Raw genomic sequence first — 72,089 nt, forward strand, 5'->3', positions numbered from 1 at the left:
AGCTATTATTAATGCTTTTTGAGATAGTGATTTAGATGCATATCATATTTTTTACTGAGTTAAATATTGTATGTAATTAGTTTTGCTACAACAAGTGTATGGGACATTGGAAAAAAGTTGAATTTCCCCATGGGGATGAATAAAGTATCTATCTATCAATCGATGGCAGAACAGTGAGTGTGGTGTGGATGACAACGGGGGATTGAGGTATAGATAGCATAACATAAAATAGCACAAGAACCAGGCATTCAGCCCAGTCTACAATTAAACTAGCAATTAAATGCCTAACTCACCACTTCTGCCACATTCACATGCCTATTGACGAGCTTCTTAAACTCCACTACTATATTTATCTCTACTACAATCTCTGGCTGCGCTTTCCAATCCCCACAACTCAGTGTAGTAAAAACATTTCCTATGCATCTTTCACCTTAAATGCAGCATCAGGCATTTCAAGCCCAGGATAAAGACACTTGTCCACTCTGTCAAAACCTCTCACAATCTTCTATCATCAGGCCTACCCATCGCCCAGAAAAAAAATACCTCGGTTTGCCCAAACTGGGTTGGATTAGAAGGCATGTGCTATAATGAAAGGTAGCAGATGCCTCCTAATTTGCCAGCATCCTGGAAAACCTCTCCATTGCCTCCTTCCATATTCTGAGGGAGGTCTTGCCAGTAACATAGGAGCATATCAGGTGACAAGAAAGACCAGCATTCATTAGAGAAGGAGAAGTGCAATGTAAATATATTATCAAAATAAAGTGCCTATAAGAAGTATTTCCCCCTTCTTGGAAGTTTTAATGTTTTGTTTTACAACACAGTAAAAAAAAAAGCCAAATTAAATCCAGTGATTCAATGATAAAATGAAAAAGACACTTTTGTGTCAAAATGAAAACAGATCTCTGCAAAGTGATCTAAATTATTTACAAATATAGCAGACAAAATAATCGATTGCATAAGTATTCACCCCCCTTCAAATCAGTATTTAGTAGATGCACCTTTGGCATCAATTAGCCTTGAGTCTGTGTGGATAAGTCTCTATCAGCTTTGTATATCTGGACACTGCAATCTTTCCCCATTCTTCTTTACAAATCTGCACAACCTTCAAGCCCAGCCACAAATTCTCAACTGGATTGAGGTCTAGACTCTGACTTTGTTTTTAAGCCATTCCTGTGTAGTTTTGTCTTAATGTTTGAGGTCATTGTCTTGCTGTGAACAAGTAAGTCACAGTTCTCTTGCAGACTGCATCAAGTTTTCCTCCAGGATTTCTCTGTATGTTGCTGCATTCATTTTACCTTCTACCTGCACAAGCCTTCCAGGGCCTGCTGCAGTGAAGCATCCCCACAGCATGATGTAGCCACCACCAAGCTTTATGGTAGGGATGGTGTGTTTTTGATGATGTGCCCGGTTTGGCTCAAGTCAAAAAGCTCAATTCTGGTTTCATCAGACCATAAAACTTTCTTTCAGTTGACTTCAGAGTCCCCACATGCCTTCTGGCAAACTCATGTTCTTCAAACAGGACCAAAATGCACAACTTAAAAGAACCAGTAAACTAATTTCAAGGTCGTGTGCTAAGCTTGGGTTTTTAGCTCAGCCACTTTAAAAGGAAGCTGAGAAAAGAAACTTGAATGAATGAGGCCAAGCAAATAGTCTGAAGTGTCTGAGCAAGATTGAGGTAGAGTAGGAGACATAACTACAGGCTGTTAATGGACAAAGTGGTTCCCCTTCATATTAAACTCCATCTCATTCCTCAATGCTGGTTATTTAATTTTATTATTCTACAAATACATTGAAAAAAAGCAAAAAAAAAATCAACATTAACATTTTTGTACAGAGGTGTGAAAATTACCAAACATTGTCTGTAAATAAAGCACTGCATTTATTAAAATTACTGAACTGGCTGCAGACAGTGTTAACCTCTCGTCACAGTTATCATTTTCAATTGAATTAGTATTCATGTCATAATTCAAATATTGCAGAGGCAATTCTGCATCACCTACAGCTTTATGGAGTTGGCATAGCACCTAATTAACAATGAATGTTCATTTACAAAGGCAGTATGAAAGATTAGTTCACAGAGGTTAATTATCAAGCACTTGACTGAAGGAAGGCAGCTCCTGCACCCTATCAAAAGGAAATAACTGGTGTGTTGATAAGCTGATGGAGGCAAAAGCCTTCATTTTGCTTGGGAGAGCCATGACCTGCAGGGCTGTGGACCTAGAGCTGGAAGCTGTGATTTGGTTGGATTGATGTTTTCTCTTGGCACAGACGAACTCCACCAAATGGCTTCCACTCCTGTTGTAGATTCTATATGGGAGAATGGAGCAGCTCAACAGTCAGAACCTGTAAACCTGAAGACTGATAATTCATCAACTATCACCTAACTATTAAAGCTATGATCTTAACCCCGGCCACCTCTCACATTCGATGGAGGTGTCACTTCACAGTATAGTACTTGGTGGGTACAAAAGGCATCTTGGTGACAACGGCATCCACGACCTTCTTCCTAACTTCCACTTTTATCGACGTGCCCGACTTGCTGTATTCAGTATCCACATATCCCATGGCAATGTTCTGCTTCAGACATGGGGAGGGACAGCCACTCGTTACCTCCCCTGTACATCAATGGAAAACAGAAGTGAAGGTTAACAATTCTTATAACTTCTCTATTTAATCCTTTGATAATCATTCATCTTTAAACAAGTTTTCGTGAAGTTTACTGGGCATCCTATGTATAAATGAAGGTAAGGGGACATACTGTATGTGTCCAGCTTTCCTGCAAACCAACATAGTACAATCACAGTGTTTAAAAGACATTTATTTGTACGTGGATAGGAAAGGCCTAGATGGATATGAGCCAAACACGGGTATATAGGACTAGCTTAGATAGGTGAGTTTGATCAGCCTGGGCGAGTTGGGCCAATAGGCCTTTAAAAACAGAGAGACAGAGCATGGAACTGCCCCCACCCCCGGCCTGGTACCTCTATATATCAGAGGTACAGCGAGCAGTTTCAAACTCCTGGGAGGGCACATCTCACACAACCTCTCCTGGTCCCAGAACACACCCTACACAACCTGGAGAGCTCACCAAGCCCTCTACTTTCTGAGGAGGGCTTCATTCACTGGAATGTAAGGTGTAAGAGACCTATAAAATCATGAGGGGCATAGACGGCAAATGCACTCAGTCTTTTTCCCACCACGGAAAGGAAATTAAAAATTATATGGCATAGCGAGAGTGGATCTGTTTAAAAGGGACTTGAAGAATCAACTTCTTCACACTGAGGATGGCACATTTATGCAACCAGCTGTCAAAGGGACAAGGGTAGGAAAGGTCAAAAGGGATAAGGGCAAATACAGGAAAGCGGGGCTAGCTTAGGTGGGCGCCTCATTCAGCATGTATGAGCTGAGCCAAAGGGCCTGCTTCTGTGTTGTATGAACAATAAATAATCACATAGCACCATTTCGATCAAAGAGGCTCTAAAGGTATCATAGGACCGTGAGATATAGAAGAATGAGGCTATTTGTCCCATTGAGTCTGCTTCACCATTCCATCATGGCTGATTTGGGCCTACATCCCTATTCTTCACACACAACCTTACCAAATCTTTCAAGTATTTAGCCAAATTCCCTTTAGAAGTTTGTTCATGGTGTTCCCTCCAATGTAGCACTCCCCTGGAACATACCGATGACTTTTCCATCAACGTTTAAAATAGGCGTGTGCTGCCTGACTGGGGGCCCAGTTGACGTCAGACCTACTCGTTTCTGTCTTGTTTTCTCTTTGATCTGCTTCAGGACAATCTCAGCTCCAGGGAAGTTGGCCGCTGCTCTCCGGCGTTTTCCTGTGAGAAGAAGCAGGGGGTACCGCGTCAAAGATAATGATTGCTGGCTGGCAAAAAGTATCTTTCTTATTAACAGGAGCAGCACCAAATGACTAGGGTATAGCAAGTCCCCTGTGCCCCAGCTGCTGCTGGCTGAAAGACAAACAGTGTCAGTGGGATACAGCCACAGGGAACAGGGAGTGGGAACTCATCCCAGTGAGGAGGGAGCTGGGGATTACAGGGGATAGTTTATTGGTTATGTCACTGGATTAGTATCATACAGAAACCCAGTCCACTATGACAGTTGGAACATTTGAATGCAATACAAAAAAATCTGGAAATAAATAGCTAATATCAGATATATATCACTATATCACCCACTCTATATATATATCTATCTCTCTCTCTACACACACACACACACTTGTGTGGCTGCTGAACTATTGCAAAATTCGAGTGGTTCCCAAATATATTTGCAGCCTGCCCTCAGTACATCTTTAGGTTCAAAGGTCAAATTTAATGTCAGAGAAATGAATACAATATACATCCTAAAATGCTTTTTCTTCGCAAAACATCCACGAAAACAGAGAAGTGCCCTAAAGAATGAACGACAGAACCCCAAAGTTGGTTAATGCAAAGACCACGTTTCACTGTATGTTTCGATGTACATGTGATGAATAAATCTGAATTCTTTGGGGGAAGTAACTTTCTACCCTAGAGAGAACACAGGAGATGGTAAATGCTGGAATAAGGCAGGGCAATCAATCAACTAGAGGAAGTTGGTGGGTCGAGCAGCACCCGTCTATGAAAAAGTCTCGATGCAGGGTACTGAATCAAAACAATGGCAATTCCTTCCCTACCGCTGTGACTCGACTCGCTGAGTTCCTCCAGCAGTTGGTCTTTTTTTCCATTTCCTTGGGGGAAAACAATCCCACATTTTGAAGTGGCCTTGCATGTAGCTTAGTCGTACAGAATAAACAGTGGGCTTCCCAAGTTGACCTCTGCATGATCACTTGAGGATGTGTTGGGTGATTCCTTAAACAATGTCACCTACATATTTGGAGAGGGTGCAGAAGTTGTTTACCAGGATACTGGGCATGTGCTGTAAGGAGAGGTTGGTCAAACTTGGGCTGTTTTCTGTGGAGTAGCAGAGACTGAGGGGAGACCTGATAGAGGTTTATAAGATTATGACAGGTATAGTTAGATGGCTGGTACGTTTTCCCCCAGAGTTGAAATGTCTAATTAAAAAGAGCATGCATTAAAGGTTACAGGGAGGACGTTCTAAGATGATATGCAGAGCAAGTTTGTTTTTAAAGTCACTGGTACTCGGAAGGTGCTGTTAAGGATTATAATAATGAAGGCAAATAGAGACATTAAAGAGACTGTTAGATACACACTTCCTGCCTACACAATATCCATACCCACCCATTCACGTCCAGAGAATGCATAGATATAGCCTAGGCAGAAGGAATCAATTTAATACTAGTTTAAACAGGTCAGTATAATATTGTGGGCTGAAGGGCCTGTTCCTCTGCTGTACTTTTCTATGCACTATCTGAGCAGGACAGATGAGCGGTGTGGATAATCTTTCCCACATGGAAATCAAGGTTGTCCAGGGCAATTGCCTGTACAGGAAAGGACCCTAATTGGACTCATCAAGTCCCAAATCAGCAGAAAGCACCGCGCAGGTGTAGGATGCTCAGCGAGTGACCATCCAGGCAGAAGATGACAGGCTGAGCAGATTGGAGTCTGATTCCACCAATCGATGGATATGATGTAGGTTTACAAACACTTGGAGAATAGCTCGGCGACACAATGCTAAGAGGTCACGTGTTACAGGCAGGGAGGTGGTGAGGTAAACACAAAAGATTCTGCAGACGCTGGAAATCCCATTCTCATTCCGACGTGAAGGTCGGAAGAGGAGGCCACTCTCAGGTACGAGGAACATCTCATATTCTGCCTGGGTAGCCTCCAACCTCAAGGCATGAGCATCTCTCCCCTTCATTTTCTCTCTTTTTCCATTCCCCATTCTGGTTCCCCCTCTTACCCCTTCTCTTCTCCTCACCTGCCTATCACCTCCCTTTGGTGCCCCTCGAACCTTCCTTTTCACCTATGGTCCACTATCCTCTCCCATCAGATTCCTCCTTATTCAGTGCTTTACCTCTTTCACCTATCACCTCCCAGCTCCCCAGTTCATCACTGTACACCACTTGCCCACCTTCCCCCTCACCTGGTCTTACCTATCACCTACCAACTTGTACTCCCTCTCCTCCCCCCACCTTCTTATCCTAGCTTCGTTCTCCTTCCTTTCCAGCCACGATGAAGGGTCTTGGCTTGAAACGTTGACTGTCTGTTCCCAACCATAGATGCTGCCTGATCAGCTGAATTCCTCTAGCATTTGGTGAAGTGACCTGAAGAGCAAGCAGAAAGAGTACCGTATGTTTTAATGATTCTGGAGGAGAGTTGGTGGATATAACTGGGAACCCCAAATAGAGAAGGGATGTCAATTTTTGGTCGGAGATTGGGTCTTAATTTGAGTCAAAGATTGCAACTAAAACAAGGACGAGCAAGAGGACAGTCAGAAACTTTGTGAGAAATAGTGAATGGAAAAAGATTCAAGTTGAAAGCCTTACAACACACAAAGCTACTGAAGGAGCTCAGCAGATCGATGGAGGGAAATGGAGAGTGGAATTTCAGGATGAGACCCTTCATCCGGTCTGCAAAGAATGGGGAGAGAGTCAGCAAAAATAGGTGCTGGAGAAACTCAGCAGATCCAGCAGCATCTACGGAGGAAGATGTACAGTCAACATTTTCGAAAAAGGAAGGGGGAGAGAGCAAGTAGTCACACACAAAAGGTAGTCAGCAGGTAGGCAGCATTTATAGATGGAAAGTTTTATAAGTTAGCGCTGAATAAAGAGTAATCTTGTTTGCCCTCATATCATTCACCAAGAGTGGGATAAGCTAGAATATAGGTTCATAGGTTCCCATTCATTTGTCAAAGTATGCAGGTACAATACAATTCGGATATCTGTCTACTCCCGATAGCCATTAAATACAGAAAGACCATGAGTGTTGATGAAAGAAAGGAACAGGAGTAGGCCATTTGCCCCACTCCCCAAGCTTGCCCTGCCATTTGCATGGCTGATTTGCTCTGGATCCTCATAGCCCTCAATTTGCTGATCTTTCAAAAATGGATCAACTTGCTCTGCAAATAGCCTGATGGTTAAGCCTCTTCAACCCTCCATGGTACAGAATTCCAGACAGTCACTAGACTCTGAGGAGACATCCTGTACACCTCAGTTTTAGGTAACCACCACCTTCTAACGTTGGCCTCTTATTCAAGACCCTCCCACGTGTGCAAACATCACAACATTTACCCAGCCATACTTCCTAATGATTTCATGTTTCAATAAGGTCCCCCTCATTCTTCTAAACTCTAAATAATATAGATCCAGCACCTTAAAGTGCCTGTGATAGGACAGCCCTCTCATCTTGATAATTAACTCAGGGAATTTCATGAAGACAGCTTTCAATGTCAGTATATCTCGTCTTAACTAAGAGGAATAAAACTATGTGATGCCCTGGTGAAGAACGTTTTATTGTGTGACTACTGTTATGTTTTATTTTCTGCAGATTTTCTGTGGGAAAAAAAGTGTGTTCTGTTATTAAGCTTCACAATCTAGTATTTTGGTTTTTGCTAAGATAAGGAGTCATTTGTTCAGCTTAGGAATGTTGTGTCAGCCAATTGAGCTTGTCTTTGATAATCTGCTGTCCAGTGGGATGCCATGGAACACTCGAGAGCTTGGTGGTATGAGATTTCTCTGAGATGGTAGGTTGGTTTTGGGTTTTTGTTAGCAGGTGTTGGAGGAAGGCGGAAGTAGAGAAGAGCAGAAGGGAAGACACTCGCGGATTCCCACCCGAAGGAGAGACCCTGTTGTAAGAAGTGCTTTGTGCAGATGAATGGTTCCACGAAGGAAGACCAATACTTCTTAGTTACCCAGTTCATTTGTTACCATCTTCAAGGGAAGTTCAAACTGTGGCTGGTGTCTTTCACGCAGAACGTGGGTTCAGCAATGCAAGTAATTAAAGCAAAGCACATGGCTACCGACAATCCAGCAATGAGCTCCAACGTTTATGTGCACTTTTCGACTAGTCCAGCTGTAATGGGCCTTTTTCTCTTAACTTTTTGTTAAAGTAGAAATATTTGTAAATATATTTCCACTTTAATTTTATGATGCTGCAAATTGTTATTTCCCGGCAAATGGTAACTTTGCATGGGGCTGTATTTATACAGCGTTCACCATAATTCTTGTTCCCTCAACGCAACATTCCAACTAGCCTGTTTGGTTGACCCGAATCGTACTGACCCTAGACGCGCAGCTTATTGAAGTTGGCCATCTCATCATACCCATGCAATGCTGAAACATGTGACTGTTTGCCAGATAGCTAATGAGCTCAGTTCATTTCGAGCCACTGTGAAAGGGTTACAACTCCATTTGTGGCTTCAGCAACACCTCGTATAAATGCAATACTTCCCCATTCCCGAACTTCAACCTCCTTGCAATAATGGGTAATACTGAACCAATCTTCCTAACCACTTGTTGCACCTGCCAAGTTCTTGGAAGGTGTTGAATTGTTGTGGGTAGAACTAAGGAACTGCAAGGGTAACAAGACCTGTGTAGGCACCCAAACAGTAGGAAGGATATGGTCTACAAATTACAACACATGCCACAAGGGGAATGGTACAGTAGTAATGGGGGATTTCAATATGCAGGTAGATTGGGAAGATGAGGTTGCTACAGGGTCCCAAGAAGGGTAATATCTAAAATGCCTATGAGATGGCTATTAGAACAGCTCGATATTAGAACCCAATAGGGGATCAGCTATTCTGGATTGGGTGTTGTGCAATGACCCAGAATTGATTAGAGAGCTTAAGGTAAGAGAACCCTCAGGAAATAGTGATAATAATATGGTAAAGTTCAGCCTACAATTTGAGAAGGAGAATCTAAAGTCAGATATATCAGCATGATAGCGGGGTAAAGAGAATTACAAAGACTTAAGAGAGGAACTGGCCAAAATTGACTGGAAAAGTACATTGGTAGGGATGATGGCAGAACACCAATTGCTGGAATTTCTGGAAGCAATTTGGAAGGCACAGGATTTATACATCCTAAAGAGGAAGTCATATTCTAAAGGCAAGATGACACAAATATAGCTAACAAAAAAAATCAAAACCAACATAAAAGCCAGAGAGAGCACATAATTGAGCAAAAATTAGAGGAAGTTAGAGGATTGGGAAGATTTTAAAAACCAACAGAAGGCCACTTATAAAGTCATTAAGAAGGAAAAGATGGAATACGAAAGTAAGCTAGCCAATAATATTAAAGAGGGCACCAAAAGTTTCTTCAGATACATAAAATGTAAACAAGAGGCAAGAGTGGATATCGGACTGCTGGAAAATTATGCTGGAGAGGTAGTAATGGGGGACAAGAAATGGCAGACAAACTGAATAAATATTTTGCATCAGTCTTTACTGTGGAAGACACTAGCAGTATGCCAGAAGCTCGAGTATGTCAGGGGGCAGAAATGTGTGAAGTTGCCATTACTAGGGAGAAGGTTCTTGGAAAACTGAAAGATCGGAGGTAGTTACGTCACCTGAACCAGACGGTGTACACCCCAGGGTTTGGAAAGAGGTGGCTAAGGAGATTATGGAGGCATTAGGAATGATCTTTCAAGAACTGATTGATTCTGGCATAGCTCTAGAGGATTGGAAAATTGTAAGTGTCACTTTACTCTTCAAGAAGGGAGAGAAGCAGAAGAAAGGAAATTCTAGGCCAGTTAGTCTGACCTCAGTGATCGGGAAGATGTTGGAAGTGATTGTCAAGGATGAGGTTTCAGGGTACCTGAAGGCACATGATAAAATAGGCTGTAATCAGCATGGTTTCCTCAAGGTAAAATCTTGCCTGACAAATCTGTTGGAATCCCCTGAAGAAATAATAAGCAGAATAGGCAAAGGAGAATCAGTGGATGTCGTGTACATGGATTTTCATAAGGCCTCTGACAAGGTGCCATACATGATGTTGCTCAACAAGTTAAGAGCCCATGGTATTACAGGAAAGATTCTAGCATGAATAAAGCAGTGGCTGATTGGCAAGAGGCAAAGAGTGGGAATAAAGGGAACATTTTCTGGTTGGCCGCCAGTGAATAGTGGTATTCCAAAGAGGTCTGTGTTGGGAAAGCTTCTTTTTACGTTATATGTCAATGACTTGGATGACGGAATTGATGGCTTTTTAGCAAAGTTTATAGATAATATGAAGATAGCTGGAGGGTCAGGTAGTTTTGAGAAAGTAGAGAGGCTACAGAAGGAGTTAGACAGATTAAGCGAATGGGCAAAGAAGTGGCAGATGGAATAGTGTTGGGAAGTTTATGGTTATGCACTTTGGTAAAAGAAATAAAAGGGTGGACTATTTTCTAAATGGAGAGAAGATTCAAAAATCTGAGGTACAAAGGGATTTGGGAATCTTTGTGCAGGGATTCCCTAGAGGATAATTTGCAGGTTGAGTCTGTGGTGAGCAAGGCAAATGTGATGTTAGCACTCATTTCAAGAGGACTAAAATTTAGGACCCTTATCTAAGATGTGCTGACATTGGAGAGGGTTCAAAGGAGGTTTACAAAAATGATTCTGGGAATGAAAGGCTTATCATATGAAGAGCACTTGATAGCTTTGGGCCTATATGCACTGGAATTCAGAAGAATGAGAGGTGACCTCATTGAAACCTATCAAATGTTGAAAGGCCTTGAATAGAGTAGATGTGGAGAGGATGTTTCCTATGGTGGGGGAGTCTAAGACCAGAGGACACAGCCTCAGAATAGATGGGTGTCCTTTTAGAATGGAGATGAGGAGGAATTTCTTTCACCAGAGAGTGGTGAATCTGTGGAATTTGTTCCCACAGGTGGCTGTGAAAGCCAAGTCGTTGGGTGTATTTAAGGCAGAGGTTGATAGATTCTTGATTAGTCAGGGCATGAAGAGACACAGAGAGAAGGCAGGAAATTGGGCTGCGAGGGAAAATGGATCAGCCATAATGAAATGGCACAGCAAACTTGATAGACCAAATGGTTTAATTCTGCTCCCATATGTTATGGTCTTAAATGGTTTTAAGTTATCAGAACACTCTGCAGATGAAAACCCAATGAATATTGACAGAGATAGGAGAAATGGGACATTGTGAGAGGATTTTGAACAACAAAGCAAGGAAGAAACTGAAACTAAAACCAAAATAATGGGAATGGGATGGACGTGAAATAGGCGTTAAAGGAAATAGAAGTTTTGCCTAATTTTTACAAGCAGGAAGAATTTAAGAATTCATATATCATATTGAGGAGGCCATTCAGCCCATTGACTCTATGCCATCTCCCAGTGCAATCCAATAATCCCATTCATTTCCCAGGAACCCATTCTCTCTCAGGCATCGATTGGTTCTTCTCAATTCTCCTGCTACTCAGCTGTATTGGGACAACTGACAGTAGCCATTTAACCTACCGACCCAGCATGTCTTTGGGATGTGGGAGGAAACTGGAACATTTGGGAAAACCTATGCTAGTCACAGGAGAAATGTGGAAACTCCACACAGACAGCAGAGGTCAGTGTCAAAGCTGGATCCTTGTGGCCATAAGGCAACACTGCAAATCGCTGCACCATCGTGACACTACTTCAATCAATCTTTTATCATCAAAGCTATGAGGCTAAATGAACAAAAGGAAGTAGGAACTGAAATTAGAAAGCGATCTAACGGCTAAATTCTGGGCTAGTACAGGAACTAAATGAACCAAGTCAAATCAACAAGTTTCAGAAGTGATATCTGATCCTGCTTATAAAGCAGAGTCATCGTATCTTCTGCAGACACACCAGGGGTTAAGGGGAGTACCTATAGTCCACAAAAGGCTTGCTTCCACGGGTGTGGTGGTCTCATCAATGTCGTTTCCGTAAAGACAAAGGCCAGCCTCCAGCCGCAAGCTGTCCCGTGCCGCAAGGCCTGCAAGTTTGACTTCACTGTTCTTCAGCAGCGACTCCACCAGCTCAACAGTGCGTTCAATGGGTACTGAGATCTAAAATTTCAGAAATGGAAATGTTACTCACTTGTTTCTAATATAACAGAAAGCAATAGCCCATCACTACTTCATGGTTCGCAGGTAGAACTCTCCTAACCCTGCTCCGTTCTCAGATATGTCTCAATCCCAAGGCATTATGCTCTTGCACTGTCCTGTGACACCCAGAAACTCAACCCTTCTGCCCCTCAGAAAGGCAACTGCAGTCAGTGTCCATGCTAAATAATTGTTCAGCTGGTCACCCTGCAAGTTGCAGAACAACAAGTGCTCATCTTGTATGGTGGTTGTCCATCATGTCCAACAATGACAGGGAACCTGTGCGGGAGAGTTTCTAAAAGAGAAAAGCCATTGTACTATGGCAGTTCTACTCTCTGAACCTCAGAAGTCTGGGTCCAGTGATACAAACAAGTGTCCCAAACTGGGGTCTTCCTCAGTTGCAGTAAATGACCATGACATCTTCTGTGCCTTGTCCTGCCCTTGGCCCTCCACAGAGCGTTGCAGTATCACCTTCCCCAGCATTGGATTTCACTGTAGATCCCATCTGCCCAGTCCACTGGAGCTGACTTCACAAGCTAGGACAGGCTCATCTTAAAGCAACACTATGACTACATTACACTGCAATTGATACTTTTCTTCTCTGTGATTTTTGTAAAAATTGTGTACAATTTCAGAATCAGACTACCACCAAGTTATATGACAAAATTTGTTGCCTTGAGGAACGGTACAGTGCAAAGATATAAGTGATTCTAAATAAGCAGTGCATTTAGGGAGAGCTAAGGTAGTATAGTGGTTAGTGTGATGTTATTACACCTCGGGGCATTGGAGTTTGGAGTTTAATCCTGGTGTCCTCTGTAAGGACTCTCAGTATGTCCTCCCCATGGAATGCACAAGTATTCTCCGAGTCATCCAGTTTCCTCCCACAGTCTAAAGACGTACAGGTTAGTGGGCTAATTGGGCATTGTAAGTTGTCCCATGATTAGGCTAGTTAAATCGGGGGTTGCTGGGTGGTGGGGCCTGAAGGGCCGGAGGGGCCTGAAGGTCACCTGTCTGACTGGGAGGCTTGTAACTAGTGGTACACCACAGGGATCAGCACTGGGTCTGTTGCTGTTTACCATCCGTATTAGCAATTTGGATGATAATGTGGTCAACTGAATCACCAAGATTGGGGTCACAGTGGATAATGAGGAAGGCTATCAAAGCTTGCAACAGGATCTGGACCAGCTGGGAAAGTGGCAAAAGGAATTTAATGCGAACAAGGTGCGAGATGTTACAGGGTAGGACTCACACAGTGAGTGGTAGGGCACTGAGGAGTGCATTAGGACAGAGGGATCTGGAAACACTGATCCATAATTCCTTGAAGGTGGTGGCATCCCAAGTAGAGTCATAAAGAGAGTTTTTACCACATTGACCTTCATAAATCAGAGTACTTAATATAGGAGTTGATGTTTTACTGAAATTCTATAAGACGTTGAAGTCAAATTCGGAGTACTGGGCCTCCTACCCACAGGAAAGATATCAATAAGCTTCACCAGGATGTTGCCAAGACTTGACCTGAGTTATGGGAAAGTTTGAATAAATTAGAACTTCATTCCCTGGAGCATAGGAGAATGAGAGTTTTGATAGAAATTTATAAAATTATGAGAGGTAAAGATATGGTAAATGCAAGCAGGCTTTTCCCACTGAGGTTGGGCAAACTAGAACTATAGGCCATCGGTTTAGGGTGAAAGGCGAAATGTTTAAGGGAAACCCGACGGGGAGCTTCTTCACCCAGAGGCTGGTGTGCATGTAGAACAAGCTGCCAGTGGAAGTGGAAGATGTGGATTCCATTGCAACATTTAGAAATTTGGATAAGTACATGGATGGAGAGCCATGGGCTGGCTTGTCTATGTGCAGGGAGATGTGACTAGGCAGAGAAATGGGTTGGCATTGACTAGATGGGCCAAGAGACCTCTTCCTGTGCTGTAATGCTCTATGACTGTAATAAAAATAATAAAGTGATTTAGGTTTTTCCTGTGAATGTTGTGTATCTGATGCTACGTGCCTGCGATGCTGTTGCAATTTTTCATTGAAGTACAAGTGTTTTGGCATCTACCACAGGCTCCTTTGTTCCACAATGTTACTAATTCCTTTATCAATGCTCCAGCCTGGCAATGTCCTTGTAAATACACACCTAGTCTAATACAGTATAACTACATCAGTCCCAATTCCACATACACTATTCTGCTTACTCCCAATTATTCTGTAGATTTTAAAATCCAGTTCTATTTCCTTACCCTCTCAATACGAACCCATCAATCCCAGTGGTTTGCTCTCAGCTACAGCCCTGCATTAGTAAAATATCCTGTTTCCAACATTAATCCCAGTCTCACATGCCTACTCTTTTCCAAGGCTGAGTCTCCAACTCAAACTCAATCCCTCCATTTGACCTACCCAATGCTCCTCTATTAATTCCTAACCAAATCTACCTCATTTTCCTCCCGATCACTACTCCCCCATATCCTTATATGCCTGCACCCAACCCACCACCTCATTTTCCTCCCCACAGATCTGCATCAATCCCATACCCTTTGGCTCTTGCTCCTAATCACATTTCCATTCTAAACCTCTCTTTCTGCCCTCACCCCTAAATCAATTTAATTCCACACCCAGTACTTTCTGCCCAGAGCTCTATACATATTTCAAACCTAAACTACTGTCTCTCTACTTGTAGCCCTGCAACATTCTCAAACCAACTGCCCCAATCTTCACAGCCTGTACCAACGCAACCATGCCACTTCACTCTGAACCTTGGTGAATTCCACAATGGCTTTCAATGTTCATCTCCATGCTCATCCAAATGAGTTGTAATGATGGATCCAAGGGAATATTGTCAACTGAATGAGAAATCACCTATGTAGAGTTCAATATGAAAAGGGTGAATTACCCACTTCAGTGGAAAACTTGCAATGCTGAACATGTAAGATCTATGACACCCGGGGTCTCATGCTTTTGTACAAATCTTCCGCATTTCATGTTTACTACTGGGAAAAGCCTAACTCATCCATGGTGACATTTGACCCACATCCCTCTGAACTTTTCCCATCCACGTACCAGTCCAAATATCTTTTAAATGTTGTATTCTACCTGTCTCAACTATTTCCTCTGGCAGATCTTTTCATAAACATAACCACTCTCTGGATGAAGAAGTTGCCTCCTGCATTCCTATTAAATCTTTTCCCACTCACCTTAGACTCGTGCTCTATAGCTCTTGATTACTTTTCCCTGTGGGGGGGGGGGGGGGGGGGGGGAAACTGCACCTATTCACTCGATGTCCTTCGTGAGCTTATGGCCATCTACAAGATTACCACTCAGTCTCCAATGTTCCAAGGACTGAAGTCCAAGCCTTCCCAACATCTCCCAGTAATTCAGTCTCTCAAGATTTGGGAACATCCTATTAAACCCCTATCCTAGTGCAAGACCACAATGTTATTGTACACCAGTCACCAAAAGCCAACATGCAAATGCAGTCAGAAATTAGGAAGGCAAATGGTACATTAGCTTTAACATATTTTCCTACAATTATATAGGATCTTAATGAGAACAGATCTGGAGAGTCGTTTATACTTTTGGACTCCTGATCTAAAAAATGTTATACTGTGTTTCATTGAGGGAGAACAGCAAAGATTCACATAAGAGGTTCTAGGGATGGTGGGTCTGTCACACAATGGGAGATTAGAGAAGGTTCACATAAGAGGTTCCAGGGATGGTGGGTCTGTCACACAATGGGAGATTAGAGAAGGAAGACTTGGTTTTCTAAAGTTTCAAACAATCACATGAAGTCTCATTAAATCCCATCGGTCAAATGCAAGAGCACCACACAAAATGCTGGAGGAACTCAGCACATCAGGTAGCATCTGTGGAGTTAAAACAAATAGTCCGTGTGTTGGGTGGATATAAGAGAGATATCCCCTAGCTGAGCGGTTTAGAACCAGGGGAATCAATCTTAAAGTTGGCCTGTCAGGACAAAAATGAGTATAATTTTCATCACAAAGGTAGATGTGAAAGTTTATAATTTTGTATCCTGGACAATTGTGGAAGCTTAATTGCATTCAAATCAAATCAATACTTTCTAGATCTTAGGGAAATCAAGGGATAGGGATTTATGGTTGAGACAGTGGTGTAGCTGGTGGTGACATTGCCTCACGATGACTGCAAGCCAGGTTCAATCCTGACCTCTGGTCCTGTTTGTACGTTCTCCCTGTGCCTGTGAGTTTCCTCTGGGTGCTCTGGTTTCCACCCACATCCCAAAGATGCACAGGATTTTTTGCTGTAAGTTCCCCCAAGAGTAGGAGGAGTTGATAAGAATATGGGGAGAAATTAGTAAATGGGATTGATGAAGGATTAGTGTAAATGGGTGTTTGGTGGATGGCATAAACACAGTGGGCCATAGGGCCTGGACTACATCTCTCTGTGACCATCACCACTGTTGCTGAAATGGCAAGAAAGGGTCCAGAGGATGACTACTCTAGTCCTGCTTCTAACCCTTATAGCCCAGGATCATTTTACACCCACTGTCCTATTTACATGGCATCAAATATCAATGCCTCTCTCCCCTACAGGTCTGATCAATCCATTCCCACTTCTCTGCTCTCTGCCTCATAAATAAAAGGAGGGAATGATAGGAGCCTTGCCCACTACTCTGCTCTCTGCCTCATAAATAAAAGGAGGGAATGATAGGAGTAATGCTCACAGCTCTACCATTCAATATCATGGCAGACATCCCTTGCTCATATTACAAATATTCCCATAATTTTCTCTTTTTATTTAAATATTATCAGGCCCTTCTGAACTCTGCCAAAGCTAGAACTCTTCTGGGGCCAGAATGGAATGCAAAATCTTTCCTCCATCAAGTACAGGGAGCTTTTTCCACTAAAAATGAAGACTGTTCATCCTGCTGTAGATTTGCTTTCTTCCTGTGGTCCATAGAGCAAAACATCCCAGGCTCTTGTGTAGGGTCTTTGACCTGAAATGTTGATAATCTTTCCAAAGATGGCTGTTTGTCAGTCTTTGTTTATATATAGTTTTCCCATAAATTATATTGTATTTCTTTATTTTCCTGTAAATAAACTGGAACCTTCTTAGTGCAAGAGGTTGAGATGGAGCAGAATTTGCTAGGTGCATCCAGGAGGGATTCTTAAATCGATACATAGCTAGTCCAACAAAAGGAGGGGCTGTACTGTATCAATCTGGTGTTGGGTAATGAGCCTGGCCAGGTGACTAACCTTTCAGTGGGTAAGCAGTGACAGATAAGGATAAGTATGCACCTTACGGGAGAGTATTAAATTGGAGCAAGGTAAATTATAAAAGCATTAGGGAGGAACTAAGGAGAGTTAATTGGCAACAGTCATTTTTTGGGTAAATGCACATCCAACGTGTGGATGGTTTTAAAAGGTCAACTGCACAGGATACAGGACAGGCATGTTTTGGTCAGAAGCAAGGACAAGGATTGCATGGTAAGAGAACCTTGGATGTGGAGAGAAGTGATGACTTTCGTCAAGAAGAAAAAAAAGTATGTAAAACATAGGAAGCTAGAACCAAACAGAGCCCTTGTGGATTACAAAGATGCCAAAAATGAACTCGAAAAACGAATTAGGAAAGCCAGGAGGGGCCTTGAAAAGTCCTTGGGAAGTAGGATTAAAGGAAATCCCAAGATATTCTATCAAGAGCAAGAGGATAACTAGGGAGAGGGTAGGATCACCGAAGGATAAAGGGGGAAAACGCCTGGATGCAGAAGATGTGAGTGAGGTCCTTACCAAGAAAGAGGACGTGGAGGACAGGGAAATCAGTGCTGAGAGAATTCATATGCCAGGGCATCTCAAAGTAAAGGAGGAGGTAGTTTTGTGTCTCCTAAAGAGCATTAAGGTTGAGAAGTCCCCAGGGCCTTATGGGATAATAACCCAGGCTATTGAGAGAGGCAAAAGAAAAGACTGCTGAGGCCTTGACCAATATCTCCGTGACTTATCTAGCTACAGCCAAGGTCCCAGATGACTGACAAGTAGCTAATGTTGTTCCATTATTCAAGAAGGGAACCAGGGATAATCCTAGAAACTATAGACTGGTGAGTCTCATGTCAATAGTAAGGAAGTTCCTGGAGAGAATTCTTACGGATAGGACTTATGACCGTTTGGAAAACCATGACCTAATTAGAGAGAGCCAGCATGGCTCTGTGTGGGGCAAGTCATGTCGTACAAACTTGACTGAACTCTTTGTCAAGGTGACAAGAGAGATTGAAGAAGGTAAAGCTGTGGATGTTGTCTACACGGATTTTAGTAAGGTGTCTGACAAGGTCCCTCATAGGAGGCTCATTCAGATGATAAAGATGCATGGGCTCCATGGGGGCCATCTGTATTTGTAACGGGTTTGTCCATAGAACACAAAGGGTAGTGGTCGAAAGGACTTCTAGTTGGAGGTCTGTGATTAGTGGTGTTCTGTAGGGAGCTGCCCTGGGACCTCTGCTGTTTGTGATTATATAAAATACCTGGATGAAAATGTAGATGAGTGGTTTAGTAAGTTTGCAAATGATATGAACATTGGTGGTGGTGTGGATAGCACTGAAGACTAGCAAAGAATACAGCAAGATATAAATCAGTTGCAGATATGGGTGTAGAAATGGCAGATCGAGTTTAAACTGGCCAAAGGTGAGGTGTTGCACCTTGGTGGGTCAAATATAAAAAGACAGTATATTGTTAAGGGCAAGATCCTCAACAGTGTTAATGAGTAGTGAGATCTTGGGGTCCAAGTTCATAGCTCCCTGAAAGTAGCTACATGGGTTGAAAGGGTGGTTAAGGTGGTATATGGCATGCTTACCTTTATTAGTCAAGTCATTGAGTTCAGAAGTCAGGAAGTTATATTGCAGCTTTATAAAATTCCAGTTAGGTCACATCTGGAGTATTGCATACAATTCTGATCACCCAATTATAGGAAAGATGTCGAGTCTTTGGAGAGGTGCAGGAGAGGATACTGCCTGGATTAGAGGCCATGTGCTATAATGAGAGATTGGACAAACTTGGGTTGTTTTCTCTGGAGCTGCAGAGGCTAAGGGGAGATTTGTAGAAGCTTATAAGATTATGAGAGGCATAGATAGAGTAAACAGCCAGTATCTTTTTCCCAGGGTTGAAATATCCAATATTGAAGGAGAGAGAGAGTAATTTCAAAGGAGATGCAAGAGGCAATTTTTTTTATTCCACAGAGAGTGGTGGGTGCCTGAAATGCACTGCCTGGAGTGGTGTTAGAGGCAGATACATTAGCGATTTTTGTGAGGCATTTGCATAGGTACATGAATGTGAGGAAAATGGAAGGATATGGACATTGTGTAGGCAGAAGAGATTAGTTTAGTTGGCAATTTGATTACTAATTCGGCACAACATTGTGGGCCAAAGGGCCTGTTCCTGTGCTGTACTGTTCTGTGATCTTTCTTCTAAATGTCCACAAGTAAATAAATCTCAAGGTAGTATATGGCGACAAGAAGGCACTTTGATAATATATTTACTTTGACTTGGACAGAGGCTGTTGACTGGCAGAGTTCTTGCAGCATTAGTTTTTGTTTCAGATCCTAGCAGCTGTAGTTTGTATTCCATTAATATCAAATTCACTCTGACTTCTCTCACACGCATGGCTACTTTGAAGAAGCTCTCTTTCTCACACCAATAGGACTTCCATCAGTCCATTTCACACTGTTCATCCTCAGTGGTTTTTGGCTTCCTTCTCACCCTTTAAGAAGAATCTAACCAAATCTCACTTCCACAGTCAGAGTCTGTACCCCCATCCCTCCATTTAGTGGGTGTCACAGGCTCCAGCACGTTGCAGGCTGATATCAACTCCAATTCAGACACACCCAGGGTCAGAGGTCATAGAGTTGTACAGCACACAACTTCTGCTCAACATGTCCATGCTGACTAAGCCATCAACCCAAGCAAGTCCAACCTGCCTGTATTTAGCCCACAGCCACCTGAAACCTAACTATCCATGCACCCTTCTATGCGTGGTTTGAATACTGTAATTGTATCCACTTCTACAGTTTCTTCCGGCAGCTTGTTCCACATACCCAGCATCCTTTGTGTAAAATTGTTTACCCTCAGTCCCATTTAAACTTTTCCCTTCTCACCTGAAACCTGTGTCCTCTCATTTCAGGCTCCCCTATGTGAAGAAAACAGATTGTGACCAGCCCGCCTATCTACAGCCCTTGTGATCTTATAAACCTCTAAAGCAAGGGTTCCCAACCTGGGGTCCGTGGACCCCTCAATTATGGTTGGGGTCCATAGCATAAAAAAAGGTTGGGAACCCATGATCTAAAGTCACCCTTCTGCTTATTATATTCTACAGTACAAAGCTTCAGCCTATCCAGCCTCTCCGTATAACCAAGGCCCTCCATTCCTGATAACATCCCTGAATCTTTTTTACAGGTTAATGGCACTCTTCCTATAGTCGAGTGACAAACTCCCATGTGCACTCTCAGCCTGTGCAATATTTCTTGAGGGAACATTCAAAATCACATCCAGAAATTCACCCTCAATGCCATTCTAATATGCTCTAACTTTTCTGCAACACCAATTTACTGCCTCAATGCTCAATTCCACTTTATTTTACACTGCTCCAATGCTGTAACAAGCAACTCCTGTCATCTCGTCAACTCCCAATTTTGTGCTCGTCGTCCCCACAACTGCACTGAACTGCTGCAGTTAGGTGTCTACCTTACACAGGACTGTGGAACCATGACATACACATCCTTTCACCTGTTCACAGCTTCCGGAAAATTCCTCCTCAAAATCCTCTTCCTCAATCAGGTGTTGGGCTGCAGCATTTACCTGGTTTCATTCTTTATCCACAAGACCATAAGACACAGGAACAGAATTAGGCCATTTGGCCCATTGAGTCTGCTCTGCCATTCGACCACAGCTGATATATTATTCCTCCTGCCATCTCCCGATACCCTTTGACACTATTAATCAAGAACCTATCAACTTTCACTTTAAATACACCCAATGACCCAGCTTCCACAGCCACCTGTGGCAAAGAATTCCACAGATTCACCACCCTCTGGTTGAAGAAATTCCTCCTCATCTCCATATATCCAGTCATAGGCAGAGGATTATGAATAAAACAGCTCCTCACACTCCAGCATTGTTAGCTCCAGGGTCCCACAAGATCCTCCCTGACACCCATCAGGAAAAATAATGCCAGTTGCAATTTTACTCAGTCTCTCTAAAGTACAGTCTGCTTGCACTTGGAGGAGCAAATGTTTCCACAAATATTGAGAAAAATCAACTCTGTTGCCTTTTCTGCTCATCATAAACTTTGCTCCAAACTACCGACTCCACTCACCTCTTGGTAACAGTTTGAGGGTGGAACAGATAGTGAACATGCCCAGATACGGCAAATGTCTGTTAGTTTAGTGAATCCATCACTGTCTACATTCATTTGTTAGACCCCAAGGTGGCCATCATCGGATTGTTTAGTCGACCCATCACTCTCCGCAGTCTTCATCTGATTGCTTCGCTGTCCTATCACTGTCTACATTCATCGCTGTAATGTTGCACATCTATAACCTCTGCTTATCAGATAAAACTTTCATCCACATCTTATTATCCCATGGGCTTGGCCATTTCTACTGTTAGCTGTCCACCCTACAAATTTCAGCTCTCCTTCACACATTGGAACATCCTTCAGTCCTGTACATTGCACACCATCATGGCAAGATCTTTGCTTTCACACTGCTTCAATCTTTCCTTTTACTTCTGACTTGTGCAAGTTCTTTCTAATCCCCTGTATCACATTCCTGATCTTTTCTCCCACCAGCATTGCCCATACCTTGAGCCACCTCAGCCCTTCACGCAACTTTCCTCCCTTAATCCCTTGTTGCATATTTCTCATCATTAAAACGCACTGTCCCTTTGGAAAGGTGAGGGAAATGAGACAGGATATTTGTCTTTTCTCCTTGTGTGCCTCAATATTAAATTTATTCTGCTCATACTTTGTGAAATGCCTAAAAGTTTTGACATGTACAAAACAAAACTATGGTGGTTGATGTACCAGAGTACTGAAATCAATATCACTCCTTTCTCCAATGCTGATTCTAACTACTTTGATGATAATGAGACCATGAGACACAGGAGTAGAATTTGGCCATTCGGTCCAATTCGCTACCATTTGATCATGGCTGATTTATATTTATGTCAACTCCATTCTCCTGACTTCTCTTCATAACCTTTGACACTCTTATTAGTCAAGAACCTATCAATCTCCACTTTAAACATACACACCGATTCAGCACTCTCTGGCTAAAGAAATTCTTCTCATCTCTGTTCTAAGGGGGATATCCTTGTATAAGAGAAACCTATTTGACCTGATTATTGGCACTTACTTCAGGACAAGAGAACTTACCTCAAACCCGTCCTCTCCAGTGTAGCCGCAACGGGTCACTCTGCAACCTTTGACTCCGAGCACTGTTGTCACCGCACTCGACATGAAGGACAGCTTGCTGAGGTCATCGGACACGCCCTCCTGCAACACCCTTGCTGCAGATGGACCTGCAGGGGAGAGGGGAGGTAACAAAAGGTCCACATTACCTAGAGTGTGGTGCTGTACTCTGCAATGGGAAGAGGAGTTTGGATTTGTTTCAGCACAGCAAGATCCCAACAGAGCGGATGGGCAAAAGCAAACGCTGGGGTCCTTCCTAGAAGTGCCGCTGCATCTTGGTGTGGTCAATTTCATGCATGGGAACAGACAACTTCCAACCAAATTCGGATTTATTTATCGCTTGTACAGTACATCAAAACATGCAGTGAAATGCAAACATGAGACAATCTACAGATGCTGGAAATACAGAGCAACACACACAAAATGCTGGAGGATCTCAGCAGGTCAGGCAGCATCTATGGAAATGAATAAACAGTCGCTGTTTCGGGCTGAGACCCTTCTTCTGATGACTGTTACTCTTTTCCATAGATGCTGCCTGACCTGCTGAGATCCTCCAACGTTGTGTGTGTGATACAGTGAAATCTATCATTTATGTTAACAATCAACCTAGAGATGTGCTGAGGCACACCACAGATTCCAGAGGCAACACAGCATGCTCACAATGTCTAACAGAACAACACAGAACACAAAGCAACAACAGAAAAACAAGCCCCTTTCCTCCCTCCCATGGGGTAAGATGCTGGTCAGTCAAGATTTGAGAAAGACAGAAGATAGCCTGATCATCTCTGACCAGAGTGCTAGGGAGCAATGTGCCAATTACTGAGATCTGGATGCATAATCACCTCAGTACATTAATATAGCCTGTTCCCACTGTTTGGTAGGGTTATCTTTATACAAGAACTCAACCCACGGTCATGTCTGCCCTCTCGTCTACACAGACAAAAAAAAATAAAATAATTCCATAGCATTATTTCAGAGTCACAAATTCGGCAGATGCAAGAATCTGGAGGAACTCTGCAGATCAGGCAGCATCTGTGGAGGAAAATGACACTCAGTGTTTCAGATTGAGACTTCATTTGATCTGAAATTCTCAACTTCTGGTAATCGTCCCTTCTCGTTCCCTTCACCCCCAACCCGCCACCAAATCCTCTCTCCTCCAGTATTCCTTTCTTTTTCCTCCTCATCCAACCAGCCACCATCACACTCTTACATTCCTCTTCCCCCCACTGGTTCTCCTCCCCACTATTCTCCCCTGTATTCTTTGCTACACCTTCCTCTCCCATCAGATTCCATCCTCTTCAGCTCCTTGTCACTTCCAACCAACACTTCCCAGCCTCTGATGTCATCCCCACTCTCCCCAGCTTCACCCGGATCTACCCATGACCAGCTACTCTTGGTCTGACCCTTCCACCTTTTTATACGTTTCGACTGTATGATTGTTATTTTTCTTGTAGTTTAACTTCTTATGTTCGTTTGTATTTTTATATAAACACTTGTATGCTTGTGTTTTTTCTTTAAATGGTGGCAGTTGTGGGTACCACATTGGGTTTTTTTTTGGTTAATTCACACAATGAAATTTGAATGGATTGTCTGTAAGAGGACTGGACCATGTTGGCCCGGTCTCTGCTGTTCTTTTCCATGCCATACAGTCACTTCCCCCTTTTCCTCCCTCTTCCTCTCACCCTCATGCATTTTCCTTTCCCCTCATTGCCTACAATCATTTATTAACCATTACAGGAACAAAATAAGTTTCTTGCTTGACTTGCTTATTTAATGTTATTTAGAGACAGTGCAGATTAAGCCTTTCCAACCCAACAAACCACACTGCTCAGCAACCCACCTATTCAACATAGCCTAATGGCAGGACAACTTACAATGACCAGTTAATCTACCAACCGGTATGTCTTTGGAATCTGGGAGAAACTGGAGCGCCACCCACTCATGGGAAGAACGTACAAACTCCTTACAAACAGCATCGAAACTGAACTCCAAACTCTGACGCCTGAACTGTAATAGTGTCGCGCTAACCACTAGGTTACTGTGGACTTCTGAAGAACTTTGGATCAAAAACATCAGGGTCCAACACTACTTCCAATCTTTCTTTCTAGTCAAGATGAAGGACCGATACTGCCTGACCTGATGAGTTCACCCAGTGCTTTGTGTTACTCCAGCCTACATGAGCACCGCTGTAGCTTACTGGTAAGGCAACACTATTTACAGCTCAGGTCAAGGCAGTGCATCCTCCATAAGGAGCTTGTACGCTCTCCCCGTGAGCTGCATGCGCTTCTTCCGGCTGCTCCAGTTTTCTCTCACAATCCAAAAACATACCAGTTAGTGGGTTAATTGGTCTTTGCAAATTGTCCTGTGAATAGGCTAGGGTTAAATAGGTGAGTTGCTGAGCGGGACAGTTTGTTGGGCCAGAAGGGCCTGTTTCATGCTATATCTGTAAATAAATAAAATAAAAACTATTTCAACTTGATGGGACTCTCATCAGAGACATGCCAATATCAAGTCAACATCGGTTGTCTTCAAAACAGATTATGTGGATACCACTTGTCTGTGGTGTTGAAATTATTTCCCAATTCCAATGGTGACAGCTCTTCAAATTCATTGACTGGAAACAAAGTGGGTCAGCTAAAGCTTGTGAAAGGCCCTATTTAATCACAGGGTCTTTCTACTGGGTTGTTCTATACTTCCAGATAATTAATCAATCATTAATAATATTCAATCAAATTACATTTCTAATGGAAATTGTCTTACCAACATCACTGGAAGAAAGGCTGGTTTGTCCTTTGTTGGATTGAGGTGTAGAATTATTATTTTTCTTATAGTTTAACTTTCCTATGCTTGTTTATATTTTTATATAATCACTGATATACATATAATTGTTCAGTGAAATTTTCAGTAACTACGATAGAGTTGCTGAGCTCCTGTTCAATTGCAACTACCCTAAGTAGGAGAGAGCAGTGTGCCTCCTCCTCTGTCAAACTCTCAAGTCAAAGCCAGCAAACCAAGGCTTGCACACTGCACAGTTCAAAAACCAGGTATAACAACATCAGACCATAAAACACAGGAGCAGAATTAAACCATTCAGCCCATCATCTTCTCCACCATTCCGTCATGGCTGATTTATTATCCCTCTCAACCCCATCTTTCTGCCTACTGCCAGATGTGGGGACATTGGGAGACTCCCAGCCTCCCCCAGGATTACATCTGTTCCAGATGCAATGAGATGAAGCTCCTTAGGAATCGTGTGAGGGATCTGGAGCAACAACTTGATGACCTTCAGCTAATTAGAGAAAGTGAGGAAGTGATCGATAGTACCTATAGAGAGATAGTGGACAGCACCTCTCTGACAGTCCCCCTCAGGAATCGATATATAGTTTTACATACTGTTGGAGAGGTTGACCTGACAGAGGAAGACCACAACGAACGGGACTCTGGCACTCTGCCCAGTGCTGTTATCAAGAGAGCAAGGAGAAATGCCGTCGTTATAGGGGATTCCATCATGAGGGGAACAGACAAGAGATTCTGCGAGCCGGACAAGGATACCCGAATGGTGTGTTGCCTCCCTGGTGCCAGGGCACGAGATATCTCAGATCGGGTCCAGAGTATTCTCAGGAGAGAGGGCAAGCAACCAGAAGTCTTGGTACATGTTGGTACCAATGACATAGACAGAAAAAAAGAGGAGGTCCTGAAGGAAGATTACTGGGAGCTAGGAAGAAAATTGAAATGCCAGACCTCTAGAGTAATAATCTCAGGATCACTGCCTGAGCCGCGTGCCAATGATGGCAAGAATAGCAGAATTAAGCAGACGAACGTGTGGCTAAGTAACTGGAGCAGGGGGTAGGGCTTCAAATTCTTAGATCACTGGGATCTATTTTGGGGGAGGCATGACTTATACAGAAACAATGGGTTACACCTGAACTCAAAGGGTACTAATATCCTGGTGGGATTGTTTAATATAGCTGTTAGGGAGGGTTTAAACTAAGTTGGCAAGGGGAAGGAAACCAGGGTGTTAGGGTCGAGAAAGAGAAAAATAGAAATAAGTCAAAGATACTGTGCAGCAAAGATGGCAAGAAGGACAGGCAGGTGAATAGACAGGATAATTTGCTGTGCAATAGAAATATAGCAAAATCAGTAACAGATACAGATCTAAATGTACTATACTTAAATGCCCACAGCATTAGAAATAAAGTGGATGATCTTGATGTACAGCTACAGGTTAAAAGATATGACATAGTGGCCATCACTGAGTCATGGCTAAATGATGGATGTGATTGGGAGCTGCATGTTCAAGGATACACAGTGTATAGGAAAGATAGGAAGGTAGGTAAAGGGGGTGGCGTGGCCCTGATGGTAAGCAACAATATCAAATCACTAGAAAGGGACATAGGATCAGAAGAAGTAGAGTCCCTTTGGGTCGAGTTAAGAAATGGCAAGGGTAAAAAGACACTAATAGCAGTTATATACAGGCCTCCAAACAGCAGCCAGGATGTGGACTACAAGTTACAACTGGAAATAGAAAAAGCGTGTCAGAAGGAAAATGTCAAGATAATTATGGGGGATTTTAATATTGAAGTGGATTGGGAAAGTCAGGAAGATACTGGATCTCAGGAGAGGGAGTTTGTAGAATGCCTATGGGATTGCTTACTGGAGCAGCTTGTCCATAAGCCCAGCAGGGGATCAGCTGTTTTGGATTGGGTGCTGTGTAACGAGCCTGAGCTGATTAGGGAGCTAGAGGTAATGGAACCCCTTGGAAGTAGTGATCATAATATGATCGAGTTCAGTTTCAAATTTGAAAAGGAGAAGCTGGTATCAGGTGTATCAACATTTCAGTGGAACAAAGGAAATTACAGCAGTATGAGAGAGGAAATGGCCCAAGTTGATTGGAAAAGTAAGCTAAATGGAGGGACAGTAGAGCAGAATTGGATGAAATTCCTACAAGAAATAAGGAGAGTGCAGGAAAAATATATTCCAAGAAAAAAGAAAATCATAAAAGGAAAAATGACACAAATGTGGCTGATGAGAGAAGTTAAGGCTAAAAGAAAAGCAAAAGAAGCAGCATACAAGGAAGCAAAAATTAGTGGGAAAACTGAGGACTGGACGAATTTAAAAAATTTACAGAAGGAAACGAAGAAAGTCATTAGGAAAGAAAAGATGAATTATGAAAGGAAATTGGTAATTAACATAAAAAAGGACACAGAGTTTTAAAAAAATATATGAAGAGTAAAAGAGTGACAGGGGTAGATATAGGACCTATTGAAAAGGATGCTGGAGAAATTATAATGGGTAACAAAGAGATGGCAGAGGAACTAAATGAGTATTTTGCATCAGTCTTCAGTGGAAGACATTAGCAACATACCTGATAGCCAGAGGTCTCAGGGAATAGAATTAGGTACAGTCAAGATTACTAGAGAGAAAGTGCTTGAGAAGCTAAATGGACTAAGGATAGATAAGTCTTCCAGACCAGATGAAGTGCATCCACGGGTTCTGAAGGAGGTGGCTTTGGAGATTGTGGAGGCATTGGAAATAATCTTCCAGGAATCAGTAGACTCTGGCACGGTTCTGGAGGACTGAAAGGTCACAAATGTAGTTCCATTGTTCAAGAAAGGGGGGAGGCAGCAAAAAGAAAATTACAGACCTATTAGTCTAACATCAGTAGTTGGAAAGTTATTGGAGTCGATCTTCAAGGATGAGATTATGAATTACCTTGAGGTGCATGACAAAATAGACGCAAGCCAACATAGTTTCATGAAGGGAAGATCCTGCCTCACCAATCTATTGGAATTTTTTGAGGTAATCTCAAATAAGATAGACAAGGGAGAGGCTGTGGATGTTGTATATTTGGATTTCCAAAAGGCCTTTGATAAGGTGCTGCATAAGAGGCTGCTTAATAAGATGAGGGCCCATGGAATTACAGGAAGGATATTGGAATGGGTGGAGCATTGGTTGATAGGCAGAAAGCAAAGAGTGGGAATACAGGGATCCTATTCTGGTTGGTCGCCGGTTACTAGCGGTGTTCTGCAGGGGTCGGTGTCGGGGCCTCTTCTTTTTACACTGTATATCGACGATTTAGATTATGGATTAAATGGTTTTGTGGCTAAGTTTGTGGATGACACCAAGATAGGTAGAGGAGCAGGAAGTGTTGAGGAAACGGAAAGGTTGCAGAGAGACTTGGTCAGTTTAGGAGAGTGGGCAAAGAAATGGCAGATGAGATACAATGTTGAGAAATGTATGGTTGTACATTTTGGAAGAAGAAACAATCGGGCAGATTATTATTTAGATGGGGAGAAAATTCAAAAATCGGAAGTGCAAAGGGACTTGGGGGTCCTAGTGCAGGATACCTTAAAGGTTAACCACCAGGTTGGATCAGCAGTAAGGAAAGCGAATGCTATGTTGGCATTCATTTCAAGAGGAATAGTGTATAAGGGTAAGGAGGTGTTGATGAGGTTCTATGGGGCACTGGTGAGACCCCATTTGGAATACTGTGTGCAGTTTTGTCCCCCTATCTTAGAAAGGATGTGCTGATGTTGGAGAGAGTTCAGAGAAGATTCACTAGGATGATTCCTGGAATGCAGGGACTAACATATGAGGAGCGTTTGTCAGCTCTTGGACTGTATTCATTAGAGTATAGAAGAATGAGAGGGGATCTCATAGAAACATTTTGAATGTTGAAAGGGTTGGACAGAGTAGATGTGGAAAGGCTGTTTCCCTTGGTGGGTGAGTCCAGGACAAGAGTTCACAGTCTTAAAATTAGAGGGTACCCATTTAAAACAGAGATGAGGAGAAATTTTTTTTAGCCAGAGGGTCATGGATTTATGGAATTCGTTGCCACATACAACTGTGGAGGCCCATTCATTCAGGGTGTTTAAGGAAGAGATTGATAGGTATCTAATTAGTCAGGATATCAAGGGATATGGGGAAAAAGCCGGAAATTGGAACTAGATGGGAGAATAGTTTAGCTCATGGTGGAGTGGCGGAGCAGACTCGATGGGCCGAATGGCCTGCTTCTGCTACTTTGTCTTGTGATCCCTACTTAATATGGGACCCAAAACCATTCAACTCTCCAGGTGCAGTCTAAATGCATTATAAAGCCTCAGTATTACATCCTTGCTTTTATATTCCAGTCACATGAAATTAATGCTTACATTGTATTTGCATTCCTTACTACCATTCAACCTGGAAGTTAAACTTAGGGAATCCTTGGACATATTACCCTCAGGGAACCATCTGCATGCCACCTTGACTGAAGAGAGGAGCACTTTTAGTCATAGACTAAGACAACTGCGCTGCTCCAAAGAGCTCTACATGAGGTCATTCTTACCCTCGACCATTAGGCTCTATAATGAGTCAGCCTATAGCTGGGGAAGAGATGACTGTTTGAGGTAACAGTTTTTATTCTTTCTTACTTCTCTTCTAATATTTGTATATTGGTGCACTTGTAATGCTGCTGTGACACTGTAATTTCCTTTGGAATCAATATAGTATCTATCTATTGTAATTATAAGATTTAAAATGAAAGATTCCAAAAGTGGCCTGCTAGTGTCGGACCATTCAAGGTTAGTCCAAACTCTGCATCTATACTGACAATTTTATTAATTGTACAGAGCTGATTTCAAACAACTGTGAGATCACTCTGCCAGGGTTTGACTTTGTGAGATTGGGGTCTGACTCTGTACTTGTAGCTTATTGTAGCATCACACAGAGCTGACAATCTCTTTGCACTGATGCTATCATTATAGGTGTAAATGATGGACACAAAAGCCCAGAGAACAGAATCACATTCAGCAGTTAAACTGGCTTTTTTCCCCAGCTACAGTGATAGAGAGTTCTGAGAGGCTGTCTGAGTGGCGACTTGGATCTGCTCCAGTTTGCCTACTGGAGCAACAGGTCCACAGTAGATGCTATCTCATTAGCCATTCACACAGCCCTGGAACATCTGGACAGCAAAGATGCTCTTTATCAACTTCACCTCAGCATTCAATACCATCATCCATCCCCTCAAATCTAATCAACAAGCCTCAATATCTCCTTGTGCAATTGGACACTGGATTTCCTCACTTGCAGACACCAGTCAGTTTGGATTGGCAAGAACATCTCCTCCGCCATCTCCAACAGCACAGGTGCACCAAAGGGCTGTGTACTTAGCTCGTGCTCTACTTGCTTTACACCTATGGTTCTGTGGCTAGGTGCAGCTCCAACACCATATTCAAGGTTGCTGATGACACCATGGGCATGGGCTGTAAATTTGGCTGAGTGGTGTCTTAACAACAACCTCTCAATGTCAGAAAAGACCAAGGAGCTGATGATCAGCTTCAGGAGAGGAAAACTAGAAGTCCATGAGACAGTCATCGTCAGCAGATCAGACACGGAGACTTTAAATTCCTGGGTGTTACTACCTCAGAGGACCTGTCCTGGACTCATCATTTAAATGTAATTGCAAAGAAAGCACAACAGCACAACTTGCTTAGGAGTCTGCAGAGGTTCGCCATGACATCAAAAGCTTTGACAATTTCTGTTGACGTGTAGTGGAGAGCGTATTGACTGGCTGCATCACGGCCTGGTATAGGAACACCAATGCCTCTGGTTGATCTTTCACTGATCCTATTTGGTAATTGTTCTAGAGATTTGAGTATGCCCACAGGAAAATGAATCTCAAGTCGTATGTGGTGATATATACGTACCCTGATAATAAAATTTACTTTGAACAAATGCTGGCAGAAGTCAGCAGGTCAGGCACCATTCCTGATGAAGGGCCTCAGCCTAAATGTTAATTTTTTATTCCTTTCCATTGATACTGCCTGACGTGTTGAGTTCCTCCAGCATTTGTGTGTATTACTCTAGATATAAAGCATCTGCAGAATCTCTTATGTTTATGGTTTTTCCTCCATGAAATGTTAACTTGTATATTTCCAAAAATGTTCCTGGATGAGATGTTAAATCAAGGCTCCATCTGCCCTCTTGGACAGATGCAAATATTTCAAAAACACTATTTCCAAGAATGAGGAACCAACCCGTGTTGAAGCTATCAATCCTTTTCTCACCACAAGTGCTGTCTGACAAGCTGTGCATTTTCAGAATTTCCTGTTTTAATTTCAGCATCTGCAAAATTTTACTTCAGTTCCAAAGCAGATTATTTTTGCACTTTTCTCATTGCTGCTTATGGGCAAGCACCGACTTTTCTACATTGCAATTGTGATCACATTTCAGAAAGTATTTAATTAGTTAGGAGGCGTTCTGGACTGGAGCAACCTACATAAAACCATATTGATGTTTATCTTTCAATTATCAAACAAAAACCTCAATATACAATTCTGTGGCTCTCGTGCTAGCATATGTGAATTGGGGAGTTGTGCTTGTGAAGAAATTTGACAGTGCCAAGAGACCAGAATTCTTATTCAGAAAACAACAAACAGGAGAGTCCACAGATGATAGAAATCCGGAACACACACAAAATGCTGGAGGAACTCAGCAGGTCAAATGGCATCTCGGAGAGGAATCAACAGATGACGTTTCAGGTCAAGACCAATCATCAGGACTGGTAAGGAAAGGGGAAGAAACCAGATTAAGAAGTGGGTGGGGGGAGAGAGCCGGTAGGTGATGCATGAAGCCAGGGGAGGGGGAACTGATAATAAGTTCTAAAATGTTTGCATTTGTCTGTGACGGTCAGCATTAAAGAGAACCAACACTTGGGATAGGACCTTTACCAGGCTAATGATGGTTCTGAAATCGCATTTGAATGCAGTCACCTTGCAGCGCAATCAATCCGGCCTCCAGAAACTCCAGGTCAGCATCATTCCCTGCGGCTTTGAACTGGGCTAGTTGCTCCTGGGAAAGAGAAGGAAGGTGATAACACAGTGCTGCATATCAGGGCAAGGACAGCACACCAAATGACCCCACTGGCACCCTGGCAAAGTGACCTTAGATTGCATCTTAAGGTTTCAGAAAGGGGGAGAAAGCATCATTAAACATCTATAGACATTATTCCCAAAGTCCTGTTCCCCTCACCCAAGCAAATTCTGTACTGTGAAACAACGTACAACTTGTGTCTGACAGTGAGATTCTGTATCTCTGACACGTGGAATAAAGCCAATGCACCTTCATGTGAGCAGAGTCCTTGTCAGCACAGCCAGCATTTGAGACGATGTACAAATATCCACCTGATGTCCGGGTCACTATGACATCATCCATTATTCCTCCCCTGTCGTTGGTGAACAGCGACAGCGTGCCCTGAACAACAAGCAGGGAAAGATTAGTTTAATCTCCTATTTTTATAGAATCCTTTATAATTGTTGAATGTTGCGTCTTTTTGCACATCACGCCAACCCAACACAGCAAATTCCTAATACGTGTATTGTGAATAACGTTGACCCTTGAGAAAGATCTCAGACCCTGCACCTACTAAACATAGCCAAATACTGTAGGTGAAACAAAAGCAAGCACGCATGCATACACACAGAGCCACAAATGAGCTCCCCCATGCCAAACTAGCAATCAGCTTCCGAGCTCATAACAGATGCTTTCTAGACTCAAGGATTTCACTTTTGTTATGTCTCTGTAGTTGGTACGTAGAGCAACAAACAGCTAGAATAACTCAGTCGGTCAAGGAAATGGGCAGCTGCCATTCTAGGTTCCTTATCTGAACAGAAAGATGCAGATAGTCTTGACCCGAAACGATGACTGGTTGGTACGTGGGATGGGCTTTGGATACGTATAAAAAGTGCACCATGATTATTATAAGAAGCCAACTGACAAGAATTGTTCTCATTGTAGCTGTTGAATTTCACAGAGGAGAAGCTGGCCATATTTCAGCAATCACTGTCACGAGGCTACTGGACTGTGGAGATATCATATAAAATCCCATGTGACATCAGCAGGAAATGAAGTACAAATGCAGCCATTAAATGCAGCTCCATCCCATCCTTGTACCGATTGAGACATGTGTACCAGGAGCACACCTAAGTAAACCTGAGAAAGTCTGCCACACTCGGGGTTGATGACCACTAAAAACAGGCAGCATCAGATACCCAGCCCACACAGTCCAAAACTACATAATCAAAGCTTTTTACAGTGCCTTGAAAAACTATTCAGCCTCAACCTTCTGTTTACATAAACGAGTATTACAACCAGGAATTTGATCAATTTAACTGAGAATTTTTAACTTGGGAATCACTTGGCGAATGAATGTATCCATTCTTCAATTAAGTAAACATCCACAACAAGCTCTTACCTCAGGCTTGCACCAAATTAGCTCTAAACTTCAGTTAATTGAAGCTTTTGCCGGCAAATTAACTGCAAACTAATGTGTCAAGATTCCAAAGGATATTTTTTCAAAATTTCCTCTAATTGCCAGACTCACTGTGAACTACTGTTCTGAGGATAATAGCAGTCCATTATATCATCAATTTAGTCTAGATAGAAAAAAAGTGGCATGGTTAGAGCTAGTTTAAAACCAATCATATTATAATTAGTTTTTTCTGTACCGCAGATCACGGTCTTTATTGGGGGCTTTGCCATAGCGTGCTCGGTGGGTGGAGGGAGCTGGTGCTTTTTTGTGGAAGTGGGTGGGTGGGGATGGGGGGGGTCGTTGCTTTGCTGCTGCCTGTACATTGGGGGGGGAGTTGGGAGGGGCTAAAGGGTTCTAACATTTTTACTATCACTCATTCTTTGGGGCACTCTTCTGTTTTCATGGTTGTCTGTCAAGAACAAGAATTTCAGTAGGTATATTGCATGCATTTCTCTGATATTAAATGGAACTACTGAACTATTGATTCCCCCATATCAGTAAGTCTGATTGGGAAACACTATTTTAAGCCGTTACATGAGCAACACCCCAGACTGATTGCTGTCTTTCCTCCCCAGCCCTGAACCAACCAGATAACATCAACTTTGGTCAAGTCAGCTGCAACACAGACCAGAGTTCAAACAACCCGCAAGATTAAAGCTCTGGTTGACACTCTACTGCAGAAATGATGCTCAACACCTCTGTCAGAGATGTAATGATTCAGAATCAGAATTATTAATACAGTGGATTCTGGTTAATTGGACACCAGTACACTTTGGCCCAATGAAGCAGCTGCCCTAATTAGCAGGAATTTCATGGAAATAGTTAAAAAGGTATAAAAAAGACAAACTACCATTTAACTGAGTGAAAACATTATATATTTAAATGAAATACAGGACAAACGAGAACTCTTCCAATGCTACTACAGTACAGTCGGCCCTCCTTATCCGTGGATTCCATATGCGCGGATTCAACCAACCGTGGATTGGGAAAACCCGGAAGTTCTCTCTCCAGCACTCGTTGCTTGAGCATGTACAGATTATTTTTTCTTGTCATCATTCCCTAAACGAGTGGTCACCAACCTTTTTAAGCCCAAGATCCCCTACCTCGGCCTTAGTTCAAGGCAAGATCAACCCCAGATCAATTAGTTACATGCATGCGCACCGGGGCAGAAAAGACCGGAAGTAAAACCCTGCAACCCGTAAGTAGAAATAATGTATAAACACCAGGTGTACCCACCCTTTTATGCACTGCAGACCAGTTTAATATTGATAATATTCTTGCAGACTGGCTGACCGGGGGGTGGGGGGGGGGTGTTAAACGCGACGAGAATACAGTGATACTCGAAGCAGGTTCCTTATGTCCAGTGTATTCCGCAATTTAGTTTTCATGGCTCTCGGCACTTAGCTTCTGTCCCGTGCTGCACACATTTTTTTCCATGCACAAAACTCAACGTGTTTGTCTGTAAGTGCGGGGTGTTTGGACTCAAGGTGCCGAAGCAGTTTTGAGGGCTTCATTGCCTCGGACAGCCTCCCAGCCTGAACTCCAGCCTCCTGCCCTCCCGCCGTCAGATGCCTTAGCCAGGTGTGGTTGGTCGTGGGTGGGGTGAGAGGACAAGGTCAGGGCCGGAGGTCCCCGTGCCGGGGCCGCGGCGGTCGCAGTCCGGAGTGAGTGACTGGCCAAGCCAGGAGTGGACAGGACGTGCGCCCGCCCCCCTTGTAGGATCTATTGGCCAACAAAAGTTGTTTCAGTAGATCACAGCGAGGTAGCTGCTCTGATATTTACGAAATGCTGAGCCCAAATTAGGTCGCCTGCGAACATTTTAGCACCGGGTTCCCCACGAACATTCAGTGTGGTAAACAGGTTCAGAGGCAGTGCTCCAGGCCAGTAGCATTGGTAGTTCTCGCCGGCCACACAAGGGTATCACTGCATTTAGGCAACTGATGATCTCGCGTGCGTTCAACAGTGGGTGTGACAGGAAATGCAGAAAGGTGCAGCTGACTCATATCGTTTCATCACGGCCCGGTGGTTGGGGACCACTGAATTACACTGTGTAGTGCGGCGGAGCTACACAGATGCGCACTGGGCAGAAAGAACGGAACTAAAACCCCGCAACCCGGAAACAATCTCTCAACAGTATTTGCGTATTTTTTGTTTCGGGATCTACTGGGAAAGTCTCAAAGATCAACTAGTCGATTGTGATCGACGGGTTGACAACCACTACCCTAAACAATACAGTGCAAGAACTACTTACATAGCATTTACATTGTATTAGGTATTATAAGTAATCTAGAAATGACTTAAAAGTACAGGCAATCCCCGGGTTATGAATGAGTTCCATTCCTGAGTCCGTCTTTAAGTCGGATGTAAAGCCGGAACAGGTACATCCGGTATTATTTAGCGTCAGTTAGTCAAACATTTTTCTTAGTATATAGTACATATTTTACCTTTCTATGCATATAAAACACAAGAAACATACGTATTTCAATAACTAAACCACTGCGTTGCTTAGTAATAATTGTAGCTTTCATTGGGGCAGGGCCTTTCGCATGCTCCATTAAAATTGTTCCGATCGTTGACCGACTGTAGCCTAATGCTTTTCCAATGACCGATGGCGTTTCACCTCTTTCCGATCGCTTTATTACTTCCACCTTATTTTCAATTGCGAACATGATTATTTTCGTGAACAGAAACACTGCGGATTAAGAGCAGTGTCCTAATGTCCACCACAAGGAGACATTTTAAATAAAATCCGGTGTGCCGCTGGGTCCTAAAGACCACCGCATTGAGACAGGTTGAATAAGGGACTTGAGCATCCACGAATTTTGGTATCTGCGGGGGGTCCCAGAACCAATCCCCCACGGATCAGGAGGGCCGAATATACTATAAAACTGTGTATTCGTTCCTAATAGTTATTGATGGAGGAATTCAACCAGTGCACGCTGTCATGTATGGGCTGACCAGGCAATGGGGTAGCACCTCTCATGAAAGGACTTGTCACATCCATTCCAGAGCAGCTTCTTCACCTTTTGTCCCCAATGGACACTCAGCTCTCACCTGTGGCTCCAAGTAGCTGTTTGCATGCAACGGCAGCTACATCCCAGTAAACCACTTCAACAGATTGGTTAAAGCAGGTGAGGGCAGCCAGAAGAACTCATAACCCAGTGAGATAAGGACATGACTGTCCTCGCAGGTGAAGTCAGCTCTGGTGAACTGGATGGACGAGATCAACAGTGAGATCCAACGGCCAGGCTGGTGATTCTGCAACACTTCGGGGCAAGCAGAAGTTATGATAAGGCATAGAAGTCATGATTGTCCATTGCAACCAAGGAGATCCCAGCTTATGATGACTACCCATCCCACTGAACCTGGACTTCAAAGGCCAAGAGAGTGGAACTTTCCTAGTGCACAGCTTTCCAACTTTAAAAACTCTCCAGCACAGGTTTTACTGTCATCGTTGGATACAACAGCCAGCCAATAAAGGTATCCCCCACTTCAAGCCACTTCGCTTTTACGAAAGACATACATTAGTACCTGTTATCGCTAATCAAAAGAAATCTGAAGAGGATTTTTGCTTTTACCAAAATAGGAGAAAAGGGAAAATAGCGTTCAGCACTTGTTTTGCAGAAAGCCGTTATAGAAGCAGTGCACACCCCGAGCAGTGAGAGCAGAGCACCCCGAGCAGCGAGGAGCACCCCGAGCAGAGAGAAGAGCAGAGCACCCCGAGCAGCGAGGAGCACCCCGAGCAGAGAGAAGAGCAGAGCACCCCGAGCAGCGAGAGCAGAGCACCCCGAGCAGAGAGAAGAGCAGAGCACCCCGAGCAGACAGAAGAGCAGAGCACCCCGAGCAGTGAGAGCAGGGCAGAGCACCCCGAGCAGTGAGAGCAGGGCAGAGCACCCCGAGCAGTGAGAGCAGGGCAGAGCACCCCGAGCAGCGAGAGCAGAGCACCCCGAGCAGAGAGAAGAGCAGAGCACCCCGAGCAGACAGAAGAGCAGAGCACCCCAAGCAGAGAGAAGAGCAGAGCACCCCGAGCAGTGAGAGCAGGGCAGAGCACCCCGAGCAGTGAGAGCAGGGCAGAGCACCCCGAGCAGTGAGAGCAGGGCAGAGCACCCCGAGCAGTGAGAGCAGGGCAGAGCACCCCGAGCAGTGAGAGCAGGGCAGAGCACCCCGAGCAGTGAGAGCAGGGCAGAGCACCCCGAGCAGTGAGAGCAGAGCAGAGCGGAGCACCCCGAGCAGTGAGAGCAGAGCAGAGCACCCCGAGCAGTGAGAGCAGAGCAGGGCAGAGTGGAACGCTCCAAGCAGCAAAATGTAATTAAGCATTTCAATCATGGTGAACGAAATAAAGTCATTGTGCGTGCATCGAACTTGCCTCCGTAAGTGAAACTACACTGTACATACGTTATTTCTACTTTATATAGGCTGTGTATTTATCATATAATTCCTGCTTTTACTATAGGTTAGTGTTATTTGGTAGGTTATTTTTTGGGTCTGGGAACGGTCAAAAATCTGAACAAAATTAGTGCAGATAATGCTTTCATGATTGCATCCGCCAAATCTCCATTTTCATTGTAACGTTCATGATGATTGTTGATAATCTTCAAATTCTTTGCATTTCTTAACTTGAAGTAGCGAAATAATTTCATTTTCACTCCCAGCCATATCTAGCATCGAAGCCTGAATGCTTGAGACCATAGTAAGAAAACAGTTCTGAATTACCTTACAGCTTACTACTTGCCAACTATTAGTGACAAAATTCACTGCTTTTCTGAACACAAATACACACAACTGAAGCTATTTAAAAACAATTTGCTCCAAGTATGATGTACTGATTAACAGCCACACAAGTTCACATGACTGACACTGGTTAGAAACTGTTCAGCAACAGTGTCTCAACTAAGTGACATAGTGTCCCAAATAAACAAAGGGAATCCTGGTCAGTTTCACGATTGTTTTTGCTCTTCAAGAATTGTTCCAAATAAGCAACTGCCCTGATTAACCAATGGCACAATCCACTGTAATGGTGAAATTTGTTGTAACGCAGCAGCAATATTGTGCAATACATAAAATAATATATTTTTCATATATATCATAAACTTTATTCACGATAAAAAATACTTACAAGAATAAATCATGCAATTCCTTTTCATTCTTAGATTAATAGTCAATACTTCGGTGCTATTCTATGACATTCCTTAAAACCAATAGGTCTATTGCCACTCATGTGGTCCTGAGGCGGTAAGAAGAGGCTTCCTGACCCAACCCAGCCCCCTCTCCAGTAGTGTAAGAACCCTATACTGTCATCCTCCCCCACTGAGCCAAGCCCCTGTGGTGGCTGCACCAAGCTTCATCGCCCCCCTTAGCACGTGCTCCTGCAGCCTGGAATGTGCCAGTCAGCAGTGTTCCTCCGAGGACATTTCAACGTGCTAGCAGACTAACGACTTTTGGGCACACCGAAAGATCATCGAGGTCATGATCTGCCACAGCAGCACTTGACATCGTATAAATTTTGTTTTAAACTAAATATACTTTATTCAAAATAAATTTATTTACAATTTACAATTAACCATTCAATGGCTCTGAATCCTTTACAGACATTACCATTACATTCTGTACATTCCCACACTTTCAGCCACTCACATGCCACTCTGTTGGTTCATCTTTACCCACCATTGTTGAGGGGTATACTCCCCGCCACCCGACCCCTCCCATTCCCGCAGGAGAAGAACCCTAAACCATGGTCCTTCCCCACCGGGCCCTTGCGGTGGCTGCACCGAGTTTGAGTGCGTCCCTCAGCACGTACTCCTGCAGCCGAGAATGCGCCAGTCGGCAGCATTCTCCCACAGACATCTCCGTGTGCTGGTAGACCATCAAGTTTCGGGCCGACCAAAGAGCATCTTTCACCGAGTTGATGATCTGCCAGCAGCACCGGATGTTGGTCTCGGTGTGCGTCCCCGGGAACAGCCCGTAGATCAGAGAGTCCTCAGTTATGCAGCTGCTGGGGATGAATCATGACACTGTCCATCCTCCTCCACGAACCCACAGTGTGCAAAGAGGTGGGCCACTGACTCCTCCTCACTGTAGTCCTCCCGTGGGCAGCGGGGTTTGGAGACGACGTTCCGGGCGTACATGAGGGATCTGACTGGGAGTGCCTACAATTATTTTAACGAGGTTTACACCTAACAAGATAACAGCAAATTAGAGAATCTGTTTCTGGATTGTGTACCTGGACCATTTGTGATGGCTACAATCGTGTTTGGAGCGAAGGTTGTGTTTATTCCAGAGACCTGCTGATTGAGCTATGGAAACTGATGTTACTGCCCAGTGTGACCAGAGTGCAGTGGGAGTGCAGTGTTTTGTGTTTAACTGAGACCTGGCCACACACACATTTTCTGGACCATTGTGCTACCATAGCCGGCTTCAAGGTTTTATTATTCTGTACTTTATCATTAGTTAAGTTTGAACACTGCTAAGTGGCTTTTTAAATGTTGCTGCTGTAAACAGACAGACAGACATACTTTATTGATACCGAGGGAAGTTGTACTATCCCACTTGGGATCAATAAAGTATTTATTACTAATTCAATTCAGCATTGGGATGGAGAGGTTACCGGTGGGAAGGTATTTTATGAGAGGAAGCCGTCTTCACCTGGTTGTCCTTGAGTTCAGCAATGTCCCCCACGATCAAGCTCTCCATGAACTTCACTTGATCCTTCCCAGTCACCTTGCTCTGAAACACAGAACATGTATACACAAGATGCCAAAAACACTTCCAAGTATGTCAGTTATAAGAAAATTATATTTTTAAACACACACAGGTGGGATATACATCATTTTCCTGTACCTTTATCTTGTCCATTCACTGGAAATGAAAAGGCAAAAAAAGTGGACGTAACACAAAACATTATCGCATAGGTATTTATTTTACTTACTTAAATGAGGATGTGAATTTGACCCCACAAAAGGACAATGATGCCTCAGTCCCTCCACAATCCCCAAAGTAATCAAGGAAACTCTACTCCCGTCTCCACTAGCCAATAGCCCTTTGGTTGGGCATTCCACCCAAGCTCACAGTTACGCTCCTGAAGTATGTAAGCACCTCAGTGTAAACTTGCCCCTGTAATTTACCATCAAAGAAAACAAATTTATTTTCTGATATTACTCATGAAAATCATTTTAGGATATTTTATTATAACATTAAAGGCACTGGATTAAGCCAAGTTATTACTTGTGTTGCTGGAAGTTTCTTCCACATTCCTTAAGCAAACTAATTCCAGAGTTTCCTCTATTCCCCACTATGAATTTTCACTTCTTACCAGCCTATTACTTCCCCTAGGTCCTCTCCTCTCCTATCGGATTCTTTCTTTTCCAGCCCTCAACTTTTCTTACCCACCTGGCTTCAACTATCACCTTCTAGTTAGCCTCTTTCCCCTCCCCCACTTTTTTTCATTCAGGCATCTTCCCCCTTCCTTTGCCCCGAAACTTTGACCGTTTATTCATTTTTATAGATGCTGCCTAACCTGCCAAGTTCTTCCAGTACTTTGTGTGTGTGTTGGGCTTTGGATTTCCAGCATCTGCAGACTTCCTTGTGTTCATAAAATCATTTTCGTTGGACGTTCATCTGTCTTGTGTATAGCTTTTCCATTGATTGTAATGTCCTTCTTAATACTTACTGTGAATGCCCACAAGAAAATGAATCTTGGGGTTGTATGGTGACATATAAGTACAGTTGAATTCTGATGTTTACATACACCTTAGCCAAATACATTTAAACTCAGTTTTTCACAATTACTGACATTTAATCCTAGAAAGCATTCCCCGTCTTAGGTCAGTTAGGATCTCTACTTTATTTTAAGAATGTGAAATGTCAGAATAATAGTAGAGAGAATGATTTATTTCAGTTTTTATTTCTTTCATCACATTCCCAGTGGGTTAGAAGTTTACATGCACTTTGTTAGTATTTGGTAGCATTGCCTTTAAATTGTTTAACTTGGGTCAAACATTTTGGTTAGCCTTCCACAAGCTTCTCACAATAAGTTGCTGGAATTTTGTTCCATTCCTCCAGACAGAACTGGTGTAACTGAGTCAGGTTTGTAGGCCTCCTTGCTCACACACGTTTTTTCAGTTCTGCCCACAAATTTTCTATTATAGTGGTCGCCAACCAGTTGATTGCGATCAACCGGTCAATCTTTGGAGACTTCCCCAGTAGATCCCAAGAAAAGTGAAAAATAAATACACAAATACATTATCCCTGATAAACCTTTTGATGCAAATATGTAGTAACTTCTACTTTGAAAAAGGACCACTCAACAACTTCACGCCCAAAAGGAACAACTTTATCTAGGATGGTAAAACGATATTCGCATACAGAAATTTTCACTAGGCAGAAAAGACCGGAAGGAAAACCCCGCAACCCCGGAAACAATCTCTCTTTACAAACAGTTTCCGTAGCAGGAGTATTGCTATATTACCATGATCCTAATTGGTATTAACTTATCTTTATAATGCTCACATTACACTTCTCCCCCTTTAAATTCAAACATTCCCCAAATGTACAAGAAATGGGACACAGAAAACAGTGGTGTCGTTAGTTTGCTTACCCCTGAAACTTATACTAGTGTCTCAGTAAGTTTACCAATACCAGGAAAGTTGAGGAGCTGAAATCGGGGTTGAAACATGCTGCTCAGAGGACGTGGATCGACAAGTGTTAAAGGGCTTGTCACACTGTGACTGTTTTTCACGACAGTTGGATGAATCCCTGGATGTAAGGCAAACAGCTCAGCTTGCTGTATTTGTTAGAATGGCTTTCCAGGATTTTATGACAAAGGAGGACTTCCTCACTCTTTTGCACTTAAAGGAGAGAACGAGAGGTGAGGATATTTACAATGAGTTTTTAAAAAAATGTCTGTGAAAATGACATCCTTATTTATAAACTAGTGGTAATTACTACTGATGGGGCCCCAGCAATGCGCAGTGTGTATGATGGTTTTATAGCACTGTGCCGTAATGACCCCGGTTTTCCCGACTTCCTGGATTACTACTGTGTGATTCATCAGCGGGCCTTGGCTGGGAAGGTCGTGGTCTTTTCTCATGTAATGACACTGGTGGTCAAACTGATATACTTGATTCGAGCAAAGGCACTTCAGCACCGCTTACTCAAGGCGCTATTGGATGAGCTTGATGCCGCTATGGCCTGTTTGATATGCTAGTTGCAGTGTTTTCTTGGCTGAATTAATTTGAAAGTTTGACAAAAGCATTTTATGTAATTAAAATACAGCTAGCCCAAATAAAGGGCCTCAAGTTGGAAATCTGAGCTGTTTTTTTCTCTAAATGATTTAGTAGGTCGATCTTGCCTTTCACTAAGGCCAAGGTAGGGGATCTTGGGCTTAAAAAGTTTGGTGACCACTATTCTATCAGATTGAGGTCAGGGCTTTGTGATGGCCACTCCAATACCTTGACTTTGTTGTCCTTAAGCAATTTGCCACAACTTTGGAGGTATGCTTGGGGTCACTGTCCATTTGGAAGACCCATTTGCAATCGAGCTTTAACTTCCTGGCTGATGTCGAGATGTTGCTTCGATATAGCCACATAATTTTCCTTCCTCATGATGCCATCTATTTTGTGAAGTGCACCAGTCCCTCCTGCTTCACAGTTGGGATGGTGTTCTTCGGCTTGCAAGCCTCACCCTTTTTCCTCCAAACATAACGATGGTCATTATGGCCAAACAGTTCAATTTTTGTTTTATCAGACCAGAGGACATTTCTCCAAAAAGTAAGATCTTTGCCCCCATGTGCACTTGCAAACTGTAGTCTGGCTTTTTTATGGCGGTTTTGGAGCAGTGGCTTCTTCCTTGCTGAGCAGCCTTTCGGGTTATGTCGATATAGGACTCGATTTACTATGGATATAGATACTTGTCTACCTGTTTCCTCCAGCATCTTCACAAGGTCCTTTGCTGTTGTTCTGTGATTGATTTGCACTTTTCACACCAAAGTACATTCATCTCTAGGAGACAGAATGTGTCTCCTTCCTGAGCGGTATGATGGCTATGTGGTCCCATGGTGTTTATACTTGCGTACTATTGTTTGTACAGATGAACGTGGTACCTTCAGGCGTTTGGAAATTGCTCCCAAGAATGAACCAGACTTGTAGAGGTCCACAATTTTTCCTGAGGTCTTGGCTGATTTCTTTTGATTTTGTTTGTAAATTTCTGACCCACTGGAATTGTGATATAGTCAATTAAAAGTGAAATAACCTGTCTGTAAACAATTGTTGGAAAAAATACTCATGTCATGCACAAAGTAGACGTCCTCAACGTCTTGCCAAAACTATAGTTTGCTAATGTGAAATCTGTGGAGTGGTTAAACAATGAGTTTTAATGACTTCACCCTAAGTGTTAGTAAACTTCTGACTTCAACTGTACTTTAATAATAAATTAACTTTGAACTTTTTACTCTTTTCCAAACCTGATAATCTGTGAGATGCTAATCATCATTGCTTCCCAGAACTGCAACTTGGTAACTGATTCCACTGAGGATAGTTTTGTAGTAATTGTAAAACTTTACTGAATGCTCACAAATTCTTCTCCTTCTCTGCCACTCATTAATAGGACATACATTGCCTTTTTTTAAAAAAAAGTATTCCATCCATCATCATCACAACCTATCCACTATTTTCAAAAACACTAGAGATTCTGCAGATGCTAGAAATCCAGACTAACCCACAAACAAAAAGTTAGAGGAACCATTCTTCAGGTCATTTATGGGACTGGGTCCAAAATATCCTCACTACCTCACCTGAAAACTGGAAATCTAAAATAAAAACAGAAAATGCTGGAAACACACAGGTCAAGCAGCATTTTGGAAAAATAAACTATTCACTCTCTCGTTCCAGTTGCCGATCACTTTCTTAATTCCACTCCAAGCTACTGGAGTTCTATTCTGTTCCTATACAACCCACCGTGTGGAGCAGCATGTCAATCATTGAACCCTACAGCGCAGAAACAGGCCCTTCAGCCCATCTAGTTCATGCTGAACTATTAATCTGCCTAGTCCCATTGACATGCTTCCGAAGGAGGCTCTTACGTTTCACAGCCTTCAACAAAGTACAGAACTTAAAACAGCACAACACAGGAACAACACTGCCCATGTCTGTACTGACCACAATGTCAACTTAAACTGCACATCTGTCTGCAGGTGGTTTGTATCCCTCCTCTCCTTGCCTGTTCGTGTGTTTGTTTAAATCCCTTCTTTACAATGTGGCCTAGCTAATTTAACACAGTTGCAACATGACTTTGCAACTTTTATATGCAACGCCCTGACCAATGAAGGCAGGCAGCCGTACATTTTCTATAGCACCTTTCGGTAGTTCACTTCTATGTATCAGAAGTGGACAGGTCTGTTGCAAGGTTCGTAATTCAGTAATAGTAATTCAGTTTTACCTTTCTTCTCAAATGTTATCTGACATAAAAATACATTGGAGCAGAATTAGGCTGTTGGGCCCATGGAGTCTGCTCCACATTTTTTTCTGACTTATTTTCCTACTCAACCCCATTCTCCTGCCTTCTGCCCATAACCTTCAATGCCCTTACTAATCAAAAACCTATCAGCCTCAGCTTTAAATATACTCAATGACCTGGCCACAGATTCATCACACTCTGGCTAAAGAAATTCCTCCTCAACTCTGTTCCAAAGGGATATACTTGTAATCTGAGGCTGTGCCCTCGGGTCCTAGACTCTCCCACTACGAGAAACCTCTCTCTACATCCACTCTATCTAGGCCTTTCAATACTCAATAGGTTTCAACAAAGTGCAGGCATCAAGGAGAAAGAAACTGGACATGCCACGTGTTTCCAAAAATTTGTTTATTCCTCAGTACCTTGTTTGTCACCCTGTCCACAGAGGTCAGTATCACCAATAAGTCTTAGAAGTTCTGAATCAATGAGGTAGGAGCTGCTTGATACACCAGGTATGACATCTAGACTCAGGTCTTACCTGCAGCATGTGAGAAACATCGAATAGCGAGCAGTGTTGGCGGGTGTGCAAGTGTGAACTAATATGACTGTCCTTGTACTGCACAGGCATACTCCATCCTGCAAACTCCACCATCCGTGCACCTTCACTTTGATGGAACTCGAACAGTGCTGTCTTCTTCAGAGATTCCTGAGTAGAGAGACACACACACACACACACAAAGAGGTTCATGAACGGAAGCTCAAGGACATTGTTACTGAAGAATCAGAGATGCTTTCCCCTCTTCCTACTAAAACACAATACCAGTTCCCTGTTCCTGATGGGCAGCTCTCTCACCCTCTAGTGGTCGCCAACCCGTCAATCGCAATCGACTGGTCGATCTTTGAGACTTGCCCAGTAGATCCAAAGAAAAATAAATACACAAATACTGTTGAGAGATTGTTTCCGGGTTGCAGGGTTTTAGTTCCGTTCTTTCTGCCCAGTGTGCATGCGTGTAACTAATCGATTTGGAGTCGATCTTGCCTTTCACTGAGGCCGAGGTAGGGGATCTTGGGCTTAGGGGATTGATGACCACTACTCTACAAGATGAATACATTTTTGTCCTTTTATGAGTGCTAGGATGGGGACGCAAGAGAGAAATATATATATTCCTCATCTTTGTTTAACATCATCATCCTCATTTTTGTTTGAACATTTAGAATCATAGAGAACTACAACACAGAAGTAGACCCTTGGGCCCATCTAGTTTTTGCCAAACTATTATTCTGTCTAGTCCCATTGACCTGCACCCAGACCATAGCCCTCCATACCCCTCCCATCAATGTAGTTTCCAAACTTTTCTTAATTGTTGAACTCGAACCTATATCCATCAATTTCATTAGCATCTCATTCCATACTCACCACTCTCCATGTGAACAAGATCCCCCTCATGTTCCCCTTAACACACTTCATCTTTCACCCTTAACCCATAAGCTCTAGTTCTAGTCTCACCCAACCTCACTTGGAAAAAGCCAGCTTCCACTTATCCTATCTATACTCCTCAATTTTGTATACTTCTATCAAATCTCACCCCCACCCCCCCCCCCCCCATTCTCCTACACTCTAGGGAATAAAGTCCTAACCTATTCAACCTTTCCCTATAACTCCGGTATAGCACAGATACACCTTCACATATTAGGTATAGAATCGAAATGTAGACATCAAAGAAGAAGAAACCAAAGAGGTACAAGCAACTTTCACATGGTCTCCACTCTGTATCTAGAGGGTGCCTGGCATTAATTGTACACAAGATAGATATCTCAACCCTTGATAATTCTTCCCTTTGTTATGGACAATGACAAGGGTAAACAGGTCTAACTGCAGGAAAAGGTTCAAATTTATCTGCAGCTTTCAAAAGGTGGATTGGTAATCACATCAAAGAGGAAAGATTTCAGTATGGCAGAATAGGATGTTTGGACTACGTACACAACACTGGAAGAACTCAGCAGGTCAGGCAGCATCCGTGAGAAAAGAGTAGCCAACGTTTTGGGCCAAGACCCTTCATCAGAAATGGGGGGGGAAGACAGGGCCGAAGCCCAGTAATAGAGATAGGGGAGGGAGTAGGGCCTAGAGGCGCAGGGTGGAAAACCAATCAGAGGAAAGATAAAGGGGGGAGGGGGAGGGGATAAGCATGAAAGAACTGTAGAGATAAAGAAGCAGAAAGTTGAAAGAGGAGAGAGGCAGAGAGGGACCTGGGATAGGGGAAGGGGGAGGGGGAGGGAATTACTGGAAATTGGAGAATTCAATGTTCATACCACCAGGCTGGAGGCTACCCAGACGGTAGATGAGGTGTTGCCCCTCCAACCTGAGTTTAGCCTCATCATGGCAGTAGAGGAGGCCATGTATGGACATATCCATCGTTTGTAGATGGGAATGAGAGGCAGAGTTGAAGTGGGTGGCAACCGGGAGGTCCTGTCTATTGTGACGGACGTAGGTGCTCGACGAAGCGGTCCCCCAATCTGCGTCGGGTCTTGCCGATGTAGAGGAGGCCGCACCGGGAGCACCGGATGCAATAGACAACTCCAGCAGACTCGCAGGTGAAGTGTTGCCTCATCTGGAAGGACTGTCTGGGGCCCGGAATGGTGGTAAGGGGGGAGGTGTGGGGACAGGTGTAGCATTTGCGCTTACAGGGATAAGTGCCGGGTGGGAGTTCTGTGGGGAGGGACGTGTGGACCAGGTAGTCGCGGAGGGAACGATCCCTGCGAAAAGCTGAGAGGGGCAGGGAGGGAAAGATGTACTTGGTGGTGGGGTCCTGTTGAAGGTGGCGGAAGTTGCAGAGGATAATGTGTTGGATCCGGAGGCTGGTGGGGTGGTAGATGAGGACAAAGGGAACCCTGTCCCTGTTGTGGTGATGGGAGGATGGGTTAAGGGCTGAAGTGCGGGAAGTGGAGGAGATGCGGGTGAGGGCATCTTTGATGACGCCAAAAGGGAAACCACGATCCTGAAAGAAAAAGGACATTTGAGAAGTCCTGCAATGGAAAGCCTCATCCTGGGAGCAGATGCGGCAGAGACGGAGGAACTGGGAATAGGGAATGGCATTTTTGCATTGGGCAGGGTGGGAAGAGGTATAGTCAAGATAGTTATGCGAGTGTTACGAATGTGCCACAACTCTGAGGGGCCGAAGGGTACAAAGTAGCCCCCTCCTTTTTGAGAATCAGAAGATCGCTATTAATTCAGGTCTGGGACCCAGGAAATGAGAGAGAGACACGCAGAATCCACAAGGGTTTGGAATGTGTCCTGGCCCCCAGAAAGGCAGAACCATTGAAAACGGCCATTGTCTCTTGGAGACGGAATTGTGTATTGAGTACTGTACTATTCATTGAAGCCCTCAGGGAATGACCAGAGTGGGCTGGTTGAGGGATTGCATCATCCCAACCTGATTGACATCTGAGACCCCGTGAGTAAGGATAAAAGAGGGTCTGGGGAACAACCCCTTTAGACGCACCAGGAGAAACGTTAGAGATCCCATGACAGCGTTTAATAGTGACAGCCAGTGGGGCTCGCGTGCGTCCATTTCCCTCGCCTGGGAATTGGCGGGTTACCACGGAAGAACGGCTTATCTAAAGAAGAGGACACCAACGAAATTTCGAAGGATTGACATCATAAAAAGGAAAAGCTGGCAAGTTTCAAAAATCTCTCTCTTGACTCCAACCAAAGGCTGCAGCCTGCATGAACTGAATGACTTTTATATTTCCATCGGACAATACATTATCCCCTAGACAACAATAGAGCTATTTCTTATTGATTATTATTATACCCGCACTTTTAGATTTAGTATTGATGACGTATATTATCTGTATGTTTGCATTGATATTATTTTTGTGTATTTTAACCAATAAATACTTTTAAAAATAGTACCATCAGACTTCAACGGACCTCTCTATCTTTGCTGGCAAGTGACCCAGTTACGGGGTTTGTAATAGGAGTCAGTGGGTTTGTAGAAGATGTCAGTGGATAGTCTGTCTCCAGAGATGGAGACCGAGAGATCAAGAAAGGGGAGAGAAGTGTCCGAGATGGAGCAAGTGAATTTAAGGGCTGGGTGAAAGTTAGAGGCAAAGTTGATAAAATTGACGAGCCCAGCATGGGTGCAGGAAGCAGCACCAATATAGTCGTCAATGTAGTAGAGGAAAAGTTGGGGAGTGGTGCAGTATAGATTTGGAGCATAGACTGTTCCACATAACCTACAAAGAGGCAGGCATAGCTGGAGCCCATGCGAGTGCCCATGGCTACGCCCTTGATCTGGAGAAAGTGGGAAGAACCAAAGGAGAAGTTATTGAGAGTTAGAACAAGCTCCGCCAACCGGAGAAGTGTGGTGGTGCTGGGGAACTGGTGGGGTCTGTTATCCAAAAAGTAGCAGAGGGCTTTGAAGCCTTCTTGATGGGGGATGGAGGTGTATAAGGATTGAACATCCATGGTAAAAATGAAGCGGTCGGGGGCAGGGAATTGGAAGTTATTGAAGAGGTGAAGGGCATGGGATGTATCCTGGATGTAGGTGGGGAGAGACTGAACTATGGGGGATAAAATGGAGTCCAGGTAGGCAGACACAAGTTCGGTGGGGCAGGAGCAGACCGAAACTATGGGTCTGCCGGGACAGTCAGGCTTGTGGATCTTGGGGAAGAGGTAAAACCAAGCTGTGCGGGGTGTGGGAATTATGAGTTTTTTAGCTGAGGGAGGAAAGTGTCCGGAGTTGATGAGGATGGAGATGGTGCGGGAGACAGTGGATTGATGTTTTTTGGTGGGGTCCTGTGGCAGGGGTAAGTACGAGGTGGTGTCGGAGAGCTGCCGTTTGGCCTCAGTGAGGTAGAGGTCCATCCGCCAGACTACTACGGCACCACCTTAGTCTGCAGGTTTGATGGTGAGGTTAGGGTTAGTGCGGAGAGAGCGGAGAACAGTGAGTTCAGAGGGAGTGAGGTTAGAATAGGAGAGAGGGGTGGTGAAGTTGAGCCCAGCGAGGATGTTTGGACATTTCCTTCAAAGAGTCAAAAACACAAATGGCCAAATATTTTCATTCTGGGCTGTAAATTCTGTTATCTTTAATATAAACAACATACATAAAATACCCCTGCAAAGGTACTGTCTGTTTGCACACAATGTCTGGGCTTTCCTGGATCTGCCAATACCATTCAGGAGAAATGGAGCAAGAGTGGAGTCCATCTCAAGAAAATCCATTCTAAATATTCTAACGACCGTAAACTCACATAACCATGAAGAAGAAAGAATGGGATCTCTAAATGTCTTCAATCCCTTAAACAAGATTCCTGATTCCAAAGGAATATTTCTTCCTAATACTCCTAATATTATAAAGCATGGTTATGTTGAACAGCTGAGAGCTTATGAATGAAGTGACACTGTCATTGACAAATTACAAAAATAATCTAGTATTTTGGGGGTTTTTTTTAAAGATGGTGAAAGGTTGAAAGGTGTTGGTGTTCAGAAGGATCTGGACATCCTTATGTGAACCATTGAAAGCTAATATGTTCAGCAAACAGTTAAAAAGGCAAAGATAATTTGAGTATAGATGTCTTGTTTTAGTTACATAGGGCCCCAATGCAGCTTCAGTCTTTCACCATTTAAAAATCTCAATGATTAAAAAGTGTTGAACTTGGTAACTAATCTCCCTCATTTACAAAGTGTTATGATGGCTCAGCACTGCAACCCCTGATAAGCAGATCGCTTTACAACACTGCATTAACCAAAGGACGCAACTGTAACCAAGTGAGAATTGTGGGTAGCCCTCCAGATTCCAAAGGTCAGTCTTGTCCCGTTCCTGAGGCATAAGCACAAAATCTTGAATGCTGAGGGAAATAATAAACTGAAGCCGCCTGCCTCTGAATTTTAAAACTCCAATAATTTTACCTTAGGGCCCTGGTAATAGTTTTTTCCACATTTAACATCAGAACACCTTACCCAATCATTCTCATGTTTGTGCTCCTGCAAATTTGCTGCCAAATTTTCAATATTTATGCACCAATTATTCAGTTAAATAAGAACAAGAGTAGGCCATAAATGCCTGCAAGGAAACTAATCTTGAGGTAGTACATGGTTCTACTGTACTTTCAGCTCCATATTGAATAAGATTAATGGCTGGGCTGAACTGATCTTGGTCTCCTCTCACTCGCCTGCCTAATTAACACAATCTTTGTAACCCCTGTGTGATCCCAGTATAAGCCTTCAATGTACTTGAATACAGTACTGAGCCTCATCTTTTTGGGGTGGAGAATTTAAAGATTCACTAACTGCTGGACAAAGAAAGTGTTTCTGGCTGTCCTGAATGGTAAACGCTTCGGTTTGAGGCCATGATCCCAGTCAGGTAAAGCATCAGCTGTACATCTGCTCAGTTAAACTCTGGAGTAAATTTGTAAAAGCCAGTTAGTTTCTCCTCATACAGCAACCCCACTAACCTAGGAAGCAATCTGATAATCCTTCTGTAAATTCCCAATATTTCATATGTAGTTGCACTGGGACCCTATATAAATAAAACGAGACAGCTAAATGAACTCTTAAATCCTCTTTGCCTTTCTAGCTGCTCACACGTGAACTTTAAGTGGTGTACACAAGGATGTCCGGTTCCTACTGAACACCAACATCGTTCACCATTTAAAAACAAATATTCTGCCTACTTTATTTTTAAACCAAGTGGACAACCACATTCATGAGGAAATCTGCAGATGCTGGAAATTCAAACAACACACACAAAATGCTGGTGCAACACAGCAGGCCAGGCAGCATCTATAAGGAGAAGTACTGTCGACGTTTCGGGCCGAGACCCTTCGTCAGGACAACCACATTCTTCCACGTTACATTTTATCTATGATATATTTGCTTATTCACTTACCTATGAATCCCGTGATCTTTTCACTTGCTCACAGACAAGACTGCTACCCTGTTTTATATCAACAATTTGGATATATCATACTTGATCACACATCCAAAATGGGGAATAGCTGCGATCTGGAATCATTTCCTGTAATTCTATGTTCTAAAAACTTGGGCATCATGTTACAGCTGTACAAGACATTGCAGAGACTACACTTGGAGTACTGGGTGCAGTTCTGAATACTACGTTTGAGGAAGAATCTGATTAAAGAGGGTGCAGAAAAGATTCAGAAGAACGTTGCCTGAAATGGAGGTATTGGACTGCAAAGATAAGTTGGATAGACTGGGCTTTTTCTCCCCCCCCCCCAGATTGAAGGAGGCTGAGAGGAGACCTTAAGGTTTAAAGTGAGGGTATAGATAAGGTGAATGGGCAGAGTCTTTTTCCCAAGTGGGGAAATCTAATCCAGAGGTATAGGTTTAAGGTGCGAGGGAAAACGTTTAAAGGGGGCCTCAGGGGCAAGTTTTTTTTAAACTTCATGGTGGGTATATGGAACACACTGTCAGAGGAAGCTGTAGAAGTGGGCATAATCATAAAATGGATAGGAAAGGTTTAGAGGGATATCGACCAAATGCAGGCCTATGGGGCTGGCTCAAGTGGGAATTTCAGTCAGCATGGACAGGCTGGGCTGAACAGCCTGTTTACATGTCACATGACTCTATAATACTCCACTTGCCACAGGTTCTCAACCAAAAATTTGTCTGGATATTTGTACCAATCTTCAGTCCCTGAGAGTACAGTACACCCAATATTGTGCATTTGTGATTGTTTCATGAGGCAACTTATCATCTGAAGATTAGAGTCAGAGTAAATCAGCTTGGAAGCATTCCCTATAGGCCACATCTTTCAAGCCTATCAAGCTCGAACCCTGTGCCCACATAACGCTCTAAACTTCTCCTATCCAAATACCTTTTAAGAATTACTATTGCACCTAGCTCAACTACTTCCTCAGGCAACTCAATCCACAAACACACCACCCTCTGAGAGAAGTTGTCTCTCAAGTTCCTTTTAAACCTTCCCCCCCCCCATGCCATTTAGTTTTGGTTCCTCTTCCCAGTGAAAAAGACGCTGTGCATTCATCCTATCTATGCCCCTAATGATATTATGCACCTCTAAGGTCACCAACCCTCAATCGCCTACGTTACTAGGAATGAAGTCTTAGCCTACCCACCCTTTCGGTAACTCAGTCCCTCACATTCTGACAGCACTTCTTTGCACCCTTTCCAGTTTAATGTTATTTTTCCTACAATAGAGTGACCAAAACTATCCACAAATCACCAAGTGCAGTTTTATGAACATCTCCTACAACTGCAACATAACCTCCGAACTCCTGTACACAAAGCTTTGACTGCGAAAGCAGCATGCAAAATACTTTCTTCACCACACTCTGTACCTCTAATGCCACTTACAATGAGCTACACGTGTACTCCTCAATCCCGTTGTTTTACAACACTCACCAGGGCCCAGACCCCACTAAATCCTTCCTCTCCACATAGCTTTTAAATTTGTTGTTGTACCCATTTCAACCATTTCCCAGGCAGTTTGTTCCACATCTGCACTGCCCTCTTTGTGAAGAAGGCACCCTCAGGCCTCTTATGTATTATCAAAAATAATTTTTCCATGACTAAAATGATCCCATTTCTGTCTAACAACTTAAAGGCATGAAGTTTCCCAGTTTATTCACGTGTATGTTTTTCCATTCTAAAACACAGGCGTAAGCAGCTCTTAACTACAATTATTACCTCACCTTTCACTTTATTTAATATTGAGACCCATATTGATAAGGTTTCATAAACTGAACAGAGAGGGAGAGTTAACCGTTGTAAATGATTAAAGATCCGTGGCTGATAGTGAGAGAAACTTACTGTGTGGTAGATATCACTTTCTGACTGTAGTACAGAGGAATCCTACACTTCCAAAAATAAAAGTATCCTCTTTTGAAAATACACTTACATGAATTTCACATGGAGGCTTTCCCACCCACCATCATTTGCTAACTCACTGACTACAGTTTTGCCATGCCAAACATACACAGACCTCGTGGTGAGCTACACACACACACACACAATGCTGGAGGAACTCAGCAGGTCAGGCAGCCTCTATGGAGAACAAACAGTCAATATTTCAGGCCAACCCTTCATCAGAACTGGACATGCACCTCTGCTCCATCTGCCAAAAGCAGAACTTCCCGGCCACAATGAGGCCACCCTCAGGGTGTAGGAGCAACACCTTGTATTCCATCTAGGTAGCCTCCAATCTGATGGCATGAATATTGACTTCTCTTTTTGGTAAAAAAAAAATCCATTCCCCTCCCCTCTTCTTCTATTCCTCACACTGGCCTCTTAACTCTTCTCACCTGCCTATCACCTCCCTGGGTCCCCTCCTCCTTCTATTTCTCCTTAGAGTCCACTCTCCTATCAGATTTGTTCATCTTTAGCCTTTATCTTTCCCACTACCTGGCTTCACCTACCACCTTCTGGCTATCCTCCTTCACCTACCCCCACCTTCTAATTCTGCCACTTCCCCATTCCTTTCCAGTCCTGAAGAATGGTCTCAACCCCAAAATGTTGACTGTTTGTTCATATCCCTGGATGCTGCCTGTCTTGCTAAGTTCCTCCAGCATTTTGTGTGTGTTGCTTTGGACATGAAGCCAGATTGAGAGGAAGGAGTAGAAAGTGACAGGTGATGGGGAAGGTGGGTGAGTGGGGGAGAGCAGATGAGGTGAGAAGCAGGGAGGTGATAGGTCAAAGAGGTGAAGGGCTGAAGAAGGAATCGGATAGGTTAAGAGTAGACCATGGGAGAAATGAAGGGAGGTGGGGAGCAGAGAAGGGGTAAGAGGGAGCAAGAATGGGGAATGGAAAAAGAGAGAAGGGCCAAGGGGGAGAAACTACTAGAGCTTAGAGACATTGATGTCATGCCATCAAGGTAGAGAAAGTTTAATCCTTACATGGTTGTGAGAGGACACGAAATAGAATCAACCGATTCCAAAAATAGTAAGAGCTGTAATATCTGTCTGTAAATTTTCCCTTACAAAGGGAAGTACACCATTGTTGCAGTCCCTCCATCTCATGTATCTTCATTACTTGATGTCAGGGTAAGGAATATGCACACTTTCAATCAGGTATGATCAAAATAAACTACTTTTCCAGGCCTGGTATGGAGTTATAATCATCTCTACCTAATCAATCTAATGTATTGCCCATTGACAATAGCTGATCATACACATGGTCAATCCAACCATGTCTGCTTCCCACAACACTTGAAAGGGAGGGAATGAGTGGGATTAGATTTAAAAACCCCAAAATATTCCAGAATTATTTGCTTCACTAGTTCTAGTAATGGTAGTGTGGAAGTTGAAACAAAGCAAGGGTTAAGATGATATCCAGGCAAGGATATGGTGTGCAGTCACTCCAAGTAAGAAACATCTTTGAAGAGCTTAGCTTCCCTTTGTGCAGCATAGGGCTGGAGCCATCTGCCATACAGGATGGCAGGTTTCTAGGGTGACACTTGCTATTGGTCAATTACTTTACTAATTCTGAAGTATTAGTGGTGTTTTATGTGGAGATTCTATTGGCTATTAATACCCCTATTACTGTGGTGTGTGTTTGATCATCAAATAAGGAATCTGACATCCACAAGGTAACCAGCTGGTCAATATCTGTATCCAACTAGTGAACCTCTGTATAAAAATTGCATGTCTTTGTTCAAGTTTCAGAACAGTTTGGTGATGAGGCCATGCTGTTCTTGTGCAGAAGTAAATAAAGTGTGATTGAGGAACAAGAGGAAGTTGTCAGAGTCCAGTTGATCAGTGACAACAGTTCAATCTTAGCTTAAGGTGCAAGTTCGCTTTATTATTTTTAGTTAATTCTCATTAGGGACACTGGTATTGCTCCTGATGTGTTCTCATGTTTCAAAAGGTTGTGGTGTTCAACAGGATATACACCAGAGTTCATGCAACAAGTGTAATACAGGGCATTCCCAGGTAATGAATGAGTTGTTTCATCAATGTCCTTTAAGTCAATTTTATCAGAAAACACATAAAGATTACTTGATTCAGTACCCATATTTCCACAGCACTGCAATGAATGGAAGTGACAGCATGTGACATTCATACAAAGAAAAAAGTTTTGAATTTATGATTGGAGCTCACTCATAGGTAGAAATGTTCCTAAATTGGGTATTCTTAACCTGGGGACAGCCTGTAGAAGGATCATGGGGGAACTTTAAACCTAACATAGGGTGAGAAGGTCTCACTTACAAAGAGTGTGAAGAAAACATTCACGAAAGATTTCTTGATCAAAAAAAGGAACATGCTACTTTTGAAAGGGTATATGTTTTACAAATAGTCAAGAATGTTTGAGGTACGTAACTGGGAAAATGTACAAGGCAGACCTGTGGATGAAACTTAGATTTTTCAAAATTATTTGATAAAGTAGAAAATTAAAACTTCATTAAAACTTATACAGTTTGAAGTTTGGTTAACAGGAAACAGAAATAAGTAAGTTACTTTTGGGCTGGTCTCACCTATTCTCAATTGATCCAGATGGAAGTATTGAATGCAAAGTGTCCAAAGTTGTTTATGGTACACATATGCCTTGGGGTTGGAGGTGGGGCTCAACGAATCAAAGGAACATTTACAATACATTGTCAGATTGCTAATTTTCAAGTTGTAAATGTATAACTTGGAAGTTTATCATAGGTACTTACTTCCAGAGGAGAAAAGGTCTTTTCATTTAAAATACAATGTATGATACAAGGTGTGCTGGTCTTTGCATTTTGGGGCATAACCTATGGAAAGCCAACATTCAGGGGGTGCAAGCACAAAGGAGGCAATTGTATAACAGCATATATTATAGAAATATTATTTATCAGTGTTAATGGCCTCAAATAAAGAGATCTCCTTCCTGCCTCAGAAAATATGAAAATATATTAGACTGTCCTGAAATAAGGGGACTTCCTAGAAGAAAAAAAATTAAGTAGACCAAATACTACTCAGAGTTTTCAACTGACAGGTGATTGTACTGAAGAAAACTCTTCAACAGCTTGCCAATACAGTGGATGATTCCTCTGGCTACACAGTCTAGAACCACTATTACAGATAAAGAGTTGGCCAAACAGGACTGTGATGTGGAGAAATGTATTCACCCAAAAGGCTGAGAGCCTTTGAAATTCTGTATTGCAGATGGCTGTGGATACTTCCGTTGTTAGGTATAGGAAACAAACGTTAATCAAATTAAGAGATAAATGAAGGAGAGCAGAGGAACATGAATTTAGAACAACCTTTAACCAATTAGATACAGCAGGCATGAAGAAGGAAATTTCTTGCTTTGGTTCATTTACATTATCATCACACACACATCATTCAGACAAAGGATGCTGATTTTCTTCATTGAAGAATATTACTGAAGTAGCTGGACATTTAAGGTAGCCCAGCAATTTCGTGAACACTTTGTAAAACAAAAACATGATTCAAATTCAAGAATGACATCTGAATCCGTTCCTTGTTCTTAGTGCAGTAATAAAGCACTGTACGAAAGTACTCAGTCAGGTTATAAGACAAAGGAGGGGGCAGAATTGGCCTACCATTCCACCATGGCTGATTTATTACCTCCCTCAAACCTATTCTCCTGCCCTGTCCCCATAAATTGGATGACTTCACTAACCAAAAACCCATATACCCAATGACTTGACCTTCACAATTGTCTGTGGCAATGAATTCTACAGATTCATCACCCTCTGGCAAAAAATCATCCCTCCTCATCTCTGTTGTAAAGGGACATACGTTCTTGCATTCTGAGGCTGTGCCTCTGATCCTAGGAGTCCGAAAACAGACCAGCCAACATTTAGTGAATTGCCTAAATGGACCTTCACACTGATCAGGGTTACTAATTACAGCAAAGGAGTTTATTAGGCTCAATGTTCCCCATGCCAAGTTTACAGCTTATTGCCAAAAGAGCAAAATTGTAAAGTTTCACGCAGCAGAGCATCTACACCAAAGACGGCAACCTCGTGCTTAACAAGTCAAAATCACAGCCTTCCACCTGGATCAATGTGGATAAAGTTCCAATGCTTACCACTAACCACACACTGTTCAAAAGTTCCTGACATTCCCCCGATGCCTTAATTGGTCACAAAGAAATACAAAGGATTAAGAGTGAATGGTTGACCAAGCTGATGAGGAATAGAAATAGATGTGGATCTGCACAACTTGACATCTTGGACAACACCTGTCATAATCGCTGCAAGTTGGCAATGAACAAAAAATACTTTAATAAAAATTCCCATTGATCCGAATTTGGGAATGACAGGATTGGATGGTTCATGTCACAGTTGATAAGCAAGGAAATTCTACACAAGTACTAAGAGATATATTATTCAGATAGCAAGTTATCTAGCAAAACAATATCTAATCTCCTCCATTTTATAACATTGCAGTTAACAAAGCTGCACAGTAATCAATGTTTCTGATATAATAAATAAGAACAAAGCTCAAGTACCATGGACTTGTCCCTTGTCGTTTTCTTGCACTGATCGTGTTTTTCGGATTGTTTTGCCCTCCCATCATTGTCTTGTATAATTTATATTGTGTTTTCTGCACCTACATAGCCGTGATGCTTCTGCAAGTTTTTCATGGTACCTGTATCCATATATCATACACACGATAATAAACCCAACTTAACTTGAGATTACTATTTCATAAGGGTAGAAACAAAATTAGGCAATTCAGCTCATTGAATCTGCTCCACCGCTCCATCATGGCTGATTTATTATCCCTCTCAAACCATTCTCCTGCCTTCTCCTCACAATATATTACTAATCTAGAACGTATCGACCTCTGCCTTAAGTATTCCCAGTGCCTAGGTCAATGAATTCCACAGATTCACCACCCTCTGGCTAAATAAGTTTCTCCTCATCCCTGTTCTAAAAGGATGACCTTCTATTTCGAGGCTGTGCCCTCTGGTCCTAGACTCTCCCTCTATAGGAAACATCCTCTCCACATTCTCTCTATCTAGGCCTCAATGAGATCTCCCTCTTTCTTTTAAACTCCAGCGAGTAGAGGCCCATAGCCACTACACGCGCCTTCAGAAATTAACCCTTTCATTTCCGGGATCATCCTCATAAACCTCCTCTGGACCTTGAACACTCACTACTCCTTCACCTTTGTTAACTGAGGACGAGAGTGCAGTATTGCTTCCTCTCATTTAAACTCACCATTTTTGCATATAGGTTCACTGTTTTAATAATTTGCTTTTCTTCAAAGATGAAGTTACATTCAAAGGCAGGGGACATTATAAATGAAAAGTTTTAATCACCCCTTTACCTCCGTCTCCAAGCCTCACTCTGTCAATTTACTGAATCTTGCACTATCAATAGCTAGGCAATGCGTGGGCCCATGGGTCAGAAAACATGTTAATCGGGTTACAACTTCTCAATACAATAACAACCCTTAAAAGATAATGTTATGCCTTTGAACTGATAATGCACATCAAAAAATCTCATTTTACTCCCCACAACAAACAGTGAATGCAGTTCTAACTTCCTGAACTGGAAATATTCCCTATTAAGCATGACCCCAGGAGTTGTACAATACTCCCTCCTACTTTGACAACACTCGTGTTAACTAATGCAATACCTTTTCCCCACCATACCAAATCCTGCCAATTGCTCCCAGCCCAGAAACCTCAGGCCCCAGATTCACTCATTACCGTTCCGCCGTGGCTGTAGCTCCGATACAGACGGAGCGCGAACCTCAGCCGAGCTCTGACTCCCAACATATTCCCTACTCCGAGAACAAGTACAGTGTATCAACACTCGTTCTCTCCACTGTCGCGTCTTCAACAAACTGAGCGTGTATTCACTCAGCTGATGAGTCATCTGGTCATTGTAGTCCCGACCTTTCGGGATTCCGCTCTCCGACCAACAAAAACTACAAGTCCCATAACGCACTTCGAACAAGCTCATTTAAGCACTAACCTTGCAGTTTCTAGACGTTCAGGTGATCTGGAGAATAGTTTCAAAGGAAAGTTATTTACCATCACTATCTCATCTCAAAGTTCAAAGTAAGTTTATTATCAAAATAAATATGCAGTACTGAGATTCATTTTCCTGCGGACATTCACAGGAAATACAAAAAAAAACAACAAAAAACAAACAAAATAATAATAATAATAATAAATAAATAAGCAATAAATATTGAAAACACGAGATGAAGAATCATTGAAAGTGAGTCCATCAGTTGAGGAAACATTTCAGTGTTGCAGTGTGAAGTTATTCCCTCTGCTTCAAAAGCCTGATGGTTGAGGGATAATAACTTTTCCTGAATCTGGTGGTGTGGATCCTGAGGCTCCTGTAACTCCTTCCTGATGGTTGAGGGATAATAACTTTTCCTGAACCTGGTGGTGTGGATCCTAAGGCTCCTGTAACTCCTTCCTGATGACAGCACCAAGAAGCGAGCATGGTGGGGATATCTGAGGATGGATGCTACTTTTCTGCGACAGTACTCCATGTAAATGCGCTCAGTGGTATGGAGGTTTTACCTGTGATGGACTGATATCGAAAGATATATTATATGCAGGCACAAATATAAACTTTTGTCAAACTTCTATAGATGCACAATGGAGAATATTGTGACTGGTTGAATCATGGTTTGGAAACACCGAAGCCCAGGAACGGAAATGTCTACAGACAGTGGTGAATATTGCCAAGTCCATCACTGACAAAGCCCTCTCCTCCCACTGAGCACATTTACATGGAGCACTGTCACAGGAGAGCAGCATCCATTAAGAAGGGACCCCAGCATCTAGACTTCTTGCTACTACCATCAGGTAGGAGGGACAGGAGCCTTCGGTCCCAAACCACCAGGTTCAGGAACAGTTATTACCCTACAACCATCAGGCTCCTGAACGACGTGAATAACTTCACTCACCACAGTTGTGAACAGATTTCACGACTTATAGGCTCACTTTCAAGGATTCAACAACTTATGTTCTCAGTATTTATATTTTATTTGCACAATTTATCTTATTTTACACATTAGTTGTCAGTCTTTGTTTCTGTATAGATTTTTGTAAATTCTATAGTATTTATTTTTCTGTAAAGGCTGCAAGAAGATAAATCTCAAGGTAGTATATGGTAAGATATAGAGTACGTACTTTGATAATTAACTTTACTTTGACTTTGAGGTGTTGGAAACTCAGCAGGTGAGGTAGCATCTATAGAAAGAGAAGAAGAGTAGTTCAATGCAGAGGTCCATCTGTAACATTTTGCCTCCACAAATGCTGTTTGACCAGCTGAGTTCTTTTGGCAGTTTTGTTTTGTTACAGATTCTGCAGTCTCTTGAGTCTCAACTGTTTCTAATTTGAAATTCCAAACTTTAGCCAAGATACACTGGAATATTCTTCCAAGATTTGGTCACTAAGCACATCCCTGTAATAGCATTAACATTATATATATAGGGTGTGTATGTATATATATATATATACACACACACTTTTAATATCTGAGAATAATTGGAGACATTGATTCTGCACTTGGCATTGTCCTCAAGGAGCTGAATGTGACCTGCCTTCCCAAAGAACTGTCTCCTGGTAAAGTTACATCAGGTATTCCAAGATTTAGACTCAACCATGATGAAATAACAATACACTTCAAAATTGAGATGGTTATGTTATATTAAATTGTATAAAACATTGGATAAATGTCTGGAGGGTCAAAATAACAATTTAGCTCTTTCTGATATTGTAGCATGTGAAGTTTGTTAAATGTCTGTAGAATGTTTGTTAGTAGTATCTGGATTCTTTATTATTCTCTGGCACCATTAACATAGGGATGTCTGTTAACCACTAAATGTCTTTTAGTTACTTTGAGAGCTAGGTTGATGGATTCTTTCTTTGTGTCTGCATTCAACTTTATCGTTTATGTGTATAGACATTAATGTTGTTTTGCAAGTCGAAAGGAATGCTGTGTGCTACAAAATGCGGGGGAGTGACCATTACAATGTCTAAATGATTTATGAGGGTATGCTGAACACTGTGTTAATGGACATAAGATGTACTTGAAAAAACAGAGGCTGTGTTGAGACAAAAGATCAAAGAGTTCGTCTGTTTCTGGGTCACTCTACTCTGCGAAGCTTGTGAATATATTGCGCTGCCTTTTCTGATTTCATTGGACTTCACCAAGGGCCAGATCGTGATCGGTGCCTGTGACCAAGGGGTGGTTTCACGAGCAACTCTGAATTCAGAGCTCCCTCAACAGCAGCAACAATCAAGTGGTGACTAAGAATTGTGAGCCCTGAAATCTTTGTGACTTACTACATAATATTTTGTGTGTTTTATTTGTGCATTCTATTTATATGATAATAAATTAGGCTTAAGTTACTTTGCTGTGCTTCTACACCTATTACCACATCTCCTGGACTCTCAAATTGTTGGGACTGATTAATCCAGCCCGTATCAGTGTTATGAAACTTGATGGTGTCTGCTTGCATCTGCTGAACTTCTTCTAGATGGGAGGTTGCAGAACTGGGAACTGACATCATGAATTCATCCAGCTTGTTGCAAGTGTAACACGTCCTTAAATATCTTCGTTTAACTTTTGTTTCTACCTCCTAATTAGTTTTCTTACTGCATTTCAAACCTAACTTTGTCTCTTTCCTGCCTTGTTAGGTTACTATCCCCTGTAAAACTAGTTTAAACCCTCTCCAAAAGTACTCACACACTATGTGAGAAGATTGGTCCTGGTTTCTTCTACCTAGCCCAGAAATGGTTCTGAAGTATCAGAGCTAAACCACTCCCACCTTGCATCAGACAAGGCACATATTTAAAATTGACCTGAAATATCGACTGTTTATTCCCTTCCATAGATGCTGCCTGATCTGTTGAACTCCTCCAGCATTTTGTGTGTGTCGCTCTGGATTTCCAACCATCTGCAGAATCTTTTGTGTATATGCTTTTCTGCTCCACAGCTCTCAGTAGTTTCTGGCAGTTATGTGCAGAGCAGTTGCCATACCTATGATACATCCAGTTAGGATGCTGTTAATCGTGCATTAATAAAAATTACCGAAGGTCAAAGGGGATATGCCAAATCTCTTTAGCTGCCTGAGCAAGTAGAGGCATTGATAAGTTTTCTTGGTCATGGCATCAAACATGGATGGACCAGGACAAGCTATTGGCAATGTTCACTCCTAGGAACTTGAAACTCTCGACCCTCTTGACCTCAGCACCCTTGATGTAAACTGTATTGATGTAAACAGTGATGTATGTGCACTGCCCCATCCTGAAGTCAATGACTAGCTCTTCTGTTTTGCTGATACTAAGAAAAGGGTTGTGGTCATGACACCACATCACTATGCTCTTTATCTCCTTTATGTACTCTGACTCATCATGATTTGAGATACAGCCAGTTATAGTGTTACCATCTGCAAGCTTGAAGATGGAGGTAAAACAGAATCTGGCTACGCAGTCATGAGTGTACAGGGAGTAGAGCTGGGGGCTGAAGAAGTAGCCTGTGGGGTACCGGTGTTCAAAATCAGAATCAGGTTTAATATCACCATCGTATGTCGTGGAATTTGTCATTATGCAGCAATACATAATACAATATAGTGTGTGTGTGTGTGCGTGCGTGTGTTAGATTGAATAAGTAGTGCAAGAAGAGTAGTAAGGTAGTGTTCATAAGTTCAATGTCCATTCAGAAATCCAAAGGCAGAAGCGAAGAAACTATTCCTGAATCGTTGAGTGTGTGCCTTCAGGCTCCTGTACCTCCTCCTTGAAGGTGATAATGAGAAGAGGCCATGTCCTGGGATGAGGGATTCTTAATGATGAATGCCACCTTTTTGAGGCATCACTCCTTGAAGATGTCCTGGCTGCTGGGGAGGCTAGTACCATAATGGAGCTAACTGAATTTACAACTTTCTGCAGCTTGTTTCAATCCAGTGCAGTGCACCCCTCCCCCCCCCCCCCCCATAACAGATGGTGATGCAGCCAGTTAAAATACTCTTTATGGTATATCCATAGAAATTTGCAAGTGACTTTGGTGACATGCCAAATTTCCTCAAACACTTAATGAAACATATTCACTGTTGTGCTTTCTTTGTAAAAGCATTGATATGTTGGGCCCAGGATAAATCTTCAGATATGTTGACACCCAGGAAGTTGAAATTACTCACTCTTTCAACTTCTGATCCCTCTATGAGGATTGGTGTATGTTCCCTCATCTTACCCTTTCTGAAGTCCACAATCAATTCTTTAGTCTTACTGATGTTGAGTGTAAAGTTGTTGCTGTGACACCACTCAGCTAGCTGATATAGCTCACTCCTGTACGCCTTCTGGTCACCACTGAAATTCTGCCAACAATAGGGGTGTCATCAGCAAACTTATAGATAGCATTTGAGCTGTGTCTAGCCACACAGTCATGAGAGAGTAGAGCAGTGAACTAAGCACACACCCCTGAGGTACACCAATGTTGAGAGTAATTATGGCAGAGATGTTGCTGCCTAACCTTACTGATTGCAGCCTGTTGGTCAGGAAGCCGAGGATCCAGTAGCAAAGGGAGGAGCTGAGTCCCAGATTGACGAGTTTGGAGATTAATGAGCTTGGAATTATAGTAGTGAATTTGGAGCTGTGGTTAATAAAAAATAGTCTAACATAAATGTCTTTTTCTCTCCAGAGGTGCCAGATCTGGGGCCAGGGAGATGGCATCTACCACAGTCAGTCTTGGTGGCCGACAAATTGTAGTGAGTTGAGGTTGTCTGGGAGACTGGAGTTAATGCATGCCATAACCAGCCTCTCAAAGTACTGTATGAAGGTGGAAGTCAGAGCTATTAGACAGTTGTCATTACCTTGTTTTTCCTAGGTGTCCAGTCAAGATGAGTTGCAATGTAATGGCTTAGACTGAGCTGTTTATTAGGTTTGTTGCAATTGCTTTGGGGAAAGTGTGGAAAGTTAGGGGTCAGCTTAGAGTTTAAGTATCAGGGATGAGGAAGAATAAAGAATCAGGAGCAGTAGTTTGTGCTTAGAGTCCGAGTTGGAACACTCTACAATCAAAGGTCAGTGATCTAAAGGTTGGATCAACAGGTGCTAAGGAGATCCATGATCCGCCAGTCGGTGAAATCAGAGTCACAGGTCCATAGGGGTGGTAGTCGATGAGCCCACCCCGCCTGAGGCCACCAAAATCCGAGGTCCACTCAAGTCCAGAAGTCGAGGCCCAAGGCACTCCACAGTCCAAAGTCAATACCAGAGTTCGGGTTGATCAAAGCCTGAAGGTCAACTCCATAATTATTGAGACTCCAGGTTGATAACCCTGAGGTTGACAAAGTCCAGCAGGTAGAGCTGAAGGTTTCCAAAAAACAGAAAGGTCAAGTCTGTGAGTCCAGGTCAGAGATTAGAGGTTGGATACTTGATGTCTGAGTGTCTAGTCCAGAGGCAGCCTATCCTGGAGTTGGATGTGTGTGTGTGTGTGTGTGTGTGTGTGTGTGTGTGTGTGTGTGTGTGTGTGTGTGTGTGTGTGTGTGTGTGTGTGTGTGTGTGTGTGTGTGTGTGTGTGTGTGTGTGTGTGAGAGTGAGTGAGAGAGAGATGGATGGAAAGGGGATTGATTTGCTGTCATTGTCTTGTTTTGCTCTGTTCTGTGTTGTGTTGTGTCTAACAATATAGGGATGCTATGTTGGTGCCAGAATGTGTAGCAACATGCAGGCTGCCTCCAGCACATCCTTGGGTGTGTTGATTAACATAAACAACACATTTCACTGTATGTTTCAATGTACATGTGATAAATAAATCTAAATCTAGTACCAGAATAATAATGGTCTTTTTGAAGAAAGTGAGAAACCCATACTGAAACAGGGAGAGGTTAAAAATGTCTACAGTACCCTGCCAGCTGATCTGCACAGAATGTAAGGACACAGCCAGGGACACCATCTGGGCCTGTTGCTTCCTACGAGTCCACTCCCTGGAAGATTGATCTTACAACCAAAGCAGTGACTGAGGAGTCAGGTGCATTGGAGGCTGTTGGGGTGGGTGGTGACATTCCAATCATCTTCAGATCAAAATATACATAGACTGTGTTAGGTTAATCGAAAAGGGATGTGTTGTTAGTGATGCAGTGTGACTTTGTTTTGTAGTCTGGTCTAGTATATATGCTCTGCCACAACTGACAGCTGGTATTGTCTCTTGGTATTCCTGATAGCTTTACATTAGAAATATTCTAGGGATTTCCATGTCTGAGGGCTTGCTGGTCAGTCCTTTCCTACACATTTGAAAATCCGCTTGAAGGACCCGATGCCTCCCGTGTTGCTAATACAGAAATACATAAGTTTCTGGCTCTTCATCCTTCCCATTCAGGTATTCAGTGACATGCTCTACAATTGTACAAGAGGTGTCAAACCATTCCAGGATTGTCTGTAATTGTCACAGAATTGTACGCTCCAATCAATATTGTTCTCTCACTGTTTACTCCTTTGTGTAATTGAGCCATACATGGTATCATTCTTCTTTGCTCTTCTGTGGACTACTGCCTTCATCAATATTACAAAGAAAAAATCTGTTAGTTCGTTAGATGGATATGAGGGACTCCTGATCTTACATTCACTATGGTGACTGTGGATTTGCTTGCCTTCTTCGCTTAGCCTCCCTCAGTCACCTATTCCCTTTCTGAGCATTCATTAGCTGCAGTAAGACCTTAAACATACAAAGCACAAACTCCTCAGCCTCGTGCAGTGACTCAAGTCAGTGCTCCAGATCTAAAGCCCAGAGTTCAAGCTGCTGCAGCTTAAGACATTTCCTACACATCTGTTAAAAAGGAAGTTGCACAAGGCACAAATGCAGATTCTTCTTGCCTGAGCCATCCTGCCATGCCTCAACTTCAGGTAACCTGGTAAGCATTATTTCAGAAAATACTCACCAATCAGCTATCCACCTTCAGTGGATGCCACCTAGGTACTGCAAGGCAATGTTAGTGCAGAGTTACCCTAACTCCAGTGAAGTTGCCATAGAAGTCTGTACTCTAAGGTCCGTGCTTTCAGAGAAACACCATGCTAAACTCCAGCCACCCTCAGCTTTGTACCCCTGTGGCACTAAGCAAATCAACTAATTGAATTAACAGGAAACCCATCAGATTTAGATTTAAATTTGCTTATCACATGTATATGGATACACACAATAAAATGCAACATTTGTGTAGCAAGGGATATGCTGGGGGCAGCCCAGTAAATGTTGCCGCACATTCTAGTGCCAGCATAGCATGCACAGAATGCTTGCCAGAACAACACAGAACACAACAAGCATCAAAACAACAACAGCAAAACAAGCCCCTTTCCTCCCTCCCACCCACCCACACACGGAAATCCTCCAACTTCTGGACAGGCCTCCAGTCCCCAGTCTTCACCATCAGAGTTGGCTTTCCAATTTACGGAAAGCTGTGAAGGCAAGAAGTTGTAACATTTAGACTAAATTAGCTAGATTTAACCATTGAATTAAAACTAAACTTTCCCCTTACTTGTCAATGTCCACATTGAGGATCATGTACTTAGAGAAACACATTATGCAGATGCCATCCAAAACACTGCATAAATGCAATTTCTCTCTATTAATAAGCAGCTTTGGGTTGCCAGAAGAATAGTTTATGATTCAAGATTATGGCCTTGATCTTCTCAACATTTAGAGGAACTTTCTACCCAACTATTATGCTGAAGTTCAAAGTAAATTTATTATCGATGTACATACAGTACATGTCACCATACACTACCTTAAGATTCATTTTCTTGCAGGTATTTACAAGAAATAAAGAAACAACGGAATTCATGAAAATCTATCATTAACAAAGACTGACAAAAAAGTCAAACTGTGCAAATACTAAGTAAATAAATAAACAAACAAATAATAGTGAGAATTGAGTTGTAGAGTCCTTGACTGTGAGTCTATGGGTTGTGAAGTCAGTTCAGCATTGAAGTGAGTTAAGTTTTAAGTTGGTTCAAGAGCCTGGTGGCTGTTCCTGAACCTGGTGATGTAGAAACTAAGGCATCTGTAACTCCCTCCCAATAGCAGCAGTAGGAAGAGAACATGGCGTGGATGGTGGGGGCCATTGATGAAGGATGCTGCTGTCTTGTGGCAGCGCTCCTTGTAAATGTGTACAATGATTTATTAGAGTAATATTGTGTTAATTTCTAGGTACTAAAACTTAGGATGTCAGGAAAACAGACAGGATATTAGAATGGTATCAGGAATCAGGAACTTCAATTACAGTGCCTTGAAAAATAATCCAACCCCCTACAATTATTTTCACATTTTACTGTCTCATTTTCTAAATTTAAAATATATTGAAGTAGGATTTTTTGAGTGTATCTACAAAGTATTGTGCATCATTTCCAAATATGGTATCGCTAGCATACTTGAAGCTATGTTTTCATTCTCAGCAAATAGTAACGAAATGGTACTTGTGGGAAAACTATTTCCCAGCTTTTACTACTCTACTTTGAACTGCTTCATTTTTTACTCTGCAGCCAACTTGACATTCATTCTCATTCTTGCTTCTAACTTCAAATATCCCGAATTTTATTCATATACATCTATTATAATATAGACTGTCTTTGAGTTGAGAATGCCCAGCCATGGACACAATATCAACAAGCTTCCCATAATATTAAATTCAAAAGTCCAACACATGTTCATTCCTATGTTTACCCTCTCTTCACTATTACTAATTGCTCTTTCTTGTCTAACTTTGGTACTTTACAATATTGAGGTGGTATGGTTACTATAGTATGATTTTGGTATATTTTCAGACAAAATTAACATAGTGTCTACAAAATAGAACCTGTTCATTACCCTGGGACAGCTTGTATACTGCTCATGTTTATGCACTTTAACCTTTACAAATAATAATACAAATTTTGTCAAACATGACTAAATTTGAAATCCATGTTGAATTCTATAAAGAAAAGAAATAAACTAAAAATATAACCGTGTAGCGACAATTTATTAACTTTCCTATCAGATATGCTCAGCTAAATTAAGTTCCCTGGTATTGTTTTATCTCCTTAAACTATAGGAATCACATTAGACTCTGGAACAGTTCTTATATCTAGTGAATGTACCAAAAACTGCCAATGACTTCTCTTCAACTTTAAACCTCAAAGTTTTAATTTAAATTTGATTAATTAATTTTCTCTCCTTTGATATCTGAATGTATCCCTTAATAACTCTCACTTTATGTCCAAAATCGTCCGTTTATTTCTCCTTTCCTTTCACATTTTCTTAAAATCTATGCTGTGACAACTTGTGTACTTAAATTTTGTCTCAAACCTTAACATGTTGCAATGATAATCATCAATTCCCCTTAATCCTACTTCTCTTAACCACTCACACAAAATGCTGGTGGAACACAGCAGGCCAGGCAGCATCTATAGGGAGAAGTGCTGTCGACATTTCGGGCCAAGACCCTTCGTCAGGACTAACCGAAAGGAAAGATAGTAAGAGATTTGAAAGTAGTGGGGGGAGGGGGAAATGCAAAATGATAGAAGCCCAGAGGGGGTGGGATGAAGCTAAGAGCTGGAAAGGTGATTGGCGAAAGTGATACAGAGCTGGAGAAGGGAAAGGATCATGGGACGGGAGGCCTCAGGAGAAAGAAAGGGAGAGGGGGGGAAGCACCAGAGGGGAGATGGAGAACAGGCAAACAACTAAGTATGTCAGGGATGGGGTAAGAAAGGGAGGAGGGGCATTAATGGAAGTTAGAGAAGTCAATGTTCATGCCATCAGGTTGGAGGCTACCCAGCCGGTATATAAGGTGTTGTTCCTCCAACCTGAGTTTGGATTCATTTTGACAATAGAGGAGGCCATGGATAGACATATTAGAATGGGAATGGGATGTGGAATTAAAATGCGTGGCCACTGGGAGATCCTGCTTTTTCTGGCGGACCGAGCGTAGGTGTTCAGCAAAACGGTCTCCCAGTCTGCGTCGGGTCTCACCAATATATAAAAGGCCACACTGGGAGCACTGGACGCAGTATACCACACAAGCCGACTCACAGGTGAAGTGTCGCCTCACCTGGAAGGACTGTCTGGGGCCCTGAATGGTGGTGAGGGAGGAAGTGTAAGGGCAGGTGTAGCACTTGTTCCGTTTACAAGGATAAGTGCCAGGAGGGAGATCTGTGGAACCACTGACTAATTTTCTATTACTGGAGCTAGCAGTGCGTACTCTTGCTGAGTTCACTGTAAGTTATGAAGCTTAGCCCACCACTCTATCAAAGTAAACAATAACTTGGAATCAACTAACAAACAATCCAAGATGTGTTGAGGATGAAATTATTGGACTGACCTTATCAGTGTTCTCCATTGCAAAAATGGAGTAAATATTACATTAGTGAAACACAGAATTAAACATTCCTTTTACAATCTGGTATTCAGACAATCCTGTTGCAGCATTGTGCAAAGATGAGATACAGTGGAAGATTATTCGCCACTACTTTGTTTTCTATTTTGGTTCTCACTTAGTCAATCTTCCCCAGATTTTCTTTTAGTTATTTTTGCTTCCTACTTTTGAAGGTTACTTGATGGGAGATTAAAATTAGTGTTTAGATTCATATTTATATATTTTTTTAAAATCATATGTACATGCAGTGAAATGTGTCATTTGTGTTAACAAGCAACAGAGACAAGCATGAGCTGGGGGCAGTCCACAAGTGGCACCACTTATTCTGGCTGTAATAAGCTGATGCAATGTCAAATATTTTTGCAATGAATGTTTTGAAAAGTTTATTTTGATAATTAAATTCACAATTGAGGTGAACATTCGTAGCTCTAGCAATCGGGTCCAACCAAAATGAAAAATAATACATACCTTAACAACTGTTGTATTTACAATAGTGTACATTTACAATAAGACATTTATTAACTTTGTACATATAAAACAATAGTGGAGTTATTACAGCAATACTGTGAAATGAACTCAACTCAGGTTTCAGTTCTGTTTGCGGTTGAGGCACAAACAACTTGCCATTCAGACCTGCATGCAGCCACAAATCAAAGTGCTTTCAATGCTCTGGTCCTCACAGAGGGAACAGCATAGACGGAAGAACCGCTCAGATGTAGGATAACATGTTGACATCATAGGAACCATCCACCTGTGGACAAGCATAAGAAATAGAGTGATCATGGCTCTTTCATTCTTTGAATGAATTTTAATTCACTGTTGTTTTTTCCCTCTTTTAAAAATCTCTCTCATTTTCCTGAACTAGTTTTCTATAGCTATTATATCAACTTCTATTACTGTATTTGCGGATATGTTTTGTACGATACTAGACAGTGATTGTATGCTTGTTTGTGTTCTACGCAACTTGTCCCATGTTCATTTTCACATGACATCCAGTGACACTGAAAATCACATCGCAATCCTGGAAGTCCTTCTGACTGTCTGACTTTAATTCCAACAACGAGTATCATTTTACTCACCAATGGAAGGATCGACAACTTTAGTGGACAGACAGTTTCACACAAGGACTTTCAATAATGGACAAAGATTACTAATCACAAGTCGGGAATGAAGAGAGTTACAGTTAATCAATTTGTTAATTGATCTTGGCTCATTCAGCACAATTAAATCAGTGATCTTCTGATTTAAACTGATTCCTTCCCCATCTTTCTTGTCAGGCCAAAGGGAATGACTCGAGGTTCAATTTTGAACACTTTATTAAGACTGCCTTCTCTTAGGAAGTGCATTTATTTACATTTGCCTGCTAATCTTAAGCTCATTTTCCATTCTACTTATTGCTAAATTGCAACAAAAGAATAATGATACTTACATCAAAGCGTCCCACACGGGCAGTGGCTGAATTGTTCTGGACCATTTCGGTTAACACCCACATCTGCTGCATACTAGAAGCTACTGCATCAGGGTCTGGTAATCCCTGTAAAAAGTACATCTAATTGAAGATAAAGTAGGCCATCCTTGTATCAGATTATAATTTTGTGAAAATTATGTTGTCAGTTCATACCAGTATCTTCTCACCTCTTTAATCTGTCACAAATTCCACGTAAACGCCAAATATGCACACTGCAATT

At 42.5% G+C, this 72,089-nt stretch overlaps 2 protein-coding genes across 3 annotated transcripts in view; both read right to left on the reverse strand.

The window, feature by feature from the left end:
• Positions 1-1,652: 1,652 nt before the first annotated feature.
• Positions 1,653-59,955, reverse strand: amt (aminomethyltransferase). The gene is made up of 9 exons (XM_073072518.1): positions 59,750-59,955; positions 45,653-45,820; positions 40,312-40,392; positions 32,481-32,612; positions 32,132-32,210; positions 22,344-22,489; positions 11,744-11,924; positions 3,684-3,839; positions 1,653-2,615 (listed from the first exon to the last, which is right to left on the reverse strand). The coding sequence occupies exons 1-9, from the start codon at positions 59,816-59,818 to the stop codon at positions 2,437-2,439; spliced, it is 1,191 nt and encodes a 396-aa protein (XP_072928619.1). The 5' UTR covers positions 59,819-59,955; the 3' UTR covers positions 1,653-2,436.
• Positions 59,956-70,758: 10,803 nt separating this feature from the next.
• nicn1 (nicolin 1) overlaps positions 70,759-72,089 on the reverse strand; it is a 12,008-nt gene continuing 10,677 nt past the window's right edge. For both annotated transcript variants that reach the window (XM_073072519.1, XM_073072520.1), the window contains 2 exons: positions 71,831-71,935; positions 70,759-71,152 (listed from right to left, as the gene is read on the reverse strand). In XM_073072519.1, the coding sequence (XP_072928620.1) occupies positions 71,111-71,152; positions 71,831-71,935 (147 nt within the window). In that variant the 3' untranslated portion in view covers positions 70,759-71,110. The remainder of the gene's footprint in view (positions 71,153-71,830; positions 71,936-72,089) is intronic.

The sequence above is a fragment of the Hemitrygon akajei genome, chromosome 19, assembly GCF_048418815.1.
Source record: "Hemitrygon akajei chromosome 19, sHemAka1.3, whole genome shotgun sequence".
NCBI lineage: Eukaryota > Metazoa > Chordata > Chondrichthyes > Myliobatiformes > Dasyatidae > Hemitrygon > Hemitrygon akajei.

Bases quoted from the DNA above. Each gene is read 5' to 3' on its own strand.
- amt (XM_073072518.1), bottom strand. From the start codon at position 59,818: ATGTTGGGAGTCAGAGCTCGGCTGAGGTTCGCGCTCCGTCTGTATCGG. The intron at 40,393-45,652 runs GTAAGACCTGAG...TCTGTGTTTCAG, and splicing joins ATGTTTCTCACATGCTGCAG to AGCAAGGTGACTGGGAAGGA. The intron at 22,490-32,131 runs GTGACTGCATTC...TCTCCCCTGCAG, and splicing joins CGGATTGATTGCGCTGCAAG to GTCCATCTGCAGCAAGGGTG.